The sequence below is a fragment of the Telmatherina bonti genome (assembly GCF_933228915.1).
Source record: "Telmatherina bonti genome assembly, chromosome: 2".
In the NCBI taxonomy this organism is placed as follows: Eukaryota; Metazoa; Chordata; class Actinopteri; order Atheriniformes; family Telmatherinidae; genus Telmatherina; species Telmatherina bonti.
Window position 1 is genome coordinate 5,197,454 of NC_136620.1, and position 72,089 is coordinate 5,269,542.

Below are 72,089 nucleotides of genomic sequence, written 5' to 3' on the forward strand. Positions count from 1 at the left end.
ACATGCCTCCTGAACATCCTGAGCAATTTGTGGCTCAGTGGGATAAAAGCCCTAGGACGAGTTCGTTAAAATGCGAGGTGCTAAAACGCCAAAATATTGACTTTGACCTAAAATGGCCGCCTTCCTGTCGACATTTCACCATGACATTAAGAGGATTTTTTGTTCGGCCTAGCATGTAGATCATGTGTATGAATTTTCATAAAGATTAACGACATGCAGTGGCGGGGCACCTAAAATAGGTGGCGCTCTCATTCAGTTTTGCCCAAACATTCTGGAGCACCTCAAAATATCAAATTTTTCGCATTCCCTTGGGGGGGTACGCAAAATTTGGTGAGTTTTTGAGCATGTTCAGGCCTCCAAAAAAGCAATTCATTTATTAGGAGAATAATAATAATAATAATAATAATAATAATAATAATAATAAACGCTGCAATTACAATAGGCCTTCGCACCGCCAAGGTGCTCGGGCCTAATAAACACTGCAAATACAATAGGCCTTCGCACCGCCAAGGTGCTCGGGCCTAATAATAATATCATAATAATTCTAATAATTCACTTGCATTTAAGAGATTATTCACTGTGTTAATATTATTTATCAACCAATTATGTAGAAAAGTGTTGTTTTTTTTAGTGTGTAATATATACGGATTGTTCCACAAAAAAGAGTTTTGTGGGGAAACTACGTTGACCGTGCAGCAAAACTCGGCAGCGGAGACCCATCCAATATGGCGGCGACGCTGGTTCACTCTCCAGCGCTCAAAGAGGCGTCTACGTATATATGATGTCTATGTAAAGGATGTCTATGTATATGATGTCTATGTATATGATGTCGTCACTGCGGCGCAGTTTCCGCTCCGGGTTATGCTTGATCAGGAACTGTCTTCTTGGTATTATGGTTCCGCTTGTTGGAGCAGGTCAATATTTCAGGAAGTCCACACATCGACGGTAAGACTAAGCTTAAGTATGCTAGTTTTACGACTAAATGAAGTAAGAAAATGCTATTTTACGCTTTTTGGTCGTTTGATGTGACCATCGGTAGTGGGTATTATGAGATAAACAGTGAAGTGTCAGGTTTTTGTCGCATAATTGGACTTACTGTAGAGAAAACCACGGGGAGATTAGCCAGACGAACAGCTTGCTGTTCCTAGGCAACAGAACTCAGTCCTGAGTGGCGGAGTTAAAGCCTCTAAATACATTAGTGCAGCAAAATCTCACATTGTCACTCGGTTACGGTGAAAAACTGCCTTTTATATATAAAAAAAATGTTCATGAACGAATAATCTGTGTGTGTTTCTGCTCCATTCTGATCATAGATAAAGAGTAACCACCATGATGGTCCCCATATTCACCCTGAAACTCAACCACAAGATTAACCCTCGCATGGTGACTGTTGGAAGGTTTGATGGAGTGCACCCCTGCCTTACTGCTGCCACTCAAGCTGGAAAGGTGAGGGATTATGCTAGGATTATTACGGTTACATCATTTGTTCCTGTTCCTTTAGTTTCTTCTGTGAAAACCAGCAAAGATTGAACAGTGGTTTCTTGTTAGCTCAACATATCCAAGCATTTTGGCAGAAACTGGAAACCTGGAGGACAAAATAAAAAGAATTAGGACTAAAACACTACATGATCTGAAATCCACCAAGGACCTGAATCAGGACCTGAGAGATGCATCTGGACATTCAGTTGATCCATTTCATCAGAAATACTTCCAATGGAAACACAGCTGTGAAGAAGCCAGTAAGAGGGTGAGGTTTGTCCCATGACCCAAGAACGGACTGAAGATCAGTGGAAATGGGTCCGATGGAAGGATGGATCTTTCCCAGAACCTGGACCTCAACAGATCTAATGTAGGGGTGGATCCTCTCCAGAACCTGGACCTCAAAGGATCTGATGTAGGGGTGGATCCTCTCCAGAACCTGGACCTCTGCATTATTGAAGTAGGGTGGGATCTTCTGAAACAAAAGGCAGAAACATTCAAAGAACTTTGGAAAGTCCTTTCAGGACCCTGAAGAACTCTTTCTGAAAACTTCGTTTAGGATTAGCAAGAAGTCACACATCCAAGGTCAGTTATTAATATTAAATTGAATTAAATTAAATTAAATTATTAATAAAAACATGAATTGCAAGGCCCCCCGGGAGATACTAATGATTAAACATTGCTGTCAGTCTGGAGGGTCTGTTAGACATGAATCAAAGCTGTCAGTTTCACAACCAGCAAGCATCACTTGAAAAAACAACAGACAGCTTTACTGAGACAGTATAGACGGGGATATACCAAATAATTTCACTTCAAGCTGAAAGTGAGTTTATTTATTAAACTGGATCCACTCTGGATCTGACATGTATGTCTTTAACCTGGGCCGGTACTGTGGTCAGCATGAAGCTGGACTCTGGTGACGGTGGCAGAGTCGAGGAATCTGCACAACCTGCTGGATGTGATGGACAATGCCAGCCACCCTCTGCACACTGTCATCAGGAACCAGAGGAGCCTGTTTGGTGATAGACTGCTGCTTCTAAGTGTCGGACCACCAGGCTTACAAACTCCTTTTCCATCATGCCATCGCACTCTCCAACTCCTCATTTAGGGGTATGAGGACATAGATGCAGTAGAAACGAGGGGTGGAGGTAGTAGTCAGTTGTTTGTGCAATTTATAATTGTTTAATTTATTTATTATGGTTTACTTTTACTTTTAAATTTTTACTTGTTCATTTTTTATTCATTCATTCATTTTCTGAAACTGCTTAATCTGATTACGGCTTGTGTGGGAGCTGGAGCCTATCCCAGCAGCCTTGGGGCGAGAGGCAGGGTACACCCTGGACAGGTCGCCAGTACATCGCAGTACTTTTTATTTGTTTAATTTTTATGTGCATGCTACTTTATCTTTTTGCTGCCAGAAATGTTCATTTTCCTGAGGGACTCATCTCAAAGGGATCAATAAAGTGAAGTCTAAGTCTAACTCTTAGCTAAAAGTTCATAAAACTCATTACCATAACCACCAAACACATCAGACAATAAACAATTTAAACACCAAGTAGACAAAGTTTGCAGAAATACGTAAACAAAAACAATGGAACCTCGTGTGCATCTGTTGCCATGCAAATGAACAAACACCTGTACTGAAAGCACACGTCCCACAAATTCCAAACATATTAGTTTAATCTTGCTATGACCAAGATTCCGCCAAATTTAAAAAAGAAAAAAAAGAAGCTAGATTTATGCTTCACTTTTGAAAAACATCATTACGTATTACGTTTGCTGTTTTGCCTCCAAAACTTTAGCAACTGGTATAAAACTGCATTTAGTAATACAACTACATCTCCCTTTGTAGTTAGCCCTACAAAAATCACAATTTTCTGCCCGGTTACATCCGTTTGATTGGACGACGACAGGTGTCAGTCATTTTTTGTCACAAACATTTTCGGCTTTGCTGTTGCTGATTGGTAACGTTGACCCAAATATAACATCACAGTGATTAAACTGAGGGGTTGGTCATACCGATTGGCCAATCATAGCCAAAGTCATATATCCATCATGTATCCTGGTGTAAAAGTTAGAAAATATACAACCTGTAAGTGCATCTACAGCTCGCATTACACACAGTGTGTGTATTTACACTTTATTAAAAAAATTAAAAAACAGTACAATGCTTATTTATTAGGAATTATGAAATGCAAATATTTAGGCGAGGAAAAAAATGTAAACATTTTTTCATGTTCCATCTTTAATTACTTTGAAATCGTAGCATCTGTGGTGAAGATGTCACATCAGATACAATTTCACGTGTTAGCTTTAATTTGATACGAGGATGGTGTACGTAGAATGTCTAATCACAGAGAAATAAGCAATTCTATTTGTGCATGTCATTTTCAAGCCAAAACTTTTAAAAGACCCCTTGGGTGGAAGAGGCTTGGCTAATCTAGTCAGCTTTTTTCTTTCCTTATTTCCGTCTTCAGTACTTCATCATCACCAGTTCTCTTTTCCTTCTTCTTAAGGTTTTCATTCACAACCCTCACAGTCGCGGTCAGAGACCTGCAGCTCATCGACTGAGTCAGAGCAGCCAGGACTCTGACATCTCCCTTCTCAACATCAACCAGGCAGTAACCTGTCTGACTGCAGGGACATTGGGGCCAAACACCTCCAGGGACACTCTGTTGGTGGGATCTCAGACCAACCTGCTGGCCTACGATGTCTATGACAACACAGACATATTTTACAGAGAGGTGAGTGGAGCTGAGAAGGGCAGGTGAAGAATCTGATGTCATTTATTGATTTTACCTGAAAATGTTGCTCTCTGTTGGTTTAGGTGACAGATGGAGCCAATGCCATAGTGTTGGGGAAACTTGGGGACATTCCTCCTCCTCTTGCCATCATTGGGGGAAATTGTGCCTTGCAAGGCTTTGACTATGAGGGAAACGACCATTTTTGGACAGTAAGAGAATTCAGATCAGATCAAACTAAGTTTAAAGAAAGAAAGAAAAGTAATGGGTACTCACTGGATGTGAACTTGTAACGAATTTACTAATGGGTGCCAATGGTGTAAGCATTGTACATATATTACTTGTGATGAAGGATTGCTCTTAGCTTGAATGTACTGATCTTCATATGGGTTAGTCTGATTGACAATATTCTGCACAAGTTAAGCAGAAATAACTCGACAAATTCAACTGGCCGCTCAGAATCAAGAGCTGCAGCTGCATTGACAGGCCCTGTAATACATATATATATATATATATATATATCTGTCTGTCTGTCTGTCTGTCTAAAAAAATGCTAAATATCTAAAAAAAAATACATCTGAAATGACAGAAGTCATAGCATAATTCTCCTGACTGTGCTGAAAGGTTTAATACTTGAATGGCTGAAGTGGCACAAACTGTTAAAAAGGAGTTAAGTGCCAAAATTTGGCGGAATAACAAAGAAACAGGAATGCAACAGTGTTAATGCAAAGAATCACATTCACATTGATAATTCTTGAAGCATGGGTGCTAAAAGAGTTGGAAGTAATTATGTTACCCAATGTGAAAAGATTTTAAATGGCGGTGAGCTAAAAATCCAAAGGTTCTGGTTGAAGTCAGGTTTCTTTAGAATTGGAGTCAATTGGCAAAATAGCAGACTTTCAAACTTTCGAAGCTCTTTAAATAAAAAACCATAGGTCCTTGCAACTTCAGAGCCGGGGTCTATCTTGTAGACAGCTTGATTGTACATTTTGATATGCATTCTGTGTATGTACAGCAAAAACTCTGGGCATGAGAAACCTTTGTTTTTGAAAACTGAGATGAACTTTTCAAGCCAGATTTTGAGTGTGCCAGAGTGGAATGGGACTTTGGTAGATTTTCTGCATTTTATTATTATTATTTTTTAACTTTTAACTAAAATGTTAACCTGCTGTTGTCATAGAGCAGTCGTGTTTGGAGTCGGTCTAAAAAGGCCACTGTCCTGTAGGGCTGCTCGATTTTGGCAAAAATTATAATCATGATTATTTTGCATAAAATTGAGATCTCGATTATTTAACACGATGATCCATTATCTTTAACATGAATATAGTTAACATTAAACCGTGGCTCTCAAACAATGTCTTTAGGATTCCACAAATTTTAGAAAACAAACAAATCACATGAAGCTTTGTCTTGAAAAAGTGCAAATACTGATGTAAACTGAATACATAAATATAAGTACGGATTAAACAATGCTGCGCGTTGTGGTGTTCTTGACTCCGTGTCAGGGATGTATAATGCATGCTTTCGAGTTTTCGAGGTCTGCCTATGCCATGGTCCACACAGTAAACATTTTATAACAAATTAGTATTTATTTTTTAAAACCATTTGCTAAATATACTATGTTATACGAACTATTTCATGTTGGCCTGGATGTCATTTTAATGCCAAACAACCGCTGTCAGGCTGCAGCGCGTTTCTTTGATTCACCTGTAAAAGGACAGCTGATCTGAACCAGCTGATTAACGCCTTGCTATGGTGACGCCCTGTGACGGAGGGATATCACAATGATTTAAAGGTGTCATAACCTGGTCTTTTCATGTGCCCACTGTCCTCTAACTGTTTTTAAATAACTGTTTAAAAACGTATTAAACCCAAAAAAAATTTAAAAAGTGCTTTTTCTGACACTTTATTCATAACAAAACTTTTCTCGCAAGAATTCACGCGAGATTTTCACCAACCTAGATATGGATTAAAATAATATTAATGTGCTCGCTGATTGATCGCTGGAAATCTGGAGTCGGATGGGGGGCGAGGCCAGTATTCTTGATTCTAAAAACATTAGCGGCTAGTGATAGCAGCTAACCCGACAGCAGCAGCTTTCTGAATTCAGCATTGTTGTTTGAACCGGACTCTGAGCCTGAGAGAGAAGATACCGAGATGGTGGAAGGAGCACGTTTACAACAAACTGTCTCTGAATGGTAAAGTCCTCATTTTAATGTCTGCTCGCCTTGCCTGTTCAGATAGCATGTTGACAACGAGGCATGTCGTTCATGTTAATACGTCTCAGTTTTATTCTGTGTTGGACCGTTTTCTAAACAATAAATGCACTTTTTAACACAATCCGAAGTTACAGATGTAAAAAATGAAACGGATGTTGACTGAACCGGTCGGTATGTTAAGTGTTCAGCTGCCGGCCGGTCTGCATCCAGATAAGCACACACACATTTTAACCACATGGAGTTTCACAAAGCTTCGCTTTTTATTGAGGTTTTATTTACTGTCACATGTTTTTCTAAATTAATTAGCTTATTTAGATTTCCCGTTTTAGCCAGGAGTGTGAAAAATGTCGTTATGTCAACATGACAGATATCTGGTTGATGCAGCCACTGATGTGGGCTGCTGTGTTACTGTACAGATAAATAACATGAAGTCAGATATCTTGTATCATTGATCAGGCTTCCTGCTGACTAATATCCTGTGTTTTATATATTCCAGCATCACTTACTATCTATTATGTTGGTCTAATTGTTTCTGTTAAGCTGCACATGCCAACAGAAATAGACAGCAAGATATTATTACTGTGCTTAGAAAATAAAACCTCTCTTTTCATTTCCTTAGGTGCTCAGAAGGATAAAGCAGGTCCAAACTCCTCCGTGTCTGACCCAACATCCTGGCGTGGAACCAGTCTGCTTCAGTGCTTTTTCATTACAAAATGCAGAAAACTTTATAAGCAGGATTGTATACATTTACCTGTTGGAGGGAATTAGAGGCAAGTTTCTCTTCAATGCCCAAAAATCCAGAAATAAAGTTAATCAAATGGCAAATGACTGTGAATGAATATGTTTAATGAGGTGATTATATATGTTCTGGCCATTTCATATTACATATAACAAATAGTAAATTTGCTGCAGTCACTTAGGACAAAAGCAAGTGAATTAAAGTAAATACACAACTTTACCACATACACATTTATGCATCTGACTTCTGAAAGTAAAATGTAAAGCTGAAGTAAAAAAAAACAAAACAAAACAGCTCTTTAAAACACAATATCTTTATTAGTGTACAGAAATAAAGATCAATGCTCATTTTCAATGTAATAAAATAAAAATGATCATTATCACTTAGTTATTGATTCTATTAATACAGTAGCTGAGTTTTCTGGGTTTTATGTGGACACTCGTGGTTCTGGAGCCGGATGAGCAAGCCTCCACAGCACTCTTCATCATCATCTTCCTCTAGACTGATCTCATCTTCACTGCTGTCCTCTGGGTTCCTTTTCTGCACAGAACCAGATACTGACATCAGAACAAGCAATAAAAGTGCCTCTTAGCTTCCATTAAGAATGTATATGTGTTTCATTTATTATCATTTTCTGTATGTAAAATTAATCAAAAAAATGACAAACCTGTATTTCTGAAGAGAGGGTGGAAAGTCCTTGATGACAGCTGTGTTCCAGTTGTTGACTGCATTGTAGGGTCAGTCTGCTCCAACACCGACTTTTAGACATCAGTAGACCGCTGGTGCTGCGCATGGCGTGAGATGTGCTGGACTAAAATTTGCAAATACAAGTTTGAAAAATATCAGATCATCACATAAATAGCATGTACGTGTAAATAGCTGCAGTTTAAGAGTAATCAAATATTGTAATACAAATAGATCAAATCAAACTTTATAAAGCACTTTCATGCCAAAGACAACACGAAGTGCTTTGCATACTTTTATTTTCAAAGCTGATTAAATAAAACAGGTTTTCACACATCAAAATATTAACAGAATATTAAAAACACAGTCATTTTATTTCACACAGTTATTCACAGACACAATTTTCCCTAACCTCTGTGTCTTCACTGCATGTAGATAAAAATAAAACATATCTTTCGGATCCATTATACCAGGAGTCAGACCTCCACATCCACAGAGGCTGCAGCTGCAGATATTAATCCTGCACAGCTCCCGTTTTACAAACAGGACACGAAAATGTCAGAAATAAAAAGTTTGCATTCTGATCCAGAGAATAAATCCAATGATGGACATAAAAAGGCAGTAGGACATCACTTAAAAAATAAGAAAAACCTTATACATTTTCTCCCTGCCGATATCCAATAGGTGCCAATATCAGACTAGATGATGGTCACCTTGTTAAATTATCATGATGATTATTACAGCTGCCATGTCATGGTGGGGAGAGCAAAGCTACATCCATCATGAATATCGTACTTACTGTGTGGTAGAAGGCGTAAAAAATAATAAATAGAGAAGTTGTTTCCAAACATTTACGTGGCAGAGCATAGGATAGATATAAGAAAATAAAACCTGGGGCTCATTTGTACGCCGCAGAAAGTTAAACCTTCAGGCTAGTCTCTTTAGCATTAGCATTATTTGCATCAGCATTATGAGCCGTCACCTTATCGTGGTGGAGGGGTTTGTGTGTCCCGAAGATCCTAGCAGCTCTGTTGTCTGTCTGCTTTATGCCCCTGGTAGGGTCACCCATGGCAAACAGGTGTCTAGGGGAGGGACCAGACCAAGCACGGCTCATCAACCCCTATGATGACCACAAACCTGGGCAGAAATGTTTTTGCCCAGACGTGGGTTACCGGGACTCCCCTCTGGAGCCAGGCCTGTGCGTGGGGTACGAGAGTGAGCGTCTGGTGGCCGGGCCTTTACCCGTGGGGCCCGGTCAGGATCAGCCTGAAAGAGTTACATGGGCCCCACCTCCCGTAGACTCACCATCTGCGGGAGGAGCCGTAGGGGTTGGGTACAGTGTGAGCTGGGCGGCAGCAAGGTGTGGGGACCCTGGTGGTCCGATCCCCAGCTGCCGAAGCAGGCTCTAGGGACATTGAACGTCACCTCTCTGGTGGGGAAGGAGCCTGAGCTTGTGTGCGAGGTTGAGCGGTTCCGACTAGAAATAGTTGACTCACCTCAACGCATGGCTTGGGCTCTGGAACTAGTTCCTTCGGGGTTCACCCCGGTGGATGAAAGGGTAGTTTCCCTCCGCCTTTGGGTGGGGGGACGGGTTCTGACTGTTGTCTGTGCTTATGCATCGAACAGCAGTTCAGAGTACCCACCCTTTCTGGAGTCCTTGGAGGGAGTGCTGGAGGGTGCTCCTTCTGGGGACTCCATTGTTCTGCTGGGGAACTTCAACGCTCACATGGGCAATGACAGTGAGACCTGGAGAGGAGTGATTGGGAGGCATGGTCCCCCCCCTCTGAACCCAAATGGTGTTTTGTCATTGGACTTCTGTGCTCGTCATGGATTTTCCTTAATGAACACCATGTTCCAACATAAGAGTGTCCATATGTACACATGGCATCAGGATTTTCTGGGCTGTAGTTTGATGATCGATTGTAGTCGTATCGTCGGACCTGCGGCCACATGCCTTGGACACTCGGGTGAAGAGGGGGGCGGAGCTGTCAACTGATCACCACCTGGTGGTGAGTTGTCTCAGATGGTGGGGGAGGAAGCCGGTCAGATCTAGCAGGCCCAAACGTGTTGTGAGGGTCTGCTGGGAACGTCTGGCAGAGTCCCCCGTAAGAGCGAGCTTCAACTCCGACCTTCAGCAGAGCTTCAAACATGTCCCGAGTGAGGCGGGGAACATTGAGTCTGAATGGGCTGTATTCCGTTTCTCTATTGTTGAGGCGGCCGGCCAGAATTGTGGCTGTAAAGTCGTTGGTGCCTGTCGTGGCGGTAATCCAAGAACTCATTGGTGGAAATCAGCAGTGAAGGATGCCGTCAAGCTGAAGAAGGAGTCCTATCGGAGACTCCATATGGAGAAAGACTTCCGGACGACTTCGAGGCGATTCTGGTCCACCATCCGACGACTCAGGAGGGGGAAGCAGTGCTCCGTTAAGACTGTGTACAGTGGAGAAAAGAAGCTGCTGACCTCAACTCGGGACGTTGTGGGTTGGTGGGGGGGAATACTTTGAAGACCACCTCAGTCCTATCAACACGTCTTCCGATTTGGAAGCAGAACTTGGGGGGACTCAGGGGTGGACTCTCCTATCTCTGGGGTTGAAGTCGCTGAGGTGGTTAAAAAGCTCCTTGGTATGGATGAGATCCGACCGAAGTTCCTTAAGGCTCTGGATGCTGTGGGGCTGTCCTGGCTGACACGTCTCTGCAGCATCTTGTAGACATCGGGGACAGTGCTGCTGGACTGGCAGACTGGGGTGGTGGTCCCCCTTTTTAAGAAGGGGGACCGAGGGTGTGTTCCAATTATAGGGGGATCACACTCCACAGCGTCCCTGGTAAGGTCTATTCAGGGGTCCTGGAGAAGAGGGTTTGCCGGATAGTCGAATCTCGGATTGAGGAGGAGCACTGTGGTTTTCCTCCTGGTCGCGGAACAGTAGACCAGCGCTATACCCTCTTTGGGGTCCTGGAGGGGGCATGGGAGTTTGCCCAACCAGTCTACATGTGCTTTGTGGACCTAGAGAAGGCATTCGACCATGTCCCCCGGGGGCTCCCGTGGGGGGTACTCCGGAAGTATGGGGTACCGGACCTCCTTGCATGAGCTGTCTGGTCCCTATACAACAGATGTCAGAGCTTGGTTCGCATTGCTGGGAGTAAGTCAAATTCATTTCCGGTGAAGGTTGGATTCCCGCAAGGCTGCCCTTTATCACCGATTCTGTTAATATCTTATATGGAAAGAATTTCTGTTTGCCGAGGTGTTGAGGGGATCCGTCTTGGTGGCCTCAGGATTGGGTCCCTGCTTTTTGCAGATGACGTGGTCCTGTTGGCTTCATCTGGCCGTGATCTCCAGCTCTCACTTGAGTGATTCGCAGCCAAGTGCGAAGTGGCTGGGATGAGAATCAGAGCCTCAAAATCTGAGACCATGGTCCTCAGCCGGAATAGGGTGGATTGCCCTCTCCGGGTCAGGAGTCAGGTCCTGCCTCAAGTTGAGGAGTTTAAATATTTCGGGGTTTTGTTCACAAGTGAGGGAAGGACGGAGCGCGAGATCGACAGACGGATCGGTGCGGCGTCTGCAGTAATGCGGACTCTGCGCCGGTCTGTCGTGGTGAAGTAGGAGCTGAGCCAGAAGGCGAAGCTCTCGATTTACCGGTCGATCTACGTTCCTACCCTCACCTATGGTCATGAGCTGTGGGTCGTGACCGAAAGAAGGAGATCTCGTATACAGGCGGCTGAAATGAGTTTCCTCCGCAGGGTGGCCGGGCTCTCCCTTAGAGATAGGGTGAGGAGCTCGGTCATCCGGGAGGAGAACACAGTAGAGCCGCTGCTCCTCCACATCGAGAGGAACCAGTTGAGGTGGCTCGATCAGTTGAGGTGGTCAGGATGCCTTCTGGTGAGGTGTTCCAGGCACGTCCCTCTGGGAGGAGACCCCGGGGAAGACCCAGGACACACTGGAGGGATTATATCTCTCGGCTGGCCTGGGAATGCCTTGGGATCCCCTCCGCAGAGTTGGCAAATGTGGCTGGGGAGAGGGAAGTCTGGGCTTCCCTGCTTAGGCTTCCCCCGCGACCCGACCCCGGATAAGTGGCATGAAGATGGACTGGATAGATGGACTGGCTTAAGTCACGTCTCAGTCACGATAAAGCAGAACTTTATAGCAGTAGTGACACTTACCGACTGCATTGATGGTGAGCCGCTTAAAGTTGCAATTCCCCCTCTTTCCAACCGGGTTGATGCCGTCTTCTCCTGGTATTTTCCCAAATGTTAGCAAAATGTTTGGCACAAACAGAGGCTGTGGCCGGCATAGATGCAGGTGCATTATCAGCAAAAATTAATGTAATTCTTCTGTCCCTTGTGGTTTGGTCCGCTGATGAAGGGAGAGCAAAAAACATCACAGGGTTGGTTTTGTTAACTGACAACTGAGCAGTGGACATGGGATCGACATCCCTGGGAGAAAATAAAAAACAAAACTCAGTTTGCTAGATTTCAGTCTTGTAGACAGTTTTGCTGTGAACAAAGCACCCAGACGGGAAAACCCGCCTGTCTTCAAAAGAAAGGCTTCCAGGGATGTTAGCACTTCCGCCCAACACTAATATGCACGTTTTAACTCGAAAAAGTGCAATTTCCGTGTGATGACTCCTTTAACTCGCCGAACTACGTGTGCATTTATACAAAAATAATGCAGCAGGTTGTCCATGTTGACCATGGTATAACCCATGTTGTTGTGAACTTGTTGTGAACCACAACCTACTGCAGTTATTCTACATTGACCTGCAGCTGGAGCCGACTGAGACTGGCTGCCTGGGAGTGCTTTAAGACGGGAGAGGCTCCCGCTGCTCCTTCCTTACAGTAACTGCAGAACAATACGTGCCTTCAAGTCAGTCGCCAAAACACCAGAAAAGTCTCTAATAACTCCAGTAAAAGCTGCGAGATTTGTCACTAGTCACTTTTAACAAAAAAAAAAAAAGTAGCCAAGGGGGTTTGGAAAGTCGCCAAGTTGGCAACAGTGTCTGAATGAAACCAAAACGGGTTTACAGCACAGCGCTATAATGCCAGTCGATTAGCCACTGAAAACACAGGAGAGGAAACTGCAAAGAGAAAAATAATCGCACCTGTGAGGCTGGCTGTGGTGGTAGGAAAAAATTGCAGAAACTCAGCTCTTTAACTTTGTCTCGTCTTTATTAGTCACAAAATAAAAACCTATGAGTCAGCCATGCACCACCTAGCAATTGGACAAGCAATATTCAATGGCTGCTCAATTACAACAAAAATGCTCTCTCGTGCCTAAAGGTTCTCCTCCAGCTTTATACTGGAAGCCCCTCCTACAAGACAAACCAACATTATTTGACATTCACTTTACAATTAATACAATGCCCAGATACAAAATTCACTATGTACGTCAACCTGCCAGTAAAATTTAGCCAAGGCTATAAACATTCCTAAATAGCTCTATATATACATATAAAAATAGATTCTTCAGAAATTTTCTGTCACATTAACATGAATAGGAAACACCCCTTCAAGGGGTCTACACATGGTACATGCCATTTCACCTGCTCTATACAGGTGTTTGGACACTTACCATTCTGGTTCACCTGCTCACTAGGAGGCATGGTTTACACCATGACAGCACCCTTGTATTTTCATGATCTATGAAAACTCAGATTGTAATTGAGATTAAAATCCAATTAATCGCCCAGCCCTACTGTCTTGCAGATTTTCCATGTGTCCCTGTTCTAAAACACCTGGCTTCCATTAAACGGATCCAACGCCCAATGAGGTCTGCATAATGACTGATTCAAGTAGGGTGTGTTGGAGCATGGATACATGAAAAACTTCACGACTGTGGCTCTCAAGGACCCGAGCTGAACAGCCCTGCCATCAAGGGTATGAAAATGTACTTTGAGAAGGTCAAAGTTTAATCTTTGCTGACCTGTTTAAACTTTGAATGATGATCTCTGTAAAAGTATGACTGGACTGTATGTCTCCAAATTGTCCTGGGTTTTGGGCTCATTTTGGCCAAATCCTATTCATTTCACTGGGACAAAAATTCAAAGTTTTTTTAAATTATGTAAACATTGTGAGACTCTTGTACAGCAACAATTACAGCACACTTCTCCGGATTGAGACATACATTTGGAGATAACATTTGTGTATTGGTGCTGACAAAGGTCTATAGGAGGAGATATGAACTGAAAATTGAGACGAAAACTGAAGAAATTTAGTAATATCGCAGAATAAACGCAGACCAATACAAAAATGTGTGCCTCAATGCTTACAGATATGGCACCCATAATAACTGTAAATTCTGAAAAAGTATAAATTTGTCAATTTTAAGTTTTTTTTTCCAGATTTGAAAGAATTATCTACATGTTATTTCTACAAAATTCTGTTGATAAATGTTTTTTTTTTTTCCTCTGGTTGGTCTTGATATTGCTGTGTCACGTTATATATATTTTACACAATTTTAGCCTCAAAATTTGGGCAAACTGAGGGCAAAAACATGTCTGCATGCTGACTAGGATTAAGTGTTTTTTTTGTTTTGTTTTTTTTTATTTTCAGTGTGTTTGGTTTTCTGAATATTTGACTGTACATTTATAAAATAAATGCCACTTTTGCTTTAAACATGGGGACATGTTGTAACTGTGATGTACTTTTTCTCAGGTAACGGGTGACAACGTCAGGTCTCTAGAGCTCTGTGACTTCACCGGGGATGGGAAAAATGAGGTAAATCGAAACTTCCCTGAGCCTTCTGTTTTAGCTCTCTGCTTTAAACATGTTGATGTAGACAGGATGAAAGACAGATTCATGTAATGACAGCTCCTGGTGGGATCTGAGGACTTTGACATCAGGGTGTTCAGGGAAGACGAACTTGTCTCAGAGATGACTGAAAATGAGGTAGGTTTAAAGTTAAATTTACAATATTGCAATACAAATTTTTTTTTAATGCATTTGCAGTTTTTTTAAACCATTGTTGCCATGCTAACTCTGTCCTCCACACAGACTGTGACATCACTGTGTCACATGCACGGCAGCAGGTTTGGCTATGCACTAGCTAATGGTACAGTGGGAGTGTACGACCGCATCGCTCGCTACTGGAGGATCAAGGTTCAGAAATCATTGATGGCAAACACAAATTGACTTTTCTGTCTTTAGTTCTTCTAAACTTGTCTGTGGTCCTCGTCCACTATTTCTGTCTCCTTCAGTCTAAGAACCATGCAATGAGCATCCACGCCTTTGACCTGAATGCTGATGGAATTGTCGAGCTCATCACCGGCTGGTCCAATGGAAAGGTCTGTGCTAATGCTCCTCAGGGGTTTCACATTTGGCCAGATTTGACCACCACTGGTCTTGTTTCAGATTGATGCTCGAAGCGACCGCACAGGAGAGGTTATCTTCAAGGACAACTTCTCTTCATCTGTGGCTGGAGTGGTGGAGGGAGACTACAGGCTGGATGGGGAGAAACAGCTGATCTGCACATCTGTGGAGGGAGAAGGTAAGTGCAGAGGCCGTTACATTTCATTATGTGTTCTGAACTGTTATCACCTTTATGAGAGTGTTTCTCGTAGTTCGTGGTTACCTACCAGCTAGTAAGGACCTGAAAGGGAACCTGATGGACTCCAGTGCTGAACAGGACCTGGTCCGAGAGCTTAGCCAGCGCAGACAGAATTTGCTTCTCGAGTTGCGCAACTATGAAGAAAATGCAAAGGTATGTACTTTTTATTTATTTCAAACCCTGGAGAAGATTAATCTTTTCTTGAGTTTCTCTCACTGGTTTGGTTTTAGTTGTTGATCCAAACGTCTCTAGTTGAGTATGAATGTTGTTTCTATTACTGGGTCTTCTTCCTCAAACAAGTCCACTTTCTCTGCCAGGAGTGGAACGAAGTAAAAAGTTTTTGAGTTTTTTTTTTTTTTACCAAACCAACTAAACAAATTAGAGTGGACAAAAATTATGGAAAATATGGTAACCACAAGCACTTGTTAAGCTCAGGTATCAGTCTGGGACCACTCTGAGCTCGGACCACTCTGAGCCTGGACCACAAAGCTGAGACGATCTGTCTCATGAAATTAGAGAGAAAAAGATAGACCAGCATGTAAAAGGTGAGGACGATCAGACCCTTCCAGTCAGCATGGTGCTTGTTTGCAGGACTGTAGAGTACCTTTCTGAATGTCACACGGTAACTCAGAGATCACAGGCGAACTCCCAAGGTAAAGGTCCATCAACTTTATCCATCCCTGTCTCAACTAGAGTGGACTTTATGAACGACAATGGAGAACAACATCATCAAAAGGCATTTATTTATTTATTGATCAGTGATGATGCAAAGAGGACAAGAAGAATAGCTCATGTTTAAAATACAGAGCATCTTGCATTTAGCCAATTAACAAATCTCTTACCTGGCTGGACTTTTGAGAGAAGAAAAAAAAACCCAAAACAAATCAACACTAATAAAAAACAATGCAAGCAGAAATCTTAGACTAATCGCTGTGACAACATTGTTGTGAAGTGGTGCTATACACATAAAGCTGAATTAAATTGAATTGAACTCTTGTTATTCCTGAAGTCAACAATCATCTCTTTTGTTTTGCTGCTATTTAATATGAGATGATTGTCACCGCACCATTTAACAAACTGACTGACCAGTTCTCTGTACTCTGCTTCTTGTCCATCCCTGATACACCCCACAACTGCAGAGTCATCAGAGTATTTCTGCAGATGACAGGACTCAGAGTTGTACTGGAAGTCTGAGGTGTACAGAGTGAAGAGGAATGGCCAGAGTACAGTTCCTTGTGGTGCACCAGTGCTGCTGACCTCCATCTCAGACACACAACCTTTCAGTCTCACAAACTGGGGTCTGTTTGTGAGGTAGTCATAGATCCAGGTGGTTGTGGAGGTATCCACCTGGAATTTATGGAGCTTCTCACATAACAAAGCAGGCTGAATGGTATTAAAAGCACTGAGAAATGAAAGAACATGACCCTCAGAGTGCTGCCTGAATGGTCCAGATGAGAGTGTGCTCTCTGGAGCAGGTATATGATGGCATCTTCAACCCCAAGTCCATTACGATATGCAAACTGTAATGGGTCCTGAAAGGTGTTTACTTGCTTGTTGAGGTGAGCCAGTAAGAGTCTCTCCAGGACTTTCATGATGTGAGATGTCAGGGCAACTGGTCTGTAGTCACTTGGTTCAGCTGGTTGTGTTTTTTTAGGCACTGGAACAAGGCAGGAGGTTTTCCACAGCACTGGGACTCTATTTTGTCTCAGACAGGTGTTGAAAAGGTGCTGGAGAATCGGACATAGTTGTTTTGAGCAGGTCTTGAGAACTCTGGGACTGACACCATCTGGACCTGCAGCCTTGTTCTGGTTCAGTTTCTCAAGTTGCTTCTTAACCTGATTGCAGGAGACAAACAAGGTGGAGGTCTCAGGATGTCCTGATGTGGAGGGAGATGAAGCTGTGTTCTGGTCCATGACTGAGCTGCAGGGTGACAGATTGGAGGCGTGACAGGAAAGCAGTGGGCTTATGGAGGGTGTGTGGTCTGTTGGGCTGGAGGTAGGGGGTGAACTGAACCTGCTGAAGAATATGTTCAGCTCATTAGCTCTGTCCAGACCTCCATCAGGCTGGTCCCCCTTTAACTTGAAGCCGGTGATCTTCTTCATTCCAGACCACACATCCCTCAGGTTATTCTGCTGGAGCTGACTTTCTAACTTCTTCCTGTAGTCCTCCTTGCACTTCTTAGTTTGGGTTTTAAGTTGTTTAACTTGTTTAACTCCATCAGGATTTGATGTGTTGTTTCGCTGATAATCCTGATTTGGGGGTTTTAATCAGTTGATCCCGATTGTAAACAAGTCTTTCGTTGCCATGGAGACTCATCATAACAAGTCTTGAAAGAGCAAAAATATGCAGAAAAATTTTCCTTGCAGCACACCCTCCAAACTGGTATGAAATCCTCAGAAAAGAAGACCTAATTTGAGCTAATATCTATATGAGAAGAGTTTGTTCTTTAAAAAAAAAAAATCAAGATAGCAAGTCAGAGCTACTACAGTTTGCTGCCATCAGACGGCGCAATCTAGAATGGAATGGAATATAAAGACCATCCAGGCATTATGGACATAAATGTGCTGCCCAGTGTCAGAACTGACTGGAAAAATGACTTAAATCAGAACCAAAGGCTGAAGTCTTCTGAAGTGGTCGTCTATGAGTTTTGATGTAGATCCTCTGAGAGCCTGACACGAGGTCTGGAGAGGAAACCTTTCATACTGAGACAGCTGGAGCATTTTACTCGAGGAGCCAACCTGTGGACAAATTCAGAAGTCTTGCAGAAATTCAAGAAATCACATGATTACAGTGAACGCATCACAAGGTTAAGTTCGTGGAACATCAGTTCTGTCCAGAACTTAAGTTTCTTTTTGGACCCTTTCCACCAAAGAAGAGCCGGTGCTGGTTCGGGGCTGCTGCTTAAGCCAATGCTTAGCTTGCTGAGCTCCTGTGCTCGCAAAGTACCGGTTTTGGGTTTAACTTGTTGTGGAAATAAGAACTAAACCCTTTAGTGTACCAGTTAGTCTGCAGCATAGAAAGCATTCCACCTTCAGACACATGATCATGGCCATGAGTGATTTTTGCATAAAACCAGAACTTCTGTGGCAGAGATGGAATGCCATTCGGCCCAAACCAAACACCATCACAGAGAACTGAACCCAGTTTCTTCCACAACTAAATTTCAGGTTTAGTTGCAAAAGATTGTAATTCTGTGACGTCAGAAGGGAGAGAGCTGGGCAGAGGAGGAGGATCAGGAGGAGGAAAAGGACCAGCGGGAAGATCAGGAGGCAGAGAAAGGGTCCTGAAGGAAATTTGACAAAGACACAGGAAGAGAGAGAAAGTGAGGAAGTGGAACACAGGGAGGAGTGTGAGAGAGATATTTGGAAGAGAGTGAGGAAAGTGACAGGCAACACCCAGTCACATCATCAGAGCCAGAGAGCAACCCAGAGGAGAGGGGTCTTGCAGCAGGAGACTTTGCAGTTGCATCTGTCTGGGAGAACACATTTGCTGCAAAGCAGCAACACAACAATGAGGGTTCCCATCCCCTTCTGTGGGGAGCAGAGTTGCTGGATGAAGACGGTACATCTCTTGACTGTTATGTTTGGCATGTCAAAAAGTATGAAAGTGTACCTGAGATGTCTAGCTGCAGAAAGATGCGAAGTCTTCTGCTCAAGCAAGATCAGTGACACCGCATGTGGAACCAGCAAGGTCCGATCAGAATAACCAACAATGTACCTGGAAGCTAAAACAGCCTTCTCTGCGGCTGCAACAGTACGCAAGCAAAGAGGGAGACCACGCACTGTAGGATCAAGTTTAGAAGAAAGATATGCAACCTGATGTAGTTTGTCACCATGTGACTGAAGCAACACTGAAGTCATGCACCCATTTTTCTCATCCACAGTCTGAACAAACTGTTTCCCAGGGTCAGGCAGACCCAATGTAGGAACCTGTTTCCATTTACCAGTTTCAAATCCACAAATGCTCGATCAACTTCCTCATTCCAAGAAATGATGTCAGAAAGGTTCATGAAGGAAAAGGGAAAGAGGAGCCTCCAGAACGGAGTAGTTTGGAATGAAATTCTCCGCGTATGAAGTCATCCCCAGAAAGGACGTCAGCTGTTTTTTAATGCATGGACGAGGAATAGTCTGAATGGCAGCTACATGCTTAGAAGAAATAGCCTATTTGCCAGTTGAGATCATGTGACCCAAGAATGTCACTTCCTTTTGCACATATTGTAGCTTTTTCAAGCTAGCTTTTTGCCCATTCTCAGCTAGAGCAATGGTGGCTTTCTCACATTCTTCACGTGTTTTTCAAGCCACTAACAAATCATCCACGTACTGACAGAGGGTGGTATCAGGTGGCAGAACCAACCCAGACAGGCTCTCATTGAAAATAATGGGACATTCACAATAGCCTTGACACAGTCTGCTAACAGTCCAAGTTTTACCAAAAAATTCAAAAGCGAACCAAAACTGTCTGCCCGTATGAGTAGGAATCGAATGAAAAACATTGGTTGGTGTTCTTGCTCATGTTTCCAGGCCCTGCTATGTTGTTTCAGGGCATGTCACAGACAAACAGTGGGATGGGGGTCATACCAGCCAACACTCAGCTGCAGACGGCGCTGTTAGTCAGACCTGCAACGGAGGCCCAGAAGGCTCATATAGAGCTCAGTATTTCCACTCCAAACGGTATTCAACCCAAGACTGCCACCATGCTGAGATGATGTTTTTGCACATGAATTCATTCAGTCATTCATTTAGCAAATTTTGAGTCCAGATTTGAGTTAAATCTCTTAAAATGTCACTTGTCTCATCTCTAGAAACCATTATACGTGCCGTTCTCATATTTGCGGAGGGAATATTTGAGGGTGAGAGCCACGTTGTCCACCCCACTGCCCAGAACCTGTCGGGCTGCATCAGGGTCCCCATCGTCCCCCCCAAAGACATACCTGTGGATCTGCACATCAAAGCCTTTGTTGGAGGGAACATGAGGTACGATGTGTGTGTTTCAGTCTGGTGCATTAAATGATCATAGAAACTGATCTGACAGATGAGTGCTGCTAACACAACCTTTCTGCAGCACCCAGTTTCATGTGTTTGAGATCACCCGGCAGCTGCCTCGTTTTTCCATGTACGAGATAACAGACAAGTCCTCAGTTGCTCCCAACACAGGACGAGTTTCCTTTAGCATCAGTGACCGGCCACAACGGGTATGTCGGTTTCTGTCAGACTCATCTGCGTCACCTTCTTCTTGTTTATATGGTGTTTACATGTATGTCTACAGGTGGTAATGTGGCTGAACCAGAACTTCTTGCTTCCAGAAGGCGTGGAGAGTCCAAACATCGCCTTTAATTCTCTCAGAGGAGGTGGAGTTTTGTCCTTTAATATGACCAACAATGGACAGGTACACAAAGACCTGATGTGACTTGTTAACCAGTAAGAACCATGACTTAATGATCTGAGTTTACTGGCTTGTAGCTGAGACCTATATTAATAATTTTAAAGTCCGTTTAGTCGAAATGTCTTGAATAGAAATCAGGTAAACACAAGCAAAGAAATTTTATGATCTTTCACTCTACTCTTTAACAAACCTATTTCTCATGGCACACCTTGATGATCTCTCATGGCACACTAGTGTGCCACCGCACAGTGATTGAAAAATACTGGTTTAGTCTACTAACGGCAGACAGACAGAAGGCCTGCTGAAACCTCCCTCACATCTGTCTTTAAGTGTTGTTGAAATTCAAGTCTGAGTCCAGGAGTAGTCCCAGATTACTGGTTTGGTAGGTGGTTTTTAATTTTGACTTTTAAGTTTTAATCCAAAGGCTGTTATTTCAGTTTTGTCTTCATTTAACTAAAGTAAGTTCTGGAACATCTGATCTTTAATCTGATCAATGTATATGATCAGAGTTTGAATTGGACTATAGTCTTTTCGTGGGTTGGTTATGTAGATCTGTGCGTCATCAACAAATTGATTAATTTCCCCTCGGGGATGAATAAATTATCTTTGATTAAAAAACGAGCTTGTCAAGGTAAACACATTGAGGTGAAATTAAATTCAGCTCAAATTCTGCAATTTGTAAATGCTTGTTTGCTATGGTTTCTAAAAGTTTAAACAATAGTTGGTTTTTCTGGAGTACAAGGACTACCGGTGTGGACGACTCAAGAAACAGCCATAAACAATGAACCCTCCATCCTGAACGTAACATCAGAATCCAACAAGACATATTCAAAAGTCATGATTAGCATAGAACTACAACCTGTTTGTGCTTAAAAATGTGCATGCAGCTGAACAGGGGATAAACTTAGCAGATTTAGATTTAGGGGTCGGGTCGCGGGGGCAGCAGCCTAAGCAGGGAAGCCCAGACTTCCCTCTCCCCAGCCACATTTGCCAACTCTGCGGGGGGGATCCCGAGGCGTTCCCAGGCCAGCCGAGAGATATAATCCCTCCAGCGTGTCCTGGGTCTTCCCCGGGGTCTCCTCCCAGAGGGACGTGCCTGGAACACCTCACCAGGGAGGTCCAGGAGGCATCCTGACCAGATGCCCGAGCCACCTCAACTGGTTCCTCTCGATGCAGAGGAGCAGCGGCTCTACTCTGATCTCCTCCAGGATGACTGAGCTCCTCACCCTATCTCTAAGGGTGAGCCCGGCCACCCTGCGGAGGAAACTCATTTCAGCCGCCTGGATATGAGATCACGTTCTTTTGGTCACGACCCACAGCTCATGACCATAGGTGAGGGTAGGAACGTAGATCAACTGGTAAATCGAGAGCTTTGCCTTCTGACTCAGCTCCTTCTTCACCACGACAGACCGGCGCAGAGTCCGCATTACTGCAGATGCCGCACCGATATGTCTGTCAATCTCGCGCTCCGTCCTTCCCTCACTCGTGAACAAGACCCCGTGATACAGTATTTAAACTCCTCCACTTGAGGCAGGACCTGACTCCCGACCCGGAGAGGACAATCCACCCTATTCCGGCTGAGGACCATGGTCTCAGATTTGGAGGTGCTGATTCTCATCCCAGCCGCTTCACACTCGGCTGCGAATTGCTCAAGCGAGGGCTGGAAATCACGGCCAGATGAAGCCAACAGGACCACGTCATCTGCAAAAAGCAGGGACCCAATCCTGAGGCCACCAAGCCGGATCCCCTCAACACCTCGGCTGCGCCTAGAAATTCTGTCCATATAAGTTATGAACAGAATCGGTGATAAAGGGCAGCCTTGGTGGAGTCCAACCCTCACCGGAAACGAATCCGACTTACTACCGGCAATGCGGACCAAACTCTGACACCTGTTGTACAGGGACCGGACAGCTCGTACAAGGGGGTCCGGTACCCCATACTCCTGGAGTACCCCCCACAGGAGCCCCCGGGGGACATGGTCAAATGCCTTCTCCAGGTCCACAAAGTACATATAGACTGGTTGGGCAAACTCCCATGCCCCCTCCAGGACCCCAAAGAGGGTATAGAACTCTTGTAAAGCACTGTTACACAACCAGGACGAAAACCACTCTGCTCCTCCTCAATCCGAGATTCGACTATCCGGTGGATCCTCCTCTCCAGGACCGGGGTTATGTAAATAACCTAAAGTTCTCTTTCATTATATTTCGCTCGATGTCTCACTATGGGATGGGGTAGCTCCCGTATTGCCAGACAAGCTTATCCAGCGTCCACCAACCTACAGGAAAGAGTCCTTAAGATGTCAAAACCATGCGTGCTAAGCACGGGGCGGAGACATCCAACATGTATAACCGGACAAAAGTGAGAGGCGAGGACCACCTTGCTGCAGCACAGATGTCCTGAACCAATACTCCCCTGAATAAGGCCCATGATGCAGCCAAACCCTGAGTAAAGTGTGCTCGCAGGCCCCCAGGAGGCTGCAATCCCTGACTCATATAGGCCAGAGCGATGCCCTCCACCATCCAGTGGGACAGGCGCTGTTTCGTGATGGGACCCTAATGAGGATTAACCCAGGACACGAACAGTTGATCGCTCCTTCTGAAACTCTTATCCATGTAAGTGCGGACTGCACGAACTGGACATAACGACCTCTGTTCTCCCGAGGAGAGACCAAAGGCAACCAAGTCTATAGGGGAACAGGAGCCACCACCTTGGGCGCAAAGGCCGGGTTGGGTCTCAAAATTACCCTCACATCCCCCGGGAAAAACTGAACGCACGAAGGATGCACTGAAAGGGCATGGATGTCACTAACCCGTTTTGCCGATGCCAAAGCCAGCAACAACACTGTCTTGAGAGACACGTGTTTCAAATCCGCTCCTTACAGAGGCTCAAAAGGGGGACCCTTCAGCCCTTCCAAGACCACGGCCAATTCCCATGGCGGGACCATTGGTCTGGACACAGGAAGGAGCCTAGGTGCTCCTTTCATGAAACAGCAGACCAGCGGATGTTGGCTTGCAGTCAGCTTTCCAAACCCCACGTGGCAGGCAGCAATAGCTGCCAAATACACTTTAACCGTGGAGAAGGCTTTCCGTTTGTCAATCAGATCCTGTAAAAATGACAAGATCGTCCCCACCGGGCACTGAAAAGGATTGTGGCCGTACTTGCGGCACCATTCCTCAAACACCCTCCATTTACAGTCATACAATGACCTAGTGGAGGGGGCCTGTGCACTCTGTATAGTGGAAATTACACACTGTGGGAGCCCACGCTGACAAGTTGTGCCACTCTGGGGCCAGTCACTCCCCGGGTCAGGAAGGATGGAGCCCACCAGTGGCGCAGAGTCCTGACGCAACTCGGAGTGACCAGCACTAGGCGGGGGTCTAGGCCGGACGAGGCCACCCAATGCTGAAACTCCCTCATGTGGAGGCGGCCAAGTCGGACCCCAAGAATTGCAGATGCCATCTGTCCGAGTAATCAAAGACATAATCTGAATTGAACAGATTTGTCTAGACGAAAAAATGCGAGGCACGCCCTGAAAGCTCTCACCTTTTCTGCCGAGAGGCGTGCTGTGAAAGTCACCGAGTCCAGGAATAATCCCAGAAAGATTAGATTTGCGCCGGAGACAGCATGCTCTTTTCCGTGTTTATCCAGAAACCCAAATCCGACAGGTGCCACACCAGAATCTGTGTGTGAGCCCTGGCGTCCTGTTCTGATTGTGCCAAAAGCAGCCAATCGTCCAGGTATATAGCCAAGCGGATGCCCCGCCGCCGGAGCGGGCCTATCGCTGCTTCTGTGCATCGCACGAACACTCGCGGACTCAGAGACAGGCCAAAAGGGAGTACCAGGTACTCGTAACAGATCCCCTGGAAGGTAAACCTCAGGTACTTCCTGTGGGGAGGATAAATTGGGGTGTGGAAATACACGTCTTTTAGGTCAACAAAAGTAAACCAATCATTCTGTCAAAAAAGGTGCAGCAGAGATGCATGTGTAAGCATCCGGAATTTATATTTCCTCAGGTGTCTGTTCAGAGCGCGTAGATCCAGGATCGGGCCAATTCCGGTCCCCCCCTTCCCCCCCCCCCCCCCCCCCCCGACCAGACAATACCTGGAGTAAAAACCACTCTGACATGGTGCGGGACTGACAACACAGATCGCTCCTTTGTTTAACAGGGAGGAAATTTCCTTTTGTAAAACTGGAGCGGTCTCCCCTGGAGCCTGGGAGTGTATAATGCCGGCGAAGCTCGGGGGAACAGTGGCAAACTGCAGCCTGTATCCCCTCAAGATCGTCCTTAATACCCAGGGCAACGCTCCGTGCGTGGCCTATCTTTCCCATCTGAGGGAGAGCGGAGACACACACTGCAGGCCTCCCATGGAAAGAGAAAACTCCTGCGAAGTGTTGGTGCCATCTTTGGGTGGAACAGGGGAGTGACTCGTCGGCGGCACTGGGCTTCCCTGACAGCGCAGTGACGGAGCCGAAGCCCCTCCCACACCGGAGAAAGCCAAAGCTTCCTTCTGAGGGGAAGCTGCGGGTCCCGCACCCACACTGTTTATTCTCACAGCTTTGGTTTTCGTTTTTATTAGCTGCGCCCTTGGCACTCTGCCTGGATGCTGCAGCGAAACACTTTTTATTTTCTTTAATAAAAGTGTGTGTGTGCGTGCTTGTGGACATGAGAGAGGAGCAACCGCTGAAACCTCTGTCGTCCAATGTCCAATTCCCTTGTCTTGCTTCGGCATGGTCCGTGGCAGCAAGGAGGTGGGGGCGTGGGAAAGCCCTGGACGCACGCTTGGAAACCAAACAGGTGGAGCTGGTGAACTGCCAGCTGCTTCGGCGAAGAGACCAATTTTCAGGCTACTCGCTTCTTCTTTCTGGCCTGGAAAGTGGCAGCCTACGTGGGGGGTGCCGGCACAGCTGCGACTGTAGCCCCTGGTTTCTTAGGCCAGCTGGCCCTACCGGGCAAAGTTGGTGGGACAGGCTGAAGTTTCGGTTGTTTAGGCGTTTTAAACTCTGGAACATGGGAGGCAGCAGACGTAGGAGCCTTGCGCTGCATGGGGGGGAGGGAACAGGAGGCTTTCGGGGAAGGCAGAGCCGGAGAACCTCGTCTTCCTTCTTTTTAGCTTCACATCTTTGCTGCATTGAGGCCAATCCTGAGCCAAAAATTCCCTCTAGAACAATGGGCATATCGAAGACGTCGTCCTTCTCCCTGTCTGACAGGTTGGCGAGGTTGAGCCACCGCGCCCGTTCCTGCAGCACCATAGTTCCCAGTGCTCTCCCCGTGGCCTGGACTGACCGCAGCGCTGGACACGGAGACACAAGTCGACGATGACCAGAACCTCCTCCCACGTTGCTGGGTCCTAGGTTTGCCCAAAGTCCTCACACAGCTCAGCCTAATACGCTGTGAGCAGGGAGAGGACATTGAGCGCTCTGGCCGAGAGCGCAGCCACCTTGTACGCCTTTTCAGTCAGGGCTGACTGAAAACGGTCCGTTTTGAATGGCAGGCTGGTGCTCCTGGAAGACACTGCTGACAGCCTGGGGTGAAGGTGAGCTGCCACGAGTGGCTCCATTGGAGGCATCCGGAGCAGGCCCAAGCTCTCCATCGCCTCACAGTCGAGGGATGAGGCCCCGGGAACCAGGCTCCTGCTGCTGTACGGGCGGTCTCTCCACGAGCACGTCACCTCGTCCAGCAGCTCCGGGAAGATGGGGAGAAGTTGTTTTGCCACACTCTTAGCTGAGGGTAATTTCTTCCCTTCGTAGTGGCACCTGGTAGTCTCCGCTAAAACAGCCGGCCAGGGGATAGACGGGCAGCAGCGGGTTTACACACGTTGAGCATGTCCGAACTGGGGAGGGGAGAAGCTGGTGTGCTACCCTCGCCTCCATCCCAAGTGGTGGTGGAGGCTGCGGGCTGTGCAGCCCAGGCCGAAGTACTAAAGATGTCGTCCTTCTCCTCGTCCTCTGATATGAGGAGACTCGAGGCAACATCTTCATCTTCTCCATAGTCCAGGTCCAGGACATCTTCCCCTTGCGTGGCCAGCTCAAGCTGGGAGCCCCAGCTGATGCTGGCCTCCGGTACCACTACCGCAGTGGACGCGCCATCCCCTCCCCTTTTGACGGCAATATCGGTGGAGGTGAAATAAGGGTCATGTCCTGACAGGCTAGCTTGGCGAGCTAGCCATCTGTGGAGACTTTTTACTGTGAACACCGCACAGTGTTGACACGAGCCTGGACATCTATTGTTAGCCGGGCATGTTCCAGCCCCAGGGAGCACAAGTAGACCTGGTGTGGGTCTCTGCTCGAAATTTTATTCCCGCATCGGCAGGAATGGGCCCCAGATTCTCCATCACCTCTGATGTTAGGGTTCTTCGCCTCCATTCCCAGCGAGCTGGGAAACAAGTGGGGAATTGAGGTGGTTAACTGGTGTGCTAACCGTGAGAGCCGAGGAGTTAGCTGGTGTGCTAATGCTCAACAGTAAATATTATTTTTCGCCGTGGTGAGGCTGAAAAATAGTGATGACCGAGCCGTGGTGGGGCAAGGAAGCAAAGGAGAAGGTTTGGTGTGACCAAACGAAGCAATAAAAATGTGCCTAAAGGCTAGATAGCGCCCGGCGACCGAAGCTAAAGGTCAGTCTGTGGACAGTTTAGCTAGCTAGCCCAGGCGCGAGATATGCTCCGAGTGAGAAGAGGTGTTTGAATAAGGCGGTGCCGTCCACATGAGCTATTTAAGGTAGATGGCTCTACCTGATGCGGACGAACACGTTCACCAGCCAGTCAGGATTGGCGTAATGAGATTAATGCTTCTGAGAGCTGCACAGAGGCGTGCATCCCATAGTGAGACATCGAGTAAAATATTATGAAAGAGAACCCCCAGCTGCTAGTTTCTTCGGGACACACAAACCCCTCCACCACGATAAGGTGACGGCTCAGGGAGGGGCAGATTTAGAAGTAAATTAAATTAAATCATCTTCATCAGCTTGTGCAGCATTCTTCTTTGGACAATCAGCTCCAGCGGCTCCAGAGTTACTCCAAGCACAGAAGCAGCTTTCTTGATCAGTTTGTTGATTCTCTCCAAGTCTCTGGTTCTGATGCTACTACCCCAGCAGATGCTGCAAAGCTGACTGCACTCTCCACAACAGACTTATAGAAGATATGCAACATCTTGGTGCAGACGTTAAACCATCTCAGCTTCCTTAAGAAGTACAGTCTGCTCTGACCTTTCTTGTAGATGTAGTCAGTGTTGCATTTCCAGTCCAGTTTGTTGTCCAGCTGAACTCCAAGATACTTGTATTCCTCCACCACCTCCACCTCCTCTCCCAGGATGGAAACAGTGCTTTGTTTATTCTTCTTCCTCCTGAAGTCAACAATCATCTCTTTTGTTTTGCTGCTATTTAATATGAGATGATTGTCACCGCACCATTTAACAAACTGACTGACCAGTTCTCTGTACTCTGCTTCTTGTCCATCCCTGATACACCCCACAACTGCAGAGTCATCAGAGTATTTCTGCAGATGACAGGACTCAGAGTTGTACTGGAAGTCTGAGGTGTACAGAGTGAAGAGGAATGGCCAGAGTACAGTTCCTTGTGGTGCACCAGTGCTGCTGACCTCCATCTCAGACACACAACCTTTCAGTCTCACAAACTGGGGTCTGTTTGTGAGGTAGTCATAGATCCAGGTGGTTGTGGAGGTATCCACCTGGAATTTATGGAGCTTCTCACATAACAAAGCAGGCTGAATGGTATTAAAAGCACTGAGAAATGAAAGAACATGACCCTCAGAGTGCTGCCTGAATGGTCCAGATGAGAGTGTGCTCTCTGGAGCAGGTATATGATGGCATCTTCAACCCCAAGTCCATTACGATATGCAAACTGGAATGGGTCCTGAAAGGTGTTTACTTGCTTGTTGAGGTGAGCCAGTAAGAGTCTCTCCAGGACTTTCATGATGTGAGATGTCAGGGCAACTGGTCTGTAGTCACTTGGTTCAGCTGGTTGTGTTTTTTTAGGCACTGGAACAAGGCAGGAGGTTTTCCACAGCACTGGGACTCTATTTAGTCTCAGACTGGTGTTGAAAAGGTGCTGGAGAATCGGACATAGTTGTTCTGAGCAGGTCTTGAGAACTCTGGGACTGACACCATCTGGACCTGCAGCCTTGTTCTGGTTCAGTTTCTCAAGTTGCTTCTTAACCTGATTGCAGGAGACAAACAAGGTGGAGGTCTCAGGATGTCCTGATGTGGAGGGAGATGAAGCTGTGTTCTGGTCCATGACTGAGCTGCAGGGTGACAGATTGGAGGCGTGACAGGAAAGCAGTGGGCTTATGGAGGGTGTGTGGTCTGTTGGGCTGGAGGTAGGGGGTGAACTGAACCTGTTGAAGAATATGTTCAGCTCATTATCTCTGTCCAGACCTCCATCAGGCTGGTCCCCCTTTAACTTGAAGCCGGTGATCTTCTTCATTCCAGACCACACATCCCTCAGGTTATTCTGCTGGAGCTGACTTTCTAACTTCTTCCTGTAGTCCTCCTTGCACTTCTTAGTTTGTGTTTTAAGTTGTTTTTGTGTTGCCCTCAATAACTCCCTGTCTCCATCCCTGAAGGCTTTCTTTTTGATGTTCAGCAGCTTTTTCAGCTCACTGGTGATCCGGGGTTTGTTATTGGGGAAGCACCTCACTGTTCTTGTTGGGACGATGCCTCCTGCGGTCTGCACGGACCGTTTTAAAGCCCGGTACAGACACATTACAGTCAGGGATGTGTTCATGCAGCCATGTCTTGGTGAACTACATAATTCTGCTCTCTCTGTATTCTTTCTGAGACCTTGTTAGCATCTCGAGCTCGTCCGTTTTGTTAGCTAGCAATCTAACATTTCCCATGAGCACAGTTCCAATTTCATTTGTAGCCATATTTATCTATCCAGGACTTATGCAATACTTTTTAGAAAACTGCTAAAAGACTGCATGATTTTATTTCTGAGTTAGCATTATTCCAAACTTGGACTCCTGCAAAGGAGATACTTCTAGTTCAAATATTTTTCTTAACTCTTGGTAAAGTAAATTTACAATAATCACAAAAATCATATTTGCTTTCAGGAATTGAAAAAAACTTTAGGATGCAATCAGGAGTGGCTCTTGTTTTAACTTCAGACATAAATTGCATAGTTCGAAAATAGTATAAATCATGTAATCTCAAGATACGAGATTTTGCAATTTGTGTGTGCATAATAACCTGCATTGTTAATTATTCATATTGCTCTTTTCTGTTTTTAAATGATTGTTTCTATTGTAGGTTTATAAGTTGATCCCCATATTTCTATACTATATGTTAAATAGGGAAGTATAGGTGAGCAATAGATTAAGCGCCTACCATCATTATTGATCTTGTCTTTTGCTCTGTATAAGATTGAAATTTACTTTGAAATTTTACCTTTAACATATTCCACATGCTTTTTCCAATTTAACTGATATTTGATCGTTACTCCAAGAAATTTGGTTTCCCTAACTTTTTATTGCTTATGTCTTTTGTATTTCTAAATATCATAAATTTGGTTTTACTGATGAGAGATTGTTTGTTTATGTCAAACCAGCATATAAGTACTTCTAATTCTTTTTCAATTTTGTTAAGAAGTTTGTTTAATTTTTTTCCTGTACAGTACAAATTGGTATCATCTGCAAAGATAATACATTGTAATACTTCAATTTACACAAAACCAATTTGATCAACTGAAATTTCTTCATTAAATGATTCATTGCTTGATCTTTTTCTGATCAGATAACTCTGAGAACCAACAACATTGACCTGGCAGGAGATCTGGTCCAGTCTTTGTCCTCCTTTCTGGCCATAGAAGATCTGTCAGCTGAAGCAGACTTCCCCTCGTACTTTGAGGAGCTACGTATGACCCTGACAGAGGTTCTGAATACCCACCACAAGCCAAACACAACTCTCCTTATCTGAAATACCACGTTTGATGTCTGATCAAATCCAATGCACTTTATTTATAAAGCACATTTTAAAAACAGATATTTTCCAAAGTGCTGCACAGTCAAATATCACAAAATAAAAATAAAATAAAATGTCATTAAAATAATAAGAACAAGTAAAAGAATTTAAATAAAAACCCAATAAAATAATTAAAAAGAACAAATAAAAGACACAGAGGACCACACAACTCATGCAGTGTCAAATCCAAAGAATAAAAGCGGCCGTTAGACGAGACTTAAAGCACTCCACTGTGAGGGCAATTCAGACATGGAGGGGCAGAGCATTTCAGAGTCTAGGACCGACTACAGAGAATGCTATGTCCCCTCTAGTCTTAAGTCTCGTCTTCAGCACCACAAGCTGGGACTGGCCCTGAGACCTCAAAGTGCACACTGGAGTGTAAATTTTGAGGTTGTCGGTAATGTATTGAGGGGCCAGTCTATTAAAATTAAACAATAAGATCTTAAAATCAATTCTAAAATGTACAGGCAGGGTTAGGGTTCCGAACTAACTCCAAGCCTGAAATTGCGTGTTGGCTCATACCTGTAACCTGTCAGCTCAAACTGACAGAAAGTAACAGAGCACTCAGTGACCCCTGAACCACACAATAAAATAGGGAGATATTTTGGCCCTGATAGCACTAACCTTGTCATTAAAATAAGAAAGGAATTTTTCGCAACATTTATTTGCCATTTCCAATAAAGTTAGGACTGGGATTAAAACAGAATTGTTTTAAAAAGAGCATGGGGCTTGTTAACATTACTCGCAATCATTTTAAAGAAATATTCTGTTGTCTCAGCTTTGACAATAGTCTGATAATTCCTCCAGCTCTCTTTAAGAATCTGGTTGGACACCTCAAGACGGTCCTTTTTCCACCTGTGTTGATGAAAGTACACCCAGGAGGTAACAGCTCTGAGAACGCAATGGACTCACCAGTGCCAATCCAGATTTTAGTTAAGAATGATACATCCAAAGATTGCAATTTAAAAAAGACTTGAAGAATAAAAGCCTTGATCACCATGGATCTCGCAATCACCTCATAACAGTCAGCTTCATCATATTGAGCTGCCCGGCTAAACGGCCTGAGGTTACCCGGGGAAACGCCCCCTGAAACCCAGCAAGGAGAACGATGAGGGCGCAATATGTGGAGATCTATCCGACGTCCAATCAAGGGGACCAGCCAAGCGCCGACAGGATCAAGAATGCAACGGGAGACGTAGCAGTTTAGACAGTCTTTAAGATCTTTGAGACAGACCGTATCGCATCTGGCCATTGGGCCAGCAGAGCTTTCAACTTCACAAGCCGGCCGGCTTGTGCTCACCAGCGTCAACGTTTCCTGGATAAAGGGGTGTTTACCCGGAGAATATACTCTGGCAGATCCGCCAGGTAAAAATTAGCAGCACATGATTTTCACTGTTTCTTTGGTTTTCAACAAATCCTGACAGTTGTACACCAGCAGTGAGTCAATGGTCCCTGTGACAAGTGTTAAAATCAAGCTAAAACCAATAAAACAAGGCAGGGCCAAGCGTCAACACAGACACTCCGGCGCCATTACACCTTTGCCTGAAAAAACACATAGCAGATTTTATTTGGGTTCTTTGTGAAGGAGTAGTTGAATAGTTGATTTTCTGAAAGATATGCACACATGTACATGTATGTTTCACCTAATATCTCATTTCTGAAAGTTGACCGACAAATTTGGACATTGTTTCTAAGCTCTTTTATTGCATTTTGAAGGAAGTGAGACTTGGTGGAAAATTTGAGTTCATTCTGAGTTTAATGGAGACCAAATATTCCTTTGTCTGTTGTAGGTGGATGAGTTCCATTCAGTCCATCAGAAGTTAACTGCAGCAATGGCCGACCACTCCAACTACATTAGGAACATGCTGGTCCAGGCCGAGGATGCTCGTTTGATGGGAGACATGTGAGTTACAATCATGTCCCTTTGTTATATTTGGATCATATATCATATTGTTTCCCATTATTATCTATTTATTATTCTTCCGTATGTTTTTTGACATGTAAAATCTTCAGCTGTGTTTAACCGATTTCACCAAACCTGATATCGAAATCTTCCTCTTGTTCAGGATGTGGGCATTTCTATTCAGCTTTTTGATATCTTCACTGATTTAAACTTATTGATTAGTTTGATTTTCAGCTCTCACTGAAATGAACTGGGCCTTGTCGCACACACTGTCGACCAACGCCACACACACACACTCCCACACACACACACACCTCTGTGCTTACCTGACTGCTGCCTCCAGAACCGGCATGCCAACAGCAACAGAGCCATGAAACCGCTTAGCAGCCGCATTCCCAACATTCCTGTTACTGTTTGCATATTAGTAGGGGTGCATACTTAGTTGTCTTGCTTCCGATCCAGAGAATAGGCAGCTTACTTTCCGTGTGTCGCCATGTCTGCTGGTAATTGGGGTAAAGGTAACGTTCTAGCCATGCTTAAGACGTGGATGTATGCTGCAATGTGGCAGTGATGTCACCGATACGGGAAGCACTGGAACACAGCATCACATCGAATTGACCCTGTTTATTTTTTCAGGTGAAATGCTGATGTTGGGGTTGTTTAAATGTCTATTCTTTATGGGATGTTTCTGTATATATATTTGTTGTGAAGAACAAATGTAACCTAAAAAAAGCCATCTTATCCAGGGTAATTGGGAAACTTTCTTTTAATGGAGGACCATTAGATTGATAAGCAGCTTATTCTGAGCTGAACGGTGTGGAGAGGAGGAGTTGGATTGAGAATGGCAAAGCTGCCATTGACAAAACTATTGGTGAGAATTTGTAAATGTTTATATTTTAAATATTTGGTTGGGACACATCTTTTGACTGTAGACATCAGCTGTATAATTTCTTCAACAAGCAGACTTTAGCCATCTACCTCAGTCTTTAGCCACTTTAACCATGTTTAAATATCAGTTTTTGCTTTCAACACTTCTTTAAAGCTTGTTTTCATTTCAGCTTCTTTAGCATTACAGTTCAGTAGTTTTCACATGACAGCATTCACACTGCTGTCCTGTAAGGACAGCTTTTTCTCATTGTTTATTTGTTCCCACTTCATAAAACAGGTTCCCGATGACTGAAGGTTCAGATCTAATTCAACTAAGAGATGTCTAGTGTCTGGACCTAACGCTGTCTCAGAAACATTCTGCAGTCATTTGGCAGATGCTTTTATCCAGACTTACTTACATGTGATAAGTGATCAAGTAGGTATAGCAATTAACCTAGCATGCATGTCTTCTGAGTGGAAGGAAGCCAGAGTTCTGTGAGAGAAACATGACATACATGGGGAGAACATGCAAACTGTTTAAACCCATGCCCAGCTGAGGCTGAAAGCAGCAATCCTGCTGCTGTGAGGCCACAGCGCTAACCGCGACACCACTGTGCTGCCATGAGTTTGTCTTCACTAAAGCTGCTGTGACTCTCTGCAGAACCACCATGAAGAAACGTTACAGGGAGCTCTACGACCTCAACAGAGATCTCATCAATGAATACAAGATCCGCTCTAACAACCACAACGCTCTGCTTGCCCGTCTTAAGTCGGTCAACCAGGCCATCCAGCGGGCTGGGCGACTCAGAGGTGGGGCGTCCAGTTCTGATCCTCTCAGTAACATACACACACCTGTTTCCTCAAACACACACCTTTCCCTCACAGTCCCAAAAGTTTCCCACTGAATTCTGCAGTCCACCCTTTCAGTGATTCTTGACCCCTGAAAAAATGAGGGAAGACTGGAAAAAAATAATTACAAATATAACTTCAAATCAGCTTTTTTTTTTTTCCCCACATTTTGGTTTTTTTTTTTGGTCACTTCAGTTTTTTGATGTGTGAGATTAACTTTCTCCAGAATGTTTGGAGGTAACTGGCTGCATAACCTCTAGAAGATGGAAACCTGCCAGTATCCTGGCTGCATCTGAAAGACAAAACAGAACTTTTGCCATTTTCTTTTGCACGTACTCCCTATTGACGGCTAATCCGGCGTCCATCTTGCATCCTACCTGGCCTAATAGGTCTCTCCAGCCAGCAAAAGATGATCTTGCGATGACTTTTGTTTTGTCCCTTTTTCTCTAGTTTAATCTACTGGTGTTTCTTTGTTGAATCAGTGATGTTCTGTCTTCAAAACAGCCAGTTCCTTATTAGACTGTGAAGTGAAACTCTGCTGCAATGTCACGTTACGTCCCAGATGTGTACGTTTCTCAGCCTCAGGATACTGCTGCGGAGCAGTGACTAGAAATACACATGATAAATGTCACTGTGTCATAAAACAAGTCTGGGACGTGGAGTTTTAAGGTCAGAAGATTACATGGTGTGTCTTTAACCCTGAAAAACTTGATATGGAGAAGCAGCACCACCAAATCTGAATAAAAAATGTGTACGTAGATTTCCAGATAACAAACAAAACAAAAAATAAACCTATTTCAGGCTTGGGTGAGATTTGTATGAGTTAAAAAAAAGGTAGGATTTCGCCAGCAAACAAATCTGTGGTTTGTGGTGTGAACTTTCGTGAGGGTGGTTAGATTGAAAGTGACATAATTGAAGACAAACGGGTTAAAAGCAGCTTGATGTCATCCATGTGCAGGAGGCGGCTGATGGGGGCCCCATTCCTGAGTCGGTATCCATAGCCAGTCTTGTTGATTAGTTGGCTGAGGGGGTTCAGGCCTCTACAGAACAGCAGTGGGGACAGGGCATCTCCTTGATATATGCCACATTTGATGGAGACTTGTGCTATTGGCTTGAAGTTGGCCTCCAGGGTGTTCTGCCACAGCCTCATTGAGTTTGCAACGAAGGTCCTCATGTTCCTGTTGATCTCGTACAGCTTCAGACGTTCCAGAATCTATGTGTGTGGCATCGAGTCATAGGCTTTCCAGTAGTCAATCCAAACGGTGCACAGGTTTGTCTGTCTGGTTTTACAGTCTCGAGCGACTGTTCTGTCAACCAGTAGCTGATGTTTGGCTCCTCTGGTTCCTCTGCCAATGCCTTTCTGTGTCTCCCCCATGTATTGATCCATGTGCCCACTTACCTTGGCCGTTCCATGTTGTGGAGAGGCAGGTTATTGGCCAGTAGTATACATATATATATATATATATATATATAGGGTACACCCTGGACAGCTCGCCAGTCCATCACAGAGACAAACAACCATTTACACTCACACTCACTCCTAGGGGCAATTTGAGCCTGTTCCATCCTCCACGAGAAGCGAGAACTTTTTTCCTGTTCTCGAGGCTGACGTCATTTTCTTCTCGCGGACGTGTTTGAGGACAGTTCTTGACACACCGGGCTGGCAGAACTTTTTTCTTGCGGGGCTGCGAGAAGTATCGTGTGATTGGTCGGACATGTGAGGTGGGCGTGGTTAACACAGAGAAAGCAGGAAGCGGAGTTGCTGCTTCTGTGTGTTTGTTGTTGCCGGCAAAACGGATTGTTTTGATAAAACAGCTGATCGAGGTGGTGAGAAAGTACCAACATTTTTACATGTGGCGTTAAAATACTCGGACCCAGCCGCGTGCACGCCCCGCCCCGCCGCGTGCACGACCCGCCCCGCCGAAGCTGCTCGTTAAATATGAAACTAGAAACTCGGAGGAGGAAACCTCCACCAAGCCCGATGTTTAAGAATCCATTTAAAACATTCCTGGATCCAAACGGTGATCCTGATCACCACCACTTCTTCATTTTTACATTTGCAACAACTCTTGAAATATTTATAAAATCCCTCCGTAACCTTTTAAGTTATCTTGAGCAAAAAGACGCCGGGGAAACAACCTCCTCGGCGGAGGTAACAACCGGGTTCATGGCACATAAAGCAGACATCGCCCCCCCGCTGCAGACCTGCTTCTCCTGGAGGATGGATGGACCTGCCGAACAAGACGTTTTTCCTTGTTCTTGCAGCCTCGAGAACAAGAACTCAGTTCTTGCTTCTCGTGGAGGATGGAACAGGCTTTAGAGTAACCAATGAACTTACCATGCATGTCTTTGGATGGTGGGAGGAAGCCGGAGAACCCAGAGAGAACACGGGGAGAACATGCAAACTCCACACAGAGAGGCCACTGACCAAACCTCGCCCCACTCAAGGATCAAACCAGCGACCTTCTTGCTGTGAGCCACTGTGCTAACCACTGTCCCACCGTGCCGCCCCAGTATGTCTTCTACGTACATAAAGTTAAAATGGATTTACTTGTATTAACCTTTTTCTCCACACGCACCTGTTTCCTTTTACACACATTTGGAGTGCTCCAGTGAGAGTGCCGACACTGATAGAATTCTTTAGAAAGACTAAAATGTTGCGGTCGTGAAGCTGCCAATAGTTCCACTATTGACCACCATTAGTTCTGTGTTTCAAATGCATTTTCCCTAATAAGTTGCTGAAATAACATTTCTTGGTGTTGTGAAGCTCAACAAATTAAGCCAACTGTGTCATTAAGCCAGTTTCAGTTAATTAGTTGTGTAATTAACAAGTTCATGGTAGTTTAAACTGTGGTTAGCTAATAGGAGTCCAGCTCTAGTCTCTAGAAAGCACCAGTAAGCCTCTAATTATCCCTTATTCATCATTTTATTCTGTGTAAAGATTTTTGTTGAATTTTAGATTTGTCCTTTGGTGATGCTGAATAAACTATACATTATATTAACTATATATTTGGCTTTTCCTCTGTGAGAATATGGTTGTTGGAGGTAGACTGGTCTCGCTGGACAAATCAGGATTTGGTTATGTAAATGAAAAAACATTTCATCGTTTTCAGCTCTTGTCAGTGCCTTGTGAAATTCCTCTGTTCTTGGAACAGAATTCCTCTGCCTGATGCAGCTGCTGCAGTTTTCCAGACTGGAAGCATTTTCTGCTTCCTGTCAGCATTAAACACATGAATATGTCTAGTCACATCCTCAGAAAGCTTCCTTGTTTCTGTGAGACTGGAAAATAATGTACACTGTTTGAAAAAACTACGTGTCATTGTCTCCTGTTTGGTTGAAAGTCGTGTTTTTTAAGAGCAGGTAAACTAATTTAGTAATTTAATGTTGTTAACCAGAAAATATTTTAGGTATGAATATTTTTTTATATTTTGCCAGTTTTCTGGATACAACCACAAAAACGGCTATAGATGTGTTTATTCAGTTTACATGAAAAGTGAAATATGTAGTGATATAATAATTAGTCTTCTTTACATTAGAAGTTATCATAAGTCATCATTCAAAGCATCTGCAGCCACTTGTCTTTCAAGTCATTCAAAACTTCTTTGGAATATTTTGAAAATCAGCTCATTTTCCATCTGACACCAGATAGAACAGACTGACTGAATTACTTCTATCACAGCTGAAGTGTTTGGGAGGCAGGAAATCCTGGGAGAGTAACATCAGGGGCTTTGTAGAGCATAGATCTGAAGGAATGTTAAAACAGGTGCTGACCTCCGGCACACTGTAGCAGGATGAGAAAAATCAGCTTTAAAATGGCCATTATCTTATATTATCTGTATTTTCATTGTCAAATTAAGGACACACATTTTTAAAATACTTTTGATGATTAAATCTGTAATTGTTTTTACTAGTGTGTTTACTGTCTTGTTTCTGTGGAAAATGTAAAGCTGATGAATGTGTTTCTGCTGCTTGAAAAAAGAAAGCTTTGATAAATTACATTGAGAGGTAATCAATACACATTACTTGGTAATATTGGGGGAAAATTGGAGTTAAAGTTAATGTATTTGCACTCCCTCCCACCAGAACCCATTTAAACTGACTGACAGTGTTGAGCTGTTTGGACATTTTGAGACATGTTACCGCATTTCGGCAAGTTTAAGGAGTGTTCTAACTCTTATTAAATGGCACTGCACACATCTGTTTTCTCACACAGCTGTTTTCTTTTCTTCAGTGGGGAAACCAAAAAACCAGGTGATCTCTGCTTGTCGAGACGCTATAAAGAGCAACAATGTCAACGCTCTGTTCAGAATCATGAAGGCAGGAACGGCATCCTCATGAAGACAGAGGGACTTGAAGCTCAGCCACCTTCATCAAGATTGTAAACATCTGTAGAACTACAGGAACGTTGCAGAACGTTCTTGGACTCTGGACAATGAAGAATCTGTTGCAGCCTCATCCCAAGTTTTTCAGGACTTAACTGGCAGGAACATTTTAGTTCAGAGAAATGATATGACAAGCAATCATAAATTTATCATCCACCTCACTATTTTTGCAGTTTGAAATAGCTCCAGTTCTCCTACCTGAACATAGACTCATTAAACAGTGGAAAGTTTCCATCTTCCCGGCGATGTAGACTGATAGATGCCTATCTGTGTATAGATGTACATCTATCTGAACCTTTTCCACAGACCTGATAATGTTCCCGGACTGGTAGCCTCAGCTCATGGCGATGTTTAGACAGCTCTACTCCGTTACTGTGTTTGTAGCAAAAGAAAATCCTTGTGAAGTCAGACTAAGGTTTGTTTACCTTTCATAGCTTGTCAGAGAATAAACGTGATTCTGTGTTTGTGGACACATGCATATTAAATGAGTGTGTTTTCAACTGTTGGTCAACTATGTTTATGTTAAAGGGGACACTCAGCTGCTCAAGGCCTATATATGTACTTCAAATATTTCCCATAAATAATTTCCACAGCAATATTTTTCCATTCAATCAATGTCAAATCAATGACACCAGTTACCAAATTCCATCCAGCAATTTTTGCAAGTTTTACTTTTTCAAACTGAAGTTAATGTTTTTCTAAATATCTGCATCCGCAGATACACAATCAACCAATCAGAGAAGGCCTGTTGACAATATCACCAGAACCAGTCGCAAGCTTTGTTGCTGCTGCTGCTTCATTCAGACTTTTTTAGAAGGCTAGTACGTAGCTCCTGAAGCAGGTCCTCAGATTATTCCAAAGATACCTTAAAGTTCATCCAGAAGCTGCTATGGTCCAGCTTCAGTTCATGGACTAAACAAATTTGCCTCTTTTTTCTAGATCAGGATTAACCCAGAGCCTTTCTTCTTTTCATTTTCAGCATCAGCACAATATTCTGCCCACTTGATGTGGAGGTTGGTTTGTTGCCACTTTGCCAATTTGCTTTTCAGTCTTCAGTCATTTATTCAGAATTTTTGCATCATACTTAGTGTGCATAGGCAAAAATGTTGATATAATACAATACCAGCTGAGGAGAAATACATCAAACACTAATTTATTTTTGTGCAAAATTTAGTTGTAAATTTAGTAACAACTAGAAATATATGCATATTGAGGAATTTTACTTTCCACTTTCTTCGCAATCCGATGGAAAACATTCAAACAAATACCAGGTATGGTAGAGGCGGTAGAATGCTGTCATGGTAGACACAGCGAGACTTGGCAAGACCAACGTGGTGCATTACTGAATCAAACAAACCCTTTGCAGCTAGATAAATTAATAGAATAAGCTCGATATAACAAACCACACCAATTCAGTCACTCTGGATCACAGCAAAGAAGACCTTACCAGCCCAAAAGATTTCATCAAAGAAAGCTTCCAGCAGATCATAATGGGGAAAACCAGCAACACTGCGGCAATAAGGTCTAAAACTGGCTCCATGAAAAGAGTCCACCCAGCAGATTCCCCAAAGCAAACTCTCCAGGTACGCCAACCAGTAGCAATATGACCGAAAATGATCCAGCCTAGATGCCCGGCTCTCTCTGTTGGAAGTTCTACACCATGAGTTCCAGTCTCTAAAACAAAGTGTAATACAGCTAACAGCAAGTGGAAGCTTTAGCTACAGAGAACTACGCCCTTAAAGACCAAGTTAAAACTCTTACCGCAGGAGTAAGTCGACTAATAGAGGAAAATAAAAAATTAAAGAATTACAGGCTTGTAGCATGAGAGATAACAGTTATTTCTGGGAATCCTGAGCAGCCAGGGGAAGACACAGAGGTAGTTGTAAAAGACTTCATCCGATCCCACCTGAATTTCCCAGATGAAAAGGTAAAAGCACATCTCCTTTCATTGTGTCCATTGCATGGGGGAAAAACATCGGAGGGAAGACCTACACTGATAGTAGCTACATTTGTTGTATAAGAAAAAGAAAAGGTGAAGCGTTGTGGCAGGCGGCTCCGAGAGAGAAACATCAGAATGAGTGATCAATTTCACAGAGAAATCATGGAGCGTCGGAAGATCTTGTTCCCCATGAGGAGGAAATTTCTGGACGGTGGAGCCAGCATGGTCATCTTGAGCTTTATGCCAATGGGCAGCTACATCCTGACCACAACATCACTCCTTGACTCTACTGAACTCAGATATGTATCCACATGCATCCACACTGTCCACATGCACAAAATGGACCAATCGCTGAGCTGATTTCCGTTTCGTCCAATCACAGGAACGGATTTCAATACATTGACAAAAACTTGAATAACTTAAAAAGTTTAAATGTTACAAAGACCAAAAGTCGTAGAACATATCTCCTGAATGGGCTGAAGAGTTTGATACTTGAATGGTTGAAGTGAAGCAAACGGTGTAGGAGGAGTAGCGTTTCAAAGATTTTGCAAGAAAAGACAATGGAGACCAGGACCGAGACGAACCGGACTCTGCAAACCGGTGCAGAACTCCGAGCCATCGTTGAAGCTGTTTTCAGCTCATTATGCAAAAACTGACCAATCACCGAGCTGAATTTTTTCAACATCCAATCTGGATTGGGTTTGAAGGACTTTCATCCAATCACAAGGCTGAATTTATTTTTTACAAAATGCTAAATATCTCAAAAACTACAAAGATTTAAAATAAAACACATGTCCCGAAAGAGCTGCACAGTTTAAGATCTGAATGATTGAAGTGACTTGAACGGTGCAGGAGGAGTAGCACGGCAAATTGTGGCGGAATAATAATAAAAATGGCCGAACAGGATCTCAGTAATGTGAATGCCCCCATGTGCATTCACATTAATAACACTGCCAGTACCTATCGCTCAGTAGAGTTTTTTTTTTATTTTTTTTTAATGAGATCTTTTTCTTGTTTCACCCATTCTGCTCTTTTGGTCAACCTCTACCTGTCCATAATTTTTTCTTCTTTCGCACACTTTTTCCTTTTTCTCTTTTCTGGCTGCCACCTCACATAACCAGACAACACTGATGCTATGATGCACAGCTCATTATATAATACAAAACTCAACACTCACTGTTATTAATCCAAGCACGTTCAACACAGGCACAATGAAGACATTCATATTCACACATATAATACTCACCCTTACACCATGACCACATGGTGATATGACCACATTTTATTATGGAATATTCATGGAGCTGGAACCGAAGAGAAGAGACTACAAATCTTTAATAAGCTAAACAATCTACAGGCAGACATTGTGTCCTTGCAGGAGATATTCACAGAAATCAGCATGACAACAGAACCAGAAGGAAGATTAGTTATCGTGACTTTATGTATTCAAAACAAGAAGTCATGCTTAGCTAACCTAAATGGGCCAAATGTTGATGATCCCTCCTTCTTTTATCCTTCTTTTACATTCCTTTCTGAACATTCGGATAGCACACTAACAATAGGAGGAGATTTTAATCTGGTCCTGGGTCCAGCTGACAGGCTCTGTAATACAGGTAAAAATAGAAACTGCAATCAACAAACACTGTTCAACAATAAATGGAGGAACTTGGTCTTTGCAAAATATGGTGGTCTTTTCATCCCAATATCAAAGAGTACAATTTCTTTTCTTCAGTCCACCATTTCTACTCCAGGCTAGATTATTTCCTGATTAGCAGTTCTTTGGTAAGCAAGATTTCAGAAACCCAGGACCACACCATCACAATCGGCAATCATGCACCAGTTTCCTTCTCTCTGAGGAACATTAGAATTACATCACTTGCTAAAAGTTGGAGGTTTAATACAGCACTGCTTAAAGATTATGACTTTATCAGCTACTTCACCAAATAATGGGCTTTATATTTAGAAAATAATGATAAACCAGGAGTTTCACCGTGTTTTCTGTGGGAAGCAGGGAAGGCAGTAATGCGAGGCAAAATGGTCTCTTTTGCATCACATAAAAAAGAGAAGGAATTAAAAACTTAGAATTAAATCATTATCGGACACTCACAGTGCTTCACCAAATAAACAATCAACAAGAAAACAGAGTTTCTGGTGCGAAGATTACACTTAGAGAGGTTTGAACACAGTAATAAATCTGGAAAATTCTTTGCCAATCAACTAAAAATAAAACAAAGGGTAACAATTTATAATAAGGTTCTGTTGTAAGTCATTTGTAAGAGATTATTTAATGATGAACTATTATTAATAAAACTCTACAATGCATTAAAAATCATCAGAACATAATATGGTCATATTTAATGTGTGTTTAGTAGGTAAACTAAATCATTTACAAATGATTATATAATGATAAACTAATCATTTACAAAACATGACAATATATGCATGAATGATTAGTAAATAGTATATTACTGATTTAATAATTCATTTGTATCTGTAGTAGTAAGTGTAGTTGTAAGTAGTAAGCTCATATGTAAAAAGGTACAAAATACAAGTATGTGAACTGAGGTTCTGTTTTAAGTCATTTGTAAGAGATTATTTAATGATGAACTAATCATTAATAAAACTTTACAATGCATTAAAAATCATCAGAACATAACATGATAATTAATGTGTTCAACAGATTAATTCTAAATCATTCACAAATGATTATATAATGATAAACTAATCTTTTACAAAACATGATGGCATATGAATGAATGATTAGTAAACAGTATATTATTGATGTAATAATTCATTCATGTATCTGTAATATAGTAGTTAGTAGAAAGCTGATCTGTAAAAAGCACAAAATGCAGTGTGAACTGGTGTTATGTTCCACAGATCCCACCAGGTGTGCACATCAAGTGTCACAGGATGTGTCAACAACCACTCTAGTGAGCCCTACACACTAGTTCACATTACTAAATATTTAGAAGGCATTATAGATTATGTGTTACAATGTTAATAAATCATTTTTAGATCTCTCTGCATCCCCCAATCTAAAGTGTAACCAACTCATAATTTATTCATGTGTTTTTTTTATCATGATGGAAGATATTTCTTACCTGTTACAAATGATCTGTAACAAATGTGCAAAAAACAGTGTACAAATACCAAAAAATGATGCTTAAAGGTAGCAGCAGAATAACATTTATTTAAACACAAATATAACAAAATAACATTTCTTCTGTTGACATACTACAAAATTATACTCATGCTGCTTGCAATGGACAGGTTTGCAAAACTTAGTACAAAAAATAATTACACGTATGTAAATCAGAACTATACATAGAACATTGCTAAACTGGCACAGCACCCGACTCTTTACTTTCTCTTAGTAATGGGGAGAAGCTGTCCATTTTTTCTTCAAATTTTCGACCGCGGACAAAAGAAGAGTCATCGCTTAACACATCCGAACACTTCTGGATAAAGGTCTGCAGTTTCTGGCCTCTTGAGTTGCCTCGTAGGAGTTCTTCATACGTTGCTTGGGAAACTATTGCAAGTTCTGCAATGGCAGCACTGGCAACCACTGTATTCCTGTCCACTCCAACAGCGTTGTAGGAGGACCTCAAGTTCTTTCCTTGTCTGAACTGGTGTAAGACTTTCTTGTGTCTTCTCAACACCTGATTTGGATTTACAGCTGCACAAAACAAACAAAAAAACCCACATAATTACCTAAGTTATGAAAATATGACTGTCTTGCCTTTTTTTCCTCCTATTGTTCTTGTAAATGTCTTGTGACATTATGTAATGCATGTTTGTAAATGTGGCTTACATTGCACTTCTTATTAATGTAAGTAATTACTATTTTTCTAAATAACAAACATTAAAAACAGATTAATATCAAAAACAACATATTTGGCATTACCGCTTCATCAATATTGCTCACTATTCTTGTTTGAAATCAACCATACTTTTTAATCTTTCTGAAAGGTTCCTTTTTCATTGTTGCACATCCTAAAATAAAAACATACCCTGGAAAAGACTGAGATTCCAAATAGCTGAATCTTCCTTTAAACATACAACCCATAGGTACAGAAACAAAACCAGCTATAAACCTGTTTTTTCTGTGAACTGTACTGTTAACGAAAAAGCAATATTTTTCTCTGTTTTTTTAGCCTTTTGTCCTGTGTACTGCAGGCTCCCTTATGTCTGAGTCTGGACATCACTCTGGAAGAAGTTATCCATGGTTACCTTCTATAAATTCAGCCATATAAATAAATTGCTCCCAGTAAATTTTAATGTCTAATCTAACCATCAATCCACTGCTCAGCTGAAGACCTTAAAACGTACCACCACTCACCTCTCTTTACAAACTTAGTTTCCTTGACTTTCTTCTTCTTATCTTTTTTCTTCTTCCTCTTCTGCATCTTATATATATATATATATACATATACATATACATATATATATATATATATATATATATATATATATATATATATATATATATATATATATATATATATATATATATATATATATGTATATACACAAGCATGACAGTACTTAGGTTTATCACGTGGAATATTCACGGAGCTGGGACCAGAGAGAAGAGACTAAAAATCTTTAACAGGCTAAATGATCTACAGGCAGACATTGTGTTCTTACAGGAGATTCATATGACAAATACTTCAGTGGACGCTCTCTCTACATCACAATTTTCTCATGTTTGCTATAACTCCAGACAGAGAGGGGTTGTCATTCTGATAAATAGAAAAGTGACATTCACAGAAACCAACAGAACCACAGATCCAGAGGGAAGATTTATTATAGTGACATTAAAATATGAAGTTATGCTTAGCTAACATATATGGGCCAAATGTGGATGATTCCTCCTTCTTTCATTCCTTTTTTAAAACTGTCTCAGAACACTCAGACAGCACACTTATCATAGGAGGAGATTTTAATGTGGTAATGGGTCCCGTAGACAGGATGAATAATTCAGAAAACAATAGAAACTGGCAGTCTGCAGACACTGTTAAACAATATGTGGAGGAACTTGGTCTTTGCGATATATGGCGGTCTTTTCATCCTAATATCAAGGAATACACTTTTTTTTCCTCAGTTCACCACTCATATTCTAGGCTGGATTATTTCCTGGTTAGCAGCTTATTGGTGTGTATGATTTCAGAAACCCAGATCCACCCCATTACAGTCAGCGATCATGCACCAGTTTCCTTCACTGTAAGAAGTACGAGAATCACACCACCTGCTAAAAGCTGGAGATTCAATACAGCACTGCTTAAAGACCCCGACTTTATCAGCTATTTCACAAAAGAATGGGCTGTTTACCTAGAAAATCTTGATAAACCAGGAGTTTCAGCACGTGTTCTGTGGGAAGCAGGTAAGGCGGTAATGAGAGGAAAAATTATCTCTTTTGCATCATATAAAAAAAAGAAGGATAACTCAAAAATATCAGAAGTAGAATTAAGAATTAAATCATTAGAGGATGCCTACAGTGCTTTACCAAATGAACAAACGTTGAATCAAATAAGGAAGGCGAAACTTGAATTAAACAAAATAATCAATGAAAGAACGGAGTTTCTGCTGCAAAGGTTACGCTTGGAGAGGTTTGAACACAGCAACAAATCTGGAAAATCTTTAGCCAGTCAACTAAAAACAAACAAAGAGCAACTATTTCATCTGTTAAAGATCCATCAGGTAATATCTTACATGACCCTGACACAATAAATAGCATTTTTAGAGACTTCTATAAAAATCTGTATACATCCCAATTAGATCCATCAGATAATGACATAAATCAGTTTCTTAATAATATAGACCTCCCAGGACTACAGCAGGAACACGTTACAGCCTTAGATTCCCCCCTTACAGCAGAGGAGCTACATGAAGCCCTCAAACATATGCCATGTAAAAAGCCCCAGGACCGGATGGCTTCCCAGCAGAGTTCTATCAAGTATTCTGGACAATACTGGCCCCTACGTTTTTCTAAATGGTGACACAAATAAAGGAAAATGGCTACTTACCCCAAAACATGAATTCTGCCAGCATCATTGTACTGTTAAAACCAGGCAAAGACTCCACACTTCCATCTAGCTACAGACCCATATCACTGATAAATGCAGACCTTAAAATAATCTGCAAAGCTTTAGCTGCAAGGTTAGAGAAAGTAACTCCACTTATTATACACCCTGATCAGACAGGCTTTATAAAAGGCAGATATTCCTCTGTTAACATGCGCAGGCTAATCAATATGACAGATTAGCATCAATAACCAGGAAACAACAATAGTTTCTCTGGATGCAGAGAAGGCTTTTGATCAAGTTAACTGGCAGTTTTTTCTGAACAGATTCGGCTTTGGACCTTCTTTTGTGAATTGGATCGGTAGAGCCTAAAGATCCTGATACTTTGTTCTCTCTTAAAGCTGGGGTAGCTAATCTTGCTCAGACATTTTTTTATTCTTTTCTTTTACTCATATTATGTAATCATTAACAATGACATAGTTAGACCCCTCAGTTTACTGTGAATCTGTAAAAACTCTGACCGATCCAAACTTATTCACCAATCCAATCCAACTTTTCTTAGATTTTCTAATCTTCTTCTTCTGGCTCTCGTCCTGCCCCTGCTGCAGCACATACCGGATTCCACACCCTGCATATAAATTTGGCATGCAAATATGGCTGAGAAAATGCAGGAAGGATTTCCCTGACCCAGCTCACTTTGTTTTCCTCCAACTCAACAGCTGAGAAAATCAATGGCGGAAAAAGCTGTGCAAACCCCCAACAAGGCCTTTAAAAAGTTCCCGGACCAAAACGATGATCCGGATCACCACCAGAACTAAATCAGTTCTTCCTCTCCACATTTCCAACGACTCCTGAAAATTTTATTAAAATCTGTCCATAACTTTTTGAGTTATCCAAAACAAAAACAGATGAAAGGCGGTAAAATCTCCTTGGCAGAGGTCAGAAAAAAACCTTGGATCATGCAAGGAGCAAAAGCAGAGGGGGAGGAGCCAAGGCAAGGCGCCACTTTCACATCTTGCTTGCTCCCCACCATGACCTATCCAGCTTGAAGGATTACGGGGAACTTCAGAGCTGTGAGCTGCTCTTGAAAACAAGCACCCCCAGGCCCTTTGTCTAAATATTATCCAGCCCAATCAGCTGTGTGCGCGCTCACAGATCTGCACGAGTGTCGCTACTGCCAAGCTGGAGTCTTGGTCTTTCTGCTGCATCTTCTCTCTTATCCATCCTCCTTTTATAAATTATGGTTTGAGGGATAAATTAGACAGTTCATGTTTGTATTTAAGAAATAAATATGTTTGTGCTATCATTGGGTTTTGCAAGCTAAGATGGTTGCTAATGTTTGAATCTTACCAGGTTAACTAATCTGATGGTACTGATGTGGTCTGTTTTGAGCTTGAATAGTCATCAGATGTAAAAAAAACAAAAAAAAAAAAACAAACAAACAAACAAAAACAGTCATTTAAAGTGTACAATTACTGTTTAATTAAATTTTTTTAATTTCCTTTTTTTGTTGGGTTACTTGTTTTGTGGTGATTGGAATGAAATCACTCATTCACTTGATGCTATAATTACATTTGTTTGGGGACGATCTGGGATCACATTATGTTTTTCCTCCAAGACACTCCTTGTAGTTTCTGGGCCAACTTGCATTTACTTTCTCTGACGTCCTCAGGCAGGAGTCTTCGTAACTCGGGTTTTAATGTACGACTCAAAACAGCTGAAACCAGATGGAAAACTTCTTAATCTTGTTCAATATGTTCAAACTGCTCCAAACTCTCAAGAACTACTTGAAACACAGAAACCAGATAAAAACTGCTCAAACCAGCTCCAAACATTAAGACCTAGTCAAAAGAGATTAAAACACATTAAAAACTGGCCAAAACAGTCGAAAACTAGTCGAAAAAGCCAAAACTAGATAGAAACTGCTGAAGCTTGTTCAAGACATTTAAGCTGCTCTAAACTGCAGGTTTAGCAGTGATAAAAGTTGATTTTATAGTGGTACAAGCAGGTTTACACTATTAAAAGCATGTTTAAACCACTGTTTTATAGTGGTAAAAGGAGGTTTTATAGTGGTAAAAAAAAAGTATTGGCAGTGGTGAAAGCAGGGTTAGCAGGGCTAAAACTGGATTTTAAAGTGGTATAAACAGATTTGGTAGTGGTAAAAGCAAGTTTTTATTGGTGGAAGCAGGTTTAGAAGTGATAAAAGTAGGTATTAAAGTGGTAAAAGAAGGTATTACAGTGGTAAAAGCCAGTTAAGTAGTGGTCAAAGACGGTCTGACAGTGGTGAAAGCAGGTTTTGGCAGTGGTAAAACTAGGTTTTTAAGTGGTAAAAGATGGTACTGCAGAAGTAAAAGCATGTTTAGCAGTGGTCAAAGTGGGTTTTAAAGTGGTATAATCAGGTTTAGTATCAGTAAAAGCAAGATTTTAGTGGTAAAAGCTGGTTTAGCAGAGATAAAAGTAGGTTTAAATTGGTAAACCAAGGTATGAGAAATGAGAAAAGCAGGTTTGGCAGTGGTAAAAGCAAGTTTTATAAAATGAAAAATACTTTATTAATCCCCAAAGGGAAATATTGTAGTATATAATAATAATAACTAGAGGAGGTCTTGTTCCGGAGGCTGATGGCTGCTGGCAGGAATGATCTTCTGTATCTTTCAGTCTTACATGGGACCTGAAGAAGCCTCTCACTGAACACACTTTGTTGTTTCATCACTGTGTTGTGGAGAGGGTGTGAAGAATCCTCCATCATCTTCATCAGCTTGTGCAGCATTCTTCTTTGGACAATCAGCTCCAGCGGCTCCAGAGTTACTCCAAGCACAGAAGCAGCTTTCTGGATCAGTTTGTTGATTCTCTTCAAGTCTCTGGTTCTGATGCTACTACCCCAGCAGATGCTGCAAAGCTGACTGCACTCTCCACAACAGACTTCTAGAAGATATGCAACATCTTGGTGCAGACGTTAAACCATCTCAGCTTCCTTAAGAAGTACAGTCTGCTCTGACCTTTCTTGTAGATGTAGTCAGTGTTGCATTTCCAGTCCAGTTTGTTGTCCAGCTGAACTCCAAGATACTTGTATTCCTCCACCACCTCCACCTCCTCTCCCAGGATGGAAACAGTGCTTTGTTTATTCTTCTTCCTCCTGAAGTCAACAATCATCTCTTTTGTTTTGCTGCTATTTAATATGAGATGATTGTCACCGCACCATTTAACAAACTGACTGACCAGTTCTCTGTACTCTGCTTCTTGTCCATCCCTGATACACCCCACAACTGCAGAGTCATCAGAGTATTTCTGCAGATGACAGGACTCAGAGTTGTACTGGAAGTCTGAGGTGTACAGAGTGAAGAGGAATGGCCAGAGTACAGTTCCTTGTGGTGCACCAGTGCTGCTGACCTCCATCTCAGACACACAACCTTTCAGTCTCACAAACTGGGGTCTGTTTGTGAGGTAGTCATAGATCCAGGTGGTTGTGGAGGTATCCACCTGGAATTTATGGAGCTTCTCACATAACAAAGCAGGCTGAATGGTATTAAAAGCACTGAGAAATGAAAGAACATGACCCTCAGAGTGCTGCCTGAATGGTCCAGATGAGAGTGTGCTCTCTGGAGCAGGTATATGATGGCATCTTCAACCCCAAGTCCATTACGATATGCAAACTGGAATGGGTCCTGAAAGGTGTTTACTTGCTTGTTGAGGTGAGCCAGTAAGAGACTCTCCAGGACTTTCATGATGTGAGATGTTAGGGCAACTGGTCTGTAGTCACTTGGTTCAGCTGGTTGTGTTTTTTTAGGCACTGGAACAAGGCAGGAGGTTTTCCACAGCACTGGGACTCTATTTTGTCTCAGACTGGTGTTGAAAAGGTGCTGGAGAATTGGACATAGTTGTTCTGAGCAGGTCTGAGTAGCTGCACCTTAGGGTCCAGACCGGCTGCTGCACTTCAGGCTCCGCCTGACCACCACCAAGCCGCAGTGGGACTCGTCGTCATCGCCATCACCTTCATCATCGTCCATTTTCAGGGGCTCTCCTCTCCTCTCCTCTCCTCTCCGCCCCGCCACTCACAGGTGTTTCCACTTAATTAGTTATGCAACAGGCCTCCAGGGGGGGTTAGTAGTGCAAGCAACAAGTGAAAAACACATGCAATAAAACTATTTCAATTTAAAAACCACACTTTTACCCCGTCACACAAACGCACCGAACAAGATTCAGCATTTTCTGTCCAGTTTTGGCCGTATTGAGCAGTTTTTGGCTGTTTTTACCGGTTTCGTAGGTTTGAGGCCAGTTTCAGCAGTTTCCATCTGGTTTCGGCCGTTTCAAGTAGTTGTTGACCGTTTGGATCTGTTTAAACGCCAGGCTTGAAGGCTTTTTCTATGTGGTTTTAGTACTATCCAATTGTTCTTGAAAGTTTAGAGCAGTTTACACGTACTGAAGAAGATTAAACAGTTTCCATCTTGTGTCAGAAGTTTCAAGTAGTTTTTGACAGTTATGAACAAGACTCAGCAGTTTTATCTGCATTTAGCACTTTAAAGTAGTTAACAGTTTACAGCAGTTTAAAGGTTCTGAGCAAGACGAAGCAGTTTCTGTCAAGTTTCAGCAGTTTTGACTAGTTTTTCGACTCCTTTGATCAAGTTTGAAGGTTAGAAGCCAGTTTCTGCATTTTCCATCTGGTTTCAGCAGCTGTGAGTAGTTTGTGTCATTTTTGACCAGTTTTGAAGGTTTGAAGCCAGTTTTAGTAGTTTCTACATGCTTTTAGCAGTTTCAAGTAGTTATTGACGATGTAGAGCAGATTAAATATTTTAAATAATATGAAGAAGATTTCCATCTGGTTTTTTAATAGTTTCAAGTAGTGTTTGACTATTTTGTCCAGTTTCTGTCTGGTTTGACATTCATCTCGTTTATTCATATCGTTCATGACAGTTTGGATGAGTTTAAACATTTTGAACTTTTTTAGGCAGTTTCTGTCTATTCTCAGCAGTCTCAACCATTTTGGGAGTTTCGAACAACAGTTTCTATCTGATTTTAGGAGTATTTTTTACAGTTTTGACCAGTTTTTAACGTTTGGACCTGGTTAGATGGTTTCATTCGATTCAATTCAACTTCATTTATATCGCATCAAATCATGGCAATTCCATCTCAAGACGCTTTACTAACAGGGAAAAAAACATAATGAAAGCCAATTCACAATAGCCAATCTAATGAAACCAACAGATTGAGTTGGAGCCTCCAACTTTTTTTTTTTTTTTTTTGCAACAAGAAAATTCTACTGATTAGACCTGTTTTTAATGTTTAAGCAATTTTGATCTGGTTTCAACGGATTAAAGTAGTAATCTATAGTTTACCGCAGTTTAAATGTTTTGCACAAGATTTTACCGGTTTCTATCTAGTTTCAGTAGTTTCAACTATTTTCTCACTGTTTGGAACAAGGTTAAACATTTTCTGTCTGGTTTTGTCAGTTTCGACAAGTGTTTGACTGTTTTGACCAGTTTTTTAACGTTTGGAGCTGGTTTGAGCAGTTTCAATCTGGGGTTTTTTCGGTTTCTTGACAGTTGAGAGATGTTTAAAGTTTTTTGATAAAATCAAGCACTTTTCTTCTGGTGTCAGCAGTTTTGACTATTTTCTAACAGTTTGGAACAATAGTAAAAGGTTTCCAACTGTTTTTAGCAGTTTTCTGGACAAGATTCAGTTGGTTCTATCTAGTTTTGAGTGGTTTACAAAAACGAGTCAAAAATGCTAATGCCAGATAGAAACTGCCTAATCTTGTTTAAAACCTTTAATCTGCTCTAGAACTACTTAAAACTGCTGAAACCAGATTTAAAAAGCTTAAACCCATTTTAATCATGATAAATTTGTCTATGTGTGCCTTTTAGAAAATCGGTTGAAAGTAAAAGCAGAGAAGTGTGAGTTCCATCAGTCCTTACTGCTTTTCCATGGATACATTTTTGAGGGTAGGCAAGTTCGGACAGATCCAGGAAAGATCAAGGCAGTCCGCGATTGGCCCGCATCCCAAACAAGACAATAGCTACAGAGGTTTCTCGGCTTTGCTAACTTTTTTTTGCCTTTTCGTTCGAAATTACAGTCAAGCTGCTGCCCCTCTGACTGCGCTTACTTCCACTAAAGACTCCTTTCACCTGGACTCCTGAAGCTTCCACGGCTTTCCGTGAGCTCAAGGCACCCATTCTTGTACAACCTGATCCCTTGAAGCAGTTTGTCCTGGAAGTAGGACTGATTCTGGAGTTGGAGCAGTCTTCTCCAGCATTCGGACTCAGATTCATAGCTTCGACCATGTGCATCGTTTTCTCATTTGTCTTCCACAGATAGGAATTATTATGTGGGTGGTCTGGAACATTTAGCCATTAAGTTGGCCCTGGAGGAGTGGCAGCATTGGCTGGAGGGTGCCGAGCATCCTGTGTTGGGATGGACCGACCACAAGAACCTGTTTTACCTCCAATCTCCCAAGCAGCTAAATCCTCGCCAGTCTCGTTGGTCCCTGCTTTTCTCCTGTTTCATCTTGTTATTTCTTACTGTCCCCAATCTAAGAACACCAAACTAGATGCCCTGTCCCGTAAATGTTGCCCAGGCGACAAGGATAAATTTCCTTCTCCCGTTCTTCCTTGCGGTTGCATCATTGGAACACTCACCTGGGAAACTGAAGATGTTGTCTTTAAGGCCCAACAGTTGGAGCCAGAGCCTATCACCGATCTTGCTAATCGCATTTACTTCTGTTAGATCCTGTCTCATTCACTGTTTTCATACTGCCAAATTCCCATGTCATCTTGGAGTCAGCTACACTCATCACTCAGATTTTGGTGGTCCAGCATTCACAAAGATGTCAGTGACAATACATCTGGAGATTCTCTCGGACCGTGGTACTCAGTTTGTTCCCAGGTTTGGAAACATTTTTGTTCTGCTTTTGGCACCAAAGTCTGTCTCGCATCTTGGTATCACCCTCAGTCCAACAGCCAAACGGAAAGGATGAATCAGAAATTGGAAGCTGCTTTCTGCTGTGTCACATCCACCAATCCTTTGTCCTGGAGTCAACATCTACAATGGATGTAGCATGTTTCCTCTGACACAGGCCCATTTGAGGTTTCCCTGGGTTATCAGCGTCCCTTTTCCCTGCCGATGAAAAGGATATCTCTGTCACCTCAGTTCATCATTACATTCGCTGCTGCAGACACATCTGGACCAACACCATTACCGCCTTTGGCTCAAAACAAACACTTTGCTGATCACAAGCAGACCTCTGCTCCTCAGTACGCCCCTGACCAGAAGGTGTGGTTGTTGTCCCGTGACATTCCCTTGAAATCCATGTCATGGAACTCTCTCCTAGACTCATTGGTCCCTACGAAATCCTCTCGATCATCAGCCCCTCTTCTGTCTGTCTTCCCCTCCCATGATTAGACGCTTTCATGAGAGCCCCATGTAAAAACAAAAAGAAAAAAAAAAAATTCACATGAGTTTGGATTAGATCTCAGACAGCATGTGGTGGTTGTTGTGGTGACAGTTGGTAGTCATATGATTTGTGATGAGTAGAAAATGGCCGGCTTTGGCAACACAATGAGTCCACTATGTAGTGTGCTATATAATGCAGCTGTTCGAGGGTGAGCCTCGAAATAACAGGATTGCTGGTTGAGGCGGCAGATTATGGACTATGATCCCGGTTAGAGAATCAATGCACTTGAAAGGAGAGATCAGGTTATCTTCTTTATTGAAGACTGGCATTGGTCTTTCCGGCACTTAACATCTTTACATAAGTGTGTCTGTGTGTGTGTGTGTGTGTGTGTGTGGTCTGAAAATAGGATAATAAAGACGTATCACAACATACTCAAGATTACTCAGTTAAATATGTACAAATGAACAACTGAATTAGCATGGGATTTTAAAGATCTTCAAATGTCACAGCTTATATAAAAACTGCTTCTAAAACAGAATATGAGAGCACCAGTGTAATACTATCGGAGAAACTACTGTCACAGGCCATTTAGTTAACTCAAACTCACATAAATCTTTCCATAAAACATCACAAACTCAGGTAGCGATAAGATTATCAAGAACTAAGAACTGGAATGCACTAACATTTCCTCAAGAATGCACACAAAACCACAAAAGCAGACAGAAAGTCCTGGTAGCGTCCCAGAGTCTGCTTGCTAGCTGGCCTGCTGCTTGTCAGTGTGGCTGGACATGCCCCAACAAGTTGCAACAACATTAACTCTCCACTAGCAGAGGGTGCTGTTGGACTTTGACCTGTAGGGCTTTCTTGCAGTAGCCCTATGTAGTAAATGAGGGACACAGCCTGTCATGTCGCTAACAGTAAGCCCACTTTGGAGTAGCAGACTATGTAGAAGTCTACATACTTTGAAGTGTGCAGACCCTGAAATGGGACACAGCTAGAGTCTGACTTCAGGCTGCAACTCCACACTACAGGAAAATGACATAAGATGTCAAATTTGGTCCTGATTGGTTGAACCTTTCTCTGTTGCAAATTCTGCTTTGCTAACAGGTCTTCCATGTGACGCTCCCAGTAATAAAACTGTCTCAGTGGTATTAGTAGGTTGCAAAATTATTACAGCCTTGGAGTATTTCAAACTGACCAATCTTTACTGAACCTGGACAGAATGACTTTTTGTCTGCTTAAACAGAGTAACACAGAATGTATCAAAGCCTGAAAGTTATTACACTCAGATAAATATGAAGCAGAACTAGATTTTATGCCAACGGAACACATGGACAATAATTTCACATCCTCTTCATTTGGATGTTTTATTTAAAGACCCACAATACAGCACTTATTGGTGTGTATCCTTACATTTCTCATGTGCCAAGAGCCACACAAACCAATAATAATAATACTTTGCATTTATAGGTGCCTTCCAGACTCTCAACACATAAATAAACAATAATTAATAGAAATTACTTGAGAACACAAAGCACAGATTGAACATTTTAAGGGGTAGACTGTAGACTACATTTATTTCTACCCCATCCAAATAAAAGGTAGGCGAGTAGGTTCTAGATGGGCAGGGATGGGGGCTGCTGATATGTCCTCTCCTTGTGGTACCCAGCCCTGGTATTGCGGTGGAGCTGGCCTTAGATGGTTTTGCTGGTCCCTTGGTTCTAGTCGGGGCTCTGCCGGGGGGGGAACGGACGGTCCTCAGGTCTGTGGGGTGCTGGCTCTCCATACTTCGGCGCCCGGCACTCGCTGGGCCTGCTTGCCTCGTCAAGCCTTGGGGCTCTGGTCCGGGTGCCTCCTCTGCTCTGGGCTTGGTGGGCGAACAGCTAATGCAGGGATGTTTACAACGTGTGTTCTTGCTTTTTTTTTTTTGCAATTACTGCCCTTTTGGCAGCTTAGCCAGCTTTTTCTCACACACTGAAATGATGTACCTTTCTTTTCTTTCTTCTTACCTTCTTTTCTCCTGCCAGGTTCAGCGTTGCCAGATACCGATGATTACAATAAAAATAAACATTTCAGAATATCAAGGGCAGCGATATATAAGACCTCCCTTGGTAGAGTAAATCTGTCTGGCTAAATGTGGCACACAGACTGCTATGCTGTATGCAATGATGCTTGTCAGGATCATTCAGCAAAAAAAAAGACCTTTGGGTCTTGGTCTGGGCCACAGGTCCTTCCTGGTTCATGACCTGTGGGAGAAGGGCAGGTGTCCCTCTGCCCTTCCTCATCTCTCCCCTCAACCTGGCCTTTGGTGAGGGGGTGCTGTCTGTGATTGGCGACAGCGGTGATCAGTCCTCCCCTGGCTGTGGGTGCTGCTGCCCACTGGTCTACGTTGCCTCTGGGCTGCCTGGCTATAATAGTGGCTCCTCTGGTGTTCAATCATTAGATGATTGCATGCAGTTGCATTCATTCCCTTTTTTCACCCTGGACTTTTTTATTCAATATATAAGTGGAATTTTGTTTAGTCATTATTGTCACTGTTTAGAGTGCTGATTACACAGTTTCAAATTGTTATAGGATTTACACTTGTGCCATTGCTGCCCCGGACTTTTGTGCTAAACTCAGATGTGTTTATTTATTTTGTTCTATGTATCGTTTTCGTTGCAGTTTGTTTAATTTAGAGTTTTTCAGTGTGACTTTGATTTGTTTGTTACTAAAGAGACAAGAACTTGTTCATTAGTTACAAAATGTGTCTGACTGAGCGATGCAGCTTCAGTTATGATATGTGGGTTGGAGCAAAACTCCTCTTTGCCTTGGGCACCTGCAGGGTCGGCCCTGTCCAGAAGCCATCAGTCCTAGCTAAGATACTGCGTAGGACCCGCAAGCTCCCATGACTCTGGTAGAGGACCTGAGCTTGATTAAATCCACCAGAACATGAAGGTCTGATGAAAACCTGGGTTTCATCACAGCTGGCAGCTGTAGACTGAGCAGGAGGAAGCCCCGACTTGGTCCCAGATCACTGACAGATCACAGACCACCAGGACACCACCTTAGGTCCAAGTCTTGGCTACAGCAGATCAGAGCTGGATCTCTGATCAGTTTCTGTACTCAGAGAAAGGTTTTTACTTAAGTGGTGTCGAGAAAGTGATGATGATTATGACAAAGCAGTTTTTCCAATGAAGGAACTTACTTGGTAATTTAAGCAGATGACACTTCAAAGGTCAATGGGTTCAGCTTTTCCAGAAAGTCCCTGCAGACTAAAATAAGCATCAGTGTTGGGTAGGTTTTAGGCTGGATAAGCAGGAAGATAGATGGAGGGAGGGAGGGAGGGATGGAAAGAAGAAAACCTGCCATCCAAAGTCAGAAGATGGACAGCTCACTTTTCCCTTGATACTGAACTGGACTCCATTGACACTGGTTACTGACTATAAACTGGACTGATGTGAATCATTAAACTGGACAAGTCTGGACTGGATTCCTGTTTGCTGGATCAGATCACAGAATGATGGAAAACTGGGTATTATTGGTCATAACCTTACACTCTCCAACCATACTCCCCCGGATTGGAACTTTTTGTCCCAGACGTTGACATGTGGTAGAAAACATTCATATTCCTGATGGATAGTTCAGGTGATCAATCAGCAGTTACTACCTCCTGATAGGTTTCTGTGATCAACTGGAGTGCAAACCGACAGGAAGCAGGTCTCTTGGAGTTTGCACCCACTGTTCCTGTGTTTTCCTGACAACGGGAAAGAGGAACCATCTTGCAGGCTGAGAGGACGCTGATTCGTTACAGATGAATAACCAGGAATGAAGGGCTATGCTGCTATGATGAGAATGTGCATTTATGTTGTTAAATGAAATTAAGAAATCAAATTTTAATGATAAAGTGAAATACTTGTAACTAAATAAATGTGTCAGTGATTGTGTTTCTTATTGCTGACTTTGTAAGACTGTCGGGTTAGAGAGCTGATTCAGACAGCATGGAATGCTCACCACGCTTAAAGGTACTGACATTACGAAGACTAGAGGGGTGAGTTGACATGAAATTTGTTGAGACCAACTAAATGGAAGCTAAAACGGGCCAAAAATGGAGAAGTGAAAAGGCGATAGGGAAAGTTACTCCTGTGGCATCTAAAATGTCTAATTAGCAAATGATGATGTCAACATCTGATGTATTCCTAAAGACAGGAAGGCTAAAAAATGACAAATTGTCTGTCGGATATGATGTAAAGGGATTGCAAATGTCCAGTGATGATGATGTGTAACCAGGTAAAACGGTTGCCAGCTATGGACCCTGCAAGGAGGCCCCATTGGCCCATAGTTTGATACTGCAGAGTCAGAACTGAGACATTAAAGCAGAGCCGTCTTAGGATTTAACACTTTTCCAAACAGCTACTGACATAACTGGAACTTCTGAGTTTTTCTGGCTCTCTCATGTGGAGGACGAGTGCGACACCTGTGGATCCAGATGAATCTGAAGAGAAGATGAACTCCATTCACACCCTACAGGACTCGAGCTCTAATCAACACAAAGGGACTTTTGGACAGTTTTGGCCAAGTTTCCTCAAATCCTTCCCTGAAAAAATGAGAAGTTTTTGGACTGTTTTTCAGGGTTTTCATCTCTCAGCTTTGTGTTACAGACATGGACTGAAATAGAATGGCTTTTCTTCAACAGCGGCATCATTATTATTTTATTTTAGTAGCATAGTTAAGAGTGAGTAACTCGGGGTGGATTTTGTGAATAATCATGATTGATTTATGTTTGAACACAAATTTACACCTGATTTTGAGTTGTTTACTTTTCTAAATTGCTAAAATGACAAGCTGCTATGTCTGTCTTATTTTCCACTGCTAGCCCGCTTTAATGCAGTAAAAGTCCTGCATTTAAAGTAAAGTTGTAATTATTGCTTCATAGTCGCATATAGAAATTACTTGGTAACATTAATTTGTGGTCCAACATAGAAAAAAAGGGGGTTAAGCTCAGATGGGTTACCCAGCTCACATTAAAACCAATTCCCTGGAACTGAGACCATTCATTCATTCATTCATTTTCTGAACCGCTTATTCCAATTCAGGGTCGCGGGGAAGCTGGAGCCTATCCCAGCCGGCCTTGGGTGACAGGCAGGGTACACCCTGGACAGCTCGCCAGTCCATCGCAGGGCCACACAGAGAGACGAACAACCACTCACACTCACTCCTAGGGGCAATTTAGAGTGACCAATTAACCTAACATGCATGTGTTTGGACGGTGGGAGGAAGCCGGAGTACCCGGAGAGAACCTACGCAACTGAGACCATCAGCTGCTAAATATCTCTCTCACTAATTCCAAGTGCAATAATCATGAGAAGGTGGCCACAGTTAACCAGTGTGGGGCTGACGGAGTAAGGTCACACAGGTCGCTTCTCTGAAATGTCAGAGGAAGCGGGGTAGACACCGGGTTAGATGTCAGATACCTTCACCTGCCAGCTTACGCAGGTCGCTCCAGCCCTAACCTGAGGGACAGAGACAACCCGGGACTGAGTGAGAGCCCCCCCCCCAACACACACACACAGACACACATCTGTTGCACAGATTGTCCAGTGTCAGATATAAGACAAACATCTTCCACCTACCTATCGTCTGTATAACACCGCCCACCTGGGAGAGGTGATAGGAGCTTGGTGTTTGCTACCGGGTAATAACCGGGTAATAACCAGGTAATAACCGGGTAATAACCAGGTAATAACCCAGCCAACCGTCTAGTTCCCAGTCGGCCTGGTGGGAGGGGGCCACAGCTGTGTAGGGTGGCGAAGACAGTTAGTGGGACTGTAGGGTGAGTTCGCCACCCAGGCAGGGACAGGAGGAGTTAGGACACATAGCAGCAGCTCTTCCACTCCCCATCTACGGTACTCCTGCCGTCAGCGGGGGCCTCAGGGCGCCATCTACCTGGGACAGCAAAGCTCAGACCCTTTGGGAGGGTTGTGACTTTGGGGAAAGTTGTTTTTAATTCTATAAACTGTGTGGAGTAAGTGTAGGAAAGTTTTAAGGGTTTTTTCTTGCATCAGGTGTAGGTCACGTTGCTGCTGCTTGCCATACGGTGAGACCAAGGATGGGGGGTCCTGAGAGTTCCCTCCGTAGGGCCTGCTGGGTGGGTGTAAGAGTGGGGACCTTTGTTTCAGTGCTGTGTTGTGAGGTGGGGGTTGAGGCGTTGCCTTGTGGCTCCTCAGCTTGGCCGTGCACTAAAGGGAGCAAATGACCGGCTCGGATACCAACCGCTAATCTGATTACCAGATCCCATGCAGATCTGAGAATGGCAATGAATGAACTTTAAAAAAAAAAAAAAATAAAGGTTATATTATTACTTCTTTGTCTCCTCATTCATTCAGAACTCAGGTCGGCTGACCCAGATCCTCATGAGGTTCCTCACCCTCCACAGAACCCTGGACCTTTCATCCTTTAACACTAAAATCATTCATTTTTGTAATTAAATAAATGGTTAATAGTTTTATACAGTTTATAATTTAGTTAAATAGTTCCAGTCAATCCTTCTGGAATAATAACTGATCTTTCTTTGGGCTCTTTCTCCAATATCTTGCATAAAGATGGTCTTTGATCACTGGAACCCCCTGCAAACCTAAATAAAGACACAAGTCACACAGAACTGAAACAAATTCACAGACAATTTATTTTCTAATGAAATTATGTCACATCATTGTTATTTTTCCTGTCTTTTATATTTTAATCAGAATCTCTGAATTAGAGCTGTCCTTCTACAACCGCAGCTGGAAAAGACTGGAAGTGGAACGCAGCCGGATACGACTCGGACATCAGGGGAAAGTCTCTACAGCTGATGAGGAATTAAAAAAGCAGCGACAGATGAGAAGCAGGAAAACAGCCTGAGTTCCACAGGACAGCGACGCCACAACCGCAGGACATCCACAAGCTCAGCCTTCCAGCTCCCCTTTCTCTCTGAGGAACACAATGATTTGACTCCAGGGTCGGTCAGATTGGACCGGAACCTGGTTCTGTTCAGCTGAACTGTGTGACTGTATAAAAAAGTTGTAGGAACCAGATCAGCTGAGGCTGGACATGGATCTTTAAACCTCTCTGCAGAGCTAAAAACTTATCGGAAATACCTCCATCCACCTCATTTGAGAAACATTTTAGTTTTTTTTTGTTAAACACTTTTATGCAAAAAAAGAAAAAGCTTTTGTGGTTCATGTAAAAACATATCAGGTTTAAACACCTGAGCATTTACTAACTATCATCCTGACTCACGGAAAACCACATTTACAAAAAATTTAAATGAATTTAAAATAATTTTAAAAAGACAAAAATAACAATGGAAAAACAAAATCAGTTTTTTTTCCTGGTAGAAAAGCGAGAAACTTCTGCTCAGAGTGATAATTCTCCCATTAATCCATCGTTATTCTCATCATGTTGTTGCTCCTGCCTCCTGTGAACTGGTTTAAACTGGGAAATGGGTCCACCTGCTGCTCATCTGGTTAAACTAATAAATGAGACAGTTTTGCATCTTTTCCTCATTGCTGCTTTTTGAAGAGCAGCAAAGTAAATTTCCGTCATGGCAGCTGTTCCTTTAAAACATTCACCCAAACAACATGGAGGATAAAATTAAAGTACATTAAAGTCGGACTGAAATAACCGCGTTGCTCGTGCGGAACCACCAACTTTATTAGAAAGGAAAACTACGGTCGGTGCGTTCCACCTCTGATATGATAATCTGAACAACATTCTTGAGAAAATATGAAATATTAGCATTCTTATATAAAAATGGCCTCACTTGAATGAATAAGTCTCAGCTACAGTTCAAATAGTGCCAAAAAGTGTGACTGGCTTCTTAAAACATCCGTTTCTTCTCATACCTGAACTTCCTCCACCAAAAGGTGCACGGGTAGATCCTGGCAAGAGAACCATTGGATGGGATCTCTCCACGTCAGTCCTTTAACCGCAGTCATGATCAAAACCTTTATCGCATTTATAAAATAAAATTCCAAAATGGAAAATATTAGCCGATGCAACAACATATACATGCAAAAAAAAAAAAAAAAAAAAAGAACACAGGAAAGAAAATCTTTGATTAAACCCAACAAATCAAAGAAAATAATCAGAGTATGCATTAAAAACATGGTTTCGAGTACAGTGCACTTTGTGTGAACAAAGAAACAACCACACACACATTAAGATGGCGGCAACGCCAGCCCGTGGATGCTGGGACAACAAACCGAAGAAGTGAGACTATATACATGAATATATACAGCAGACAGGAAATGAGAGCAAGCACGACATCCTAAAGCTAGACCCAAACACGAGTCAACAGGCCAAACAGAAAACTGTCATGGCAACCAATAAATAGGAAACGAGGCATCTCATTGTGGACGGCGTCCTGTCCTCTGATTGGCCAATAAATTATACCAATGGATGCAGCCATGTTTGAGCCCAAGACAAGCGTGGACAACAAGGAAAAAGGCCCGGCAGTTATGGCATGGCGTGGAGGGGGTTGTTTGTCTCGCCATGGCAGAAGTCTTCAGCAGACGCTGGTGACGCCTCAGCTCCATGTCGGCAACCTGGACCATGTCAGAGAGGACGTTTGGCAGGTGTCCTCTCTGCTTCCGATGTCTGCATACAGGACATGAAAATACCCAACTATTGGCTGGTGATGGGTCTGCCTCGGTCCACACCGCGGGTCTCCATCATGGTGGCGAACAGGGAGACCCATGATTGGCTCCCACCTTGGTTGGCTTTAAAAAAATGAAAAAAAACCAACAGTGTGGTTTCCATTGCCATCTGGACAACCATCCAGGAGAGACCACATATAAATATAAGAGGATCCTAGACCACCCAACTACAGCTGTTCCACTCAACTAATCACCATGGAAACCAAAATGAAATGAAAAGACAACATCACCGTCCTGAATAGCTGGACCAGGTTTTGATAAAAACACATTATGTCTGGAAAAATATGCAAATCCATGTCCATAAAAATGTTTGTGTTGTACATGAGGAGGCACAATCTTCGTTCTGGGGAGGTAGCGCCTCATTTCTCCAGTGACAGCGCATCTGTTCAGAGCTACATCGTGGATTGCATTCGGAACCGTCCGGAATGTAACCTTCATCACACGATGGCAGGAAAACACGAACAGGAACGTTGCTCAGCAAATGAGTCACATGTGAGGGACATTCTGCTGTCCCAGAGTCGTCCTGAACGTGGTAAACAAAAAGCCACTCCTCCCTGCAGGTACAGCGAATCGTCAGGTCCAGAAAGTCACAAGGACGGACAAGTCTTTCTACGAGTTTCTGCAAGGCGGCGATGAAGATGATGAAGATGAGGAAGCTACTCCACCGGTCACATGATGGGGTTCCTCCCACCAGTATGATGTCTGATTTTGAGGTTTAATGATGGTGATAACATCACTGTGTGTGTGTGTGTGTGTGTGTGTGTGTGTGTGTGTGTGGAGAGGGGGTGGAGGCTGAAGGATGAGGGAGTGATGAACATCACCAGGCCTCTGTATAGCGAACATCCACATCTTTAAGGTTGGGGAGTTTGGCCTGCAAGATGACAGCGACAGTCAGACAAGAGTCGGGTTTATTACACACAGTTACACGTCACGCAGTCACACAGCAGCCTGTTCCGCGTCCGGTTACATCCCGACACGATTTATGCTCGGCCAGCACACCCACCAGTTCCACACCAACCTTTTACACAGACACAGACGGACACCTGCTTCCAATGTATCGCCGCTTCAACACACCTAGCTTACATTAAATGATCCAACAGCCAATAAAGTTCTGATCAGTGACTGATTCATTTGAATCACGTGTATTAGAGCAGGAAACATAAAAAGCCTGCAGAATTGTGGCCCTTTAGGACTGGAGCGGGATCTACATGCTGCAGGTTTACCTTCAGGTCCTCATAGGTGTCGGCGGTCAGCTTGGTGCTGTTCATGTTCAGACTGCAGAGACTTTTCATGGCTGAAAGGACATGAGTATCATGACAGTGTCACATCACAGTTACATCAGCGGCACGTCCGCATCTTGTCTGCCTCAACCCCTCATACATACAGTAGACATGAACATAAGCTTTTTTCTTTCATATTCATGGTATTTTTGTGAATAAATAATAGAACATAATGTAATTACGTGTTTACCTCTGCAATAAAATGTAAAAGAATGATACAGCTTCATTTTATAGAAGATTTATGATATAATTCTGATCATATATTTTATAAATATTTTATAGAACACATTGAAATAAATCATAAATCATGATAAAATCTAAATATCACTAATAAACAAAAAAGTATCATTGCAATTTTCTGCAATGGTAAAATACTGTGTTTAAAAAAAATGTTCCTTTTTTTTTCATTAATTTATGCCTGTTTCACATCAACGTCATCAGCATCTCGTCAGTGTTGGTCTCCATTATGTCTGCGTCAGAACACCGACAGCTTCAGGTCACGTCAATGTCACGTAAAAGTCAAGTCAGCCTTACGTCAACGTCACATCAATGTCACGTCAACGTCACGTCAACGTCACATCAATGTCACGTCAACACCATGTCCCGTCCTGTCACGTCAACGTCACGTCCCGTCCGGTCCCATCAATGTCACGTCAACACCATGTCCCGTCCTGTCACGTCAAGTCACGTCAAGTCACGTCAACGTCACGTCCCGTCCGGTCCCATCAATGTCACGTCAACGTCACGTCAACGTCACGTCAATGTCACGTCAACGTCCCATCAATGTCACGTCAACACCATGTCCCGTCCTGTCACGTCAACGTCACGTCAAGTCACGTCAAGTCACGTCCTGTCCCATCAATGTCACGTCAACGTCACGTCAACGTCACGTCAAGTCACGTCAAGTCACGTCCCGTCCTGTCACGTCAACGTCCCATCAATGTCACGTCAACGTCACGTCCCGTCCTGTCACGTCAACGTCCCATCAATGTCACGTCAACGTCACGTCCCGTCCTGTCACGTCAACGTCCCATCAATGTCACGTCAACGTCACGTCCCGTCCTGTCACGTCAACGTCCCATCAATGTCACGTCAACGTCACGTCAACGTCACGTCAACGTCACGTCAACGTCACGTCAACGTCACGTCAAGTCACGTCAAGTCACGTCAAGTCACGTCAAGTCCTGTCCCGTCCCGTCCCGTCCCGTCCTGTCCTGTCCCGTCCTGTCACGTCAACGTCCCGTCCTGTCCTGTCCCGTCCTGTCCCGTCAACGTCAGTTGTATCTTGTCTCCATTATGTCAGAATAATGAGTCAGAATAATGACAGCTTCACGTCAAAGTCATGTCAACGTCCCGTCAACCTCACATCAAAGTGGCGGTAACGTCACGTCAGCGTCAACAGTCTTCTGTTATCTTACAGCTGAGAGACAGAAGACCGGCATCCGTCACAGGAGTCTCACACAGGTTGAGAACCTGAAGGCAGGCCAGGTGCTCGGATAACAACCTCAGACCTGCATCTCCAAACTAGACAGGAAACAGGGACAGGTTAGAGAATCTGTGGACATGACGGGTGTCTTTCAGGCAGTCAGGGACAGCGTACCTGCGTGGACCAGAGGTTGAGCTGTTTTAGCGAAGGCAGCTTGATGAGCTGTTCAGCACAGGCACTGGTGACGTTGGTGAAGGCCAGACTCAGGTTCTCTAAGTTCCCAAAAGACCCTGAACTCAGCAGGCGAGCCAGATCCGCGTCCTGTAGAAGAGGAGACCACAGAGACAGTCAGACAAAGGATTTTTTACATTTTCCAAGACAGACAGAAAGAAGAAGGTGGTCTCACCGTGGACTTGGAGGGCAGAGTCAGCCGGGTGGGACCTCCTTTCCTTTGCTGAGGAGACAGATAAAAAAGCAGAGATGGCATCTGAGCTTCAGGCCTTGCAGGACTCTGTTCAGACATTAGATGATGCAGGTGAGCCGCTGCAGGCACAGTGCGTTTAAGTCATGAAAAATGGGAACATTCTCAAATGTCATTAGTCACCTAGCAGCTTGGCTATTACTGCTAAATTACTGCGAATGCGCATAGAGGCAAGGCGATTGGTTGGTTTTTGCATGATGAGCTGTGAACTGCTCCGACAGGGTTTCGGAGCTCTGCACCGGTTTGCAGTTCCCGGTTCATCAAGTTCCCGTCCCCACTGCCTTTCCTGCAAAATGTCTGAAACGCTACTCCTCCTACACCTTTTGCCTCACTTTAACCATTCAAATCTCAAACTCTTCAGCCCATTCAGGAGATAGAAAGACCAAAAGTCTTAGCACCTAACATGCCGCTGCCCACTCCCACAGATTAGAAGCTGGCGGGGAAATGAAGGAGTCCAGAGATACGCTGGAACAAAATGCTCCAGATGATGCTGGAAGTGCTTCATTCCTTTGTTTCAGATTATAAAATGAACGGACATAAATGAGACGTCTCTGACTCCAGTTTATTTACTGGGAACATACTGGTGTTCCTGTGTGTCCCAGCTGGGTTGCAGCGCTGCAGATGTGGTCGGAGAGGGGGGGCAGTGGTTCCACCTCCTCCTAATTTCTAATCCAATATTCACCATGAAGGAGGAGGTGCAGGAGATGGAGAGGAATAAACACCACCCTGACAGAAACCACACTAAAGATAAACTTGTGAATAAATGAGAATCCTCCTCCTCTGATGTGTTGCATCACTTCTAGACGTTTGGCAGCAGTTTGGTTCCACACCACGGCGTGTCTGGCTGTGGAGAACATAGTTCTGCGCTCTGGGTTGGGAAAAGGAGCGGACCTGACCTGTCAGTCCCTTCCCTTTGGAAGGTGCCGGGCTCAACTCCAGAGTCTCCAAGCTCCTCCGCAGGGACAGATAAGCCACTGTGCGCATTTGGGTGCATTTCATATCCAATCATCAGAAGACTGTGTTTCTGGATCCTGTTCACATATGATGTGAACAGGAACTGCATGTGTGGATTTCAGGATGAGCTGTGTTCACAGACAGTGCTTTCTGGAAGTCTTCCATGCAGTGATTTCCAGTAGAGAATCTATTTTCCATATTGGAGTCTCTCTGAAATGCTTCTTTTATCCTGTCCAGTGATATTACTGACCTCTTTTTAGTTAAACTAGTCATGTTACCAGCTGGTTTTCAGCTAAACAAGTCACCGAACTGTTCCCAGTTAAATCAGTTAAACCAATGACATTACCAACCTGTTTCCAATTAAACCAGTTACATAACAGGGGTGGCCTGGACTGGACGGCTGCAGTGGTGGTCCCCCTTTTTAAGAAGGGGGACCGGAGGGTGTGTTCCAATTACAGGGGAATCACACTCCTCAGCCTCCCTGGTAAGGTCTATTCAGGGGTCCTGGAGAGGAGGGTCCGCCGGATAGTCGAATCCCGGATTGAGGAGGAGCAGTGTGGTTTTTGTCCTGGTCGCGGAGCAGTGGACCAGCTCTATACCCTCTTTGGGGTCCTGGAGGGGGCATGGGAGTTTGCCCAACCAGTCTACATGTGCTTTGTGGACCTGGAGAAGGCATTCGACCGTGTCCCCCGGGGGCTCCTGTGGGTGGTACTCCGGGAGTATGGGGTACCGGACCCCCTTGCGCGAGCTGTCCGGTCCCTGTACGACAGGTGTCAGAGCTTGGTCCGCATTGCCGGTAGTAAGTCGGATTCATTTCCGGTGAGGGTTGGACTCCGCCAAGGCTGCCCTTTATCACCGATTCTGTTCATAACTTATATGGACAGAATTTCTAGGCGCAGCCGAGGTGTTGAGGGGATCCGACTTGGTGGCCTCAGGATTGGGTCCCTGCTTTTTGCAGATGACGTGGTCCTGTTGGCTTCATCTGGTCGTGATCTCCAGCTCTCGCTTGAGCGATTCGCGGCCGAGTGTGAAGCGGCTGGGATGAGAATCAGCACCTCCAAATCTGAGACCATGGTCCTCAGCCGGAATAGGGTGGATTGCCCTCTCCGGGTCGGGAGTCAGGTCCTGCCTCAAGTGGAGGAGTTTAAATATCTCGGGGTCTTGTTCACGAGTGAGGGAAGGATGGAGCGTGAGATGGACAGACGGATCGGTGCGGCGTCTGCAGTAATGCGGACTCTGCGCCGGTCTGTCGTGGTGAAGAAGGAGCTGAGCCAGAAGGCGAAGCTCTCCATTTACCAGTCGATCTACGTTCCTACCCTCACCTATGGTCATGAGCTGTGGGTCGTGACCGAAAGAAGGAGATCTCGTATACAGGCGGCTGAAATGAGTTTCCTCCGCAGGGTGGCCGGGCTCTCCCTTAGAGATAGGGTGAGGAGCTCGGTCATCCGGGAGGAGATCAGAGTAGAGCCGCTGCTCCTCCACATCGAGAGGAACCAGTTGAGGTGGCTCGGGCATCTGGTCAGGATGCCTCCTGGACCTCCCTGGTGAGGTGTTCCAGGCACGTCCCTCTGGGAGGAGACCCCGGGGAAGACCCAGGACACGCTGGAGGGATTATATCTCTCGGCTGGCCTGGAAACGCCTCGGGATCCCCCCCGCAGAGTTGGCAAATGTGGCCGGGGAGAGTGGATTGATGGATGGATATACCGACTTGATCCCAGTAAATGATGTTCATCTTCTACTTGTAATGAAATGTGACCTGATGACATCTTGGTTTAACTTGCGGACAGAAAAGCAAACACTCTACAAGTTTTATGTGGAAATTCATCCATTTTCCAGCTGAAGGAAAAACTTTCCCAGATGAAAGAAGTTTTGCAGGAGGTTTAAACTTTGTATGTTGATCATGTTTGACGCGTAGCATGTGCGGCAGGTCATGTGTCTCTGAACAGGACTTTCTTGTAATGAGAAGCTGCTGACTGCTTTCCCTGCAAAGGTTGCGTGTTGCCTTTACGCCCTGTGAGACATTCCGGTCTTGGACTCACCAGCTCTTTGAGCTCTCGCTGTCGGTCGCAGAGCTGCTCGTACATCCGGAAGCCCGTCCGCGTGCTCTCCAGCGTGGAGATGATCTGCAGCTGCGTGTCCTTGTTCTCGATGATGTTGTACTCCAGCATCAGACACAGGATCTGGAAACATCATACAACTTTAAAACACATCATGCCCACTTTGTCCTCGTCAAGATGCCGTGCAGACTGAACTAAATAAAACAAAACTACAAATATGAAAAAGTGAAGAAATAAACAAAAAGATGAGAAGAAATAGAGAAGATGCTTTTTTTCATATTCCTGTGTGATCTGATCTCAAATATATATTTTCTATTTATTTAATTATTTTCCAATTTTAATTATGAGTTTATGTGCAACTTCTAAACGAACATGAACAAATAAAGAAACAACTAGAACATACAGGGGTCTCGCAGCCTCCAATATAAGTATTTATAGAGTACACACCTCCACCATGGTCTGGTTCCCTCTGAGGGCCAGCAGCATACAGGGGCCCAGCTTGTTCTCAGCCAGTGAAAGCAGGAACTTCTTTGTTTTGTAGCAAGAGCCCATCAAAATGTGAACCTGCACCAGAGGGAGCAGAAGGCATCAGAACATCAGCGGCTCCATGGGCCCCCCCCCAACATCTTCCTGCACTCACCATGCTAGCAAACAGCTCCCCATCATCATCACAGGCCACGCCTCCTGGACTGTAGAGCTGGAACCAGCCGTCTTTACCTGAGCGCACGCTGAGGAGGCAGGAGTGCACCTGGAGGACACACACGTGTGATTTCCTCTGTTGCTGCTTGAATGTGTTGCTAACCCACAAGCACAAAAAACAACACACACAAACACACTCACCTCCTGTCTGGGATCTTCTGCAAACCTCTGAATGACGTATTTCAGCTCCCTGGATGTAAACACAAACGTCAGGAAGTTTCATAATGCTTCATCTTTAAAGAGCGCTGGAGACCATGCAGGTACTTACTTTGTGAACTTGGCGTGAGCAAGAGCTCTGCAGGGAGGAAGCAGAGAGGTGGAAAGAGAGAGGAAACACACTACGATCAGCATTATATACATCACCGGCAAGAGATTAAAAACATCTTCCTTATCTGTCTTATTCTGAACAGAACCATTCAAAACATAGATTTCAGGAAAGTTTTCATCCAGCTAACATCTAACAGCTAACATCTGGCTAACAGAGGCGTCTAACTGAACAAGGTAGCAGAACTCGCCTCATTCACGACAAACGCTTCAGAAAAGGTCGTTTCCATCCAGCTAACATCCAGCTAACATCTGGCTAACAGGGGCGTCTAACTGAACAAGGTAGCAGAACTCGCCTCATTCACGACAAACGCTTCAGAAAAGGTCGTTTCCATCCAGCTAACATCCAGCTAACATCTGGCTAACAGAGGCGTCTAACTGAACAAGGTAGCAGAACTCGCCTCATTCACGACAAACGCTTCAGAAAAGGTCGTTTCCATCCAGCTAACATCCAGCTAACATCTAACAGCTAACATCTGGCTAACAGGGGCGTCTAACTGAACAAGGTAGCAGAACTCGCCTCATTCACGACAAACGCTTCAGAAAAGGTCGTTTCCATCCAGCTAACATCTAACAGCTAACATCTGGCTAACAGAGGCGTCTAACTGAACAAGGTAGCAGAACTCGCCTCATTCACGACAAACGCTTCAGAAAAGGTCGTTTCCATCCAGCTAACATCCAGCTAACATCTAACAGCTAACATCTGGCTAACAGGGGCGTCTAACTGAACAAGGTAGCAGAACTCGCCTCATTCACGACAAACGCTTCAGAAAAGGTCGTTTCCATCCAGCTAACACCCAGCTAACATCTAACAGCTAACATCTGGCTAACAGGGGCGTCTAACTGAACAAGGTAGCAGAGCTCGCTTGATTCACGACAAACCCTTCAGAAAAGGTCGTTTCCATCCAGCTAACATCCAGCTAACATCTAACAGCTAACATCTGGCTAACAGGGGCGTCTAACTGAACAAGGTAGCAGAGCTCGCTTGATTCATGACAAACCCTTCAGAAAAGGTTGTTTCCATCCAGCTAACATCCGGCTAACAGGGGCGTCTAACTGAACAAGGTAGCAGAACTCGCCTCATTCACGACAAACGCTTCAGAAAAGGTTGTTTCCATCCAGCTAACATCCAGCTAACATCTAACAGCTAACATCTGGCTAACAGGGGCGTCTAACTGAACAAGGTAGCAGAACTCGCCTCATTCACGACAAACGCTTCAGAAAAGGTTGTTTCCATCCAGCTAACATCTGGCTAACAGGGGCGTCTAACTGAACAAGGTAGCAGAACTCGCCTCATTCACGACAAACGCTTCAGAAAAGGTCGTTTCCATCCAGCTAACATCTGGCTAACAGGGGCGTCTAACTGAACAAGGTAGCAGAGCTCGCTTGATTCACGACAAACGCTTCAGAAAAGGTTGTTTCCATCCAGCTAACATCTGGCTAACAGGGGCGTCTAACTGAACAAGGTAGCAGAACTCGCCTCATTCACGACAAACGCTTCAGAAAAGGTCGTTTCCATCCAGCTAACATCTGGCTAACAGGGGCGTCTAACTGAACAAGGTAGCAGAGCTCGCTTGATTCACGACAAACCCTTCAGAAAAGGTTGTTTCCATCCAGCTAACATCTAACAGCTAACATCTGGCTTACAGGGGCGTCTAACTGAACAAGGTAGCAGAACTCGCCTCATTCACGACAAACACTTGGTCCAAAGCCACCACCAGGAAACTAAAAGCAACAAGCATGATCCTGACAACAGGTTAAGACATATGATGGGCAGAAAGAAACACTGAATGATGACAGAGATGCAGATGGAAAACTGTTTACTGCTTTAGGATTAACTCCTGCCTGGTAAACAAGGTGTTTAGTTACCAGTAACTAGTCATAACGAGTAAGCTGAAATGCCTGGTGTTGTTGCCTTTCTAATGCAGCGTCGGCGTGACAACACTGGCGCAGGTGAGAGGCAGGCGTGTCCCAAAGAACAGATTTAACACAGCTGATCACATCCAATAACAGCAGCATCTCTGAGGGACACCTTAGCCCCCAAGCAGGGGACATATCTCACCTACGTCAGCCGAACGGCCCAACGGGTAAGA

The 72,089-nt window shown here is 43.6% G+C and overlaps 2 protein-coding genes across 2 annotated transcripts in view; one reads left to right on the forward strand and one right to left on the reverse strand.

The window, feature by feature from the left end:
• The first annotated feature begins 871 nt into the window (after window positions 1-871).
• Window positions 872-39,128, forward strand: bbs2 (Bardet-Biedl syndrome 2). The gene is made up of 18 exons (XM_079246869.1): window positions 872-945; window positions 1,314-1,446; window positions 3,996-4,223; window positions 4,307-4,432; window positions 14,505-14,567; window positions 14,661-14,738; window positions 14,844-14,948; window positions 15,047-15,133; window positions 15,201-15,336; window positions 15,410-15,549; window positions 19,937-20,066; window positions 20,198-20,369; window positions 20,458-20,587; window positions 20,662-20,781; window positions 30,523-30,660; window positions 32,541-32,653; window positions 34,182-34,330; window positions 38,601-39,128. The coding sequence occupies exons 2-18, from the start codon at window positions 1,330-1,332 to the stop codon at window positions 38,705-38,707; spliced, it is 2,139 nt and encodes a 712-aa protein (XP_079102995.1). The 5' UTR covers window positions 872-945; window positions 1,314-1,329; the 3' UTR covers window positions 38,708-39,128.
• A 21,661-nt stretch (window positions 39,129-60,789) lies between these two features.
• LOC306764647 (C-Maf-inducing protein-like) overlaps window positions 60,790-72,089 on the reverse strand; it is a gene marked incomplete at its 5' end in the record, with an annotated part of 21,765 nt that continues 10,465 nt past the window's right edge. The window contains 10 exons of the mRNA XM_079251843.1: window positions 60,790-63,646; window positions 63,999-64,069; window positions 65,474-65,579; window positions 65,656-65,802; window positions 65,888-65,935; window positions 68,956-69,096; window positions 69,421-69,537; window positions 69,614-69,721; window positions 69,814-69,862; window positions 69,941-69,967. Of these exons, the coding sequence (XP_079107969.1) occupies window positions 63,593-63,646; window positions 63,999-64,069; window positions 65,474-65,579; window positions 65,656-65,802; window positions 65,888-65,935; window positions 68,956-69,096; window positions 69,421-69,537; window positions 69,614-69,721; window positions 69,814-69,862; window positions 69,941-69,967 (868 nt within the window). The 3' untranslated portion in view covers window positions 60,790-63,592. The remainder of the gene's footprint in view (window positions 63,647-63,998; window positions 64,070-65,473; window positions 65,580-65,655; window positions 65,803-65,887; window positions 65,936-68,955; window positions 69,097-69,420; window positions 69,538-69,613; window positions 69,722-69,813; window positions 69,863-69,940; window positions 69,968-72,089) is intronic.

Bases quoted from the DNA above. Each gene is read 5' to 3' on its own strand.
- bbs2 (XM_079246869.1), top strand. From the start codon at position 1,330: ATGATGGTCCCCATATTCACCCTGAAACTCAACCACAAGATTAACCCT. The intron at 4,433-14,504 runs GTAAGAGAATTC...ACTTTTTCTCAG, and splicing joins GAAACGACCATTTTTGGACA to GTAACGGGTGACAACGTCAG. The intron at 14,949-15,046 runs GTTCAGAAATCA...TGTCTCCTTCAG, and splicing joins CTCGCTACTGGAGGATCAAG to TCTAAGAACCATGCAATGAG.